At 57.4% G+C, this 69,052-nt stretch overlaps 1 protein-coding gene across 1 annotated transcript; it reads right to left on the reverse strand.

The window, feature by feature from the left end:
* Positions 1 to 1,314: 1,314 nt before the first annotated feature.
* On the reverse strand, positions 1,315 to 50,915 carry LOC308261789 (mucin-2-like; the record flags this gene model as incomplete). The annotated part of the gene is made up of 73 exons (XM_080693919.1): positions 1,315 to 1,430; positions 1,479 to 1,573; positions 1,727 to 1,818; positions 3,209 to 3,301; positions 3,457 to 3,474; positions 3,534 to 3,668; positions 4,466 to 4,542; positions 5,331 to 5,472; positions 5,692 to 5,793; positions 6,247 to 6,335; positions 8,197 to 8,282; positions 9,599 to 9,736; positions 21,120 to 21,335; positions 21,414 to 21,540; positions 21,731 to 21,770; positions 21,921 to 22,049; positions 22,820 to 22,918; positions 23,380 to 23,502; positions 23,600 to 23,640; positions 23,799 to 23,903; positions 24,148 to 24,325; positions 25,355 to 25,386; positions 25,496 to 25,596; positions 25,686 to 25,755; positions 26,096 to 26,274; positions 26,901 to 27,111; positions 27,349 to 27,532; positions 28,063 to 28,310; positions 28,707 to 28,881; positions 29,165 to 29,445; positions 29,971 to 30,210; positions 30,437 to 30,488; positions 30,557 to 30,596; positions 30,638 to 31,048; positions 32,297 to 32,487; positions 34,806 to 35,344; positions 35,397 to 35,614; positions 35,732 to 36,200; positions 36,255 to 36,333; positions 36,447 to 36,550; positions 36,717 to 37,232; positions 37,373 to 37,446; positions 37,622 to 37,948; positions 38,011 to 38,302; positions 38,888 to 38,905; positions 39,233 to 39,439; positions 39,875 to 39,918; positions 40,383 to 40,530; positions 41,106 to 41,237; positions 41,441 to 41,597; positions 42,328 to 42,567; positions 42,663 to 42,842; positions 42,919 to 43,029; positions 43,490 to 43,628; positions 43,859 to 44,013; positions 44,366 to 44,466; positions 44,578 to 44,630; positions 44,814 to 45,069; positions 45,366 to 45,492; positions 45,698 to 45,792; positions 46,238 to 46,402; positions 46,505 to 46,642; positions 46,836 to 46,905; positions 46,988 to 47,098; positions 47,267 to 47,405; positions 47,483 to 47,600; positions 47,737 to 47,862; positions 48,077 to 48,287; positions 48,395 to 48,504; positions 48,586 to 48,676; positions 48,982 to 49,096; positions 49,896 to 50,166; positions 50,840 to 50,915. 73 exons carry the CDS (start codon positions 50,913 to 50,915, stop codon positions 1,315 to 1,317), a joined length of 11,178 nt encoding a protein of 3,725 aa, XP_080550045.1.
* Between the last annotated feature and the right edge of the window lie 18,137 nt (positions 50,916 to 69,052).

The raw sequence follows: 69,052 nt of genomic DNA on the forward strand, positions 1-69,052 counted from the left end.
CAGTGAGTTCTCCCGGGGCAAGGGGCTGGTGGGCGAGTATGTGGGTGACTGGGCGCTGAACACCAGGCGCGTGGCCTTGGTCGTGGAGCGAGTCCAGCCGGGCAGCATTCACCCAATACACCTCGTCACAGTCCCACAGCATGGCCAGGACTCGGCTCAGAGCGAGCCGTGGGCAGACAGGTGATCATCCAGCAGCCAGGCAGGGTGGGCGGGAATCCCACCCCGGGCCAGGTGGTTGTGCCCCTGGGCGAGTGGAGGCCCTGAGCCGTGCACCTGACAGCGGTGAGGAGGGGAAATATGGCACATTTTGTGGTGTGGCCACGTGTATGTGTGGGACGCTCTGTCGTGACCCTGGCTCCCGGCACGGGTCTGCGGCACTGAGCACTGCCCCGCCGCTGTGAGACCGCCACGTTTGCGCAGAGGTCCGTTCTCTGTGTGCAGGGCAGAGACCAGGCTGGTGGCGCTGACCATTCAGCACACGGCACCCAAACATGAATTTTATGCAGGGATTAGTGGGCGGACTGTCCAGATTCAGAGCCTCCAGCCTTCTGTTGACCTACAGCACAGCAATGAGGGGCCGGCAGGTGATGGATGGATGGGGAGAGGACGCAGAGGGAGGGGGGACGGAAGCCGATCCCCATCCCCCTGTAGCACGGAGCTCGTGCCAGCCCAGCCTCCAGCCACCGCAGACGGGCTTGGCTCGGGCACCAGAGCACGGGGCCAGGGCTTTCTGCGGGGCCACGGTGAGTGCCTGCCAGTTGACCGCAGCTTGGCCCGTTCATTCCTTCTCTTATTTGGCAAATATTTATCGAGGCCTGGCATGCGCCACATGCCACCCTGCCCTGGGAGACGAGGCTCGAAGTATGGGCAGGGACTGCGGGGGGCCGCCCAGGGGGGGGCTCAGCGGGAGCCACAGAGCCACTGTTGCGGGCCATGCTTCCCAGAGGGGCGCTGGGGCCCACGGTGACGGCCGTGCCTGGGACCGCCCTCTAAGCTGGGTCTCTTCCGCGGATCCAGGCGCATTGGGTTCGCTGGGGAAGCCTGAGCCAGGGGCTGCAGGCTGGCAGGGCTCTGGGGCCTGTGAGCCATCTACCTTGGCACCAGTGCCAGCGAAGGACACATTTATCCACAGAAAAGGGAAATGCCTTCTCCTGTCCCCCCCTCCCTGGGAAAACAAACTCCCAGTTTATCTCTCCTTGGGGCATGGGAACGTGCCCCAGTGGGGGCGGCCGGGCCTCGGGCGAAGGAGGGAAAGTACTTAGAAGAAAGACAAACACCAGGCTGACCACAGTGGACCATGCCCTGCAGCCACGCTCACGCAGGGAAGTGGGGGCAGCAGGGGACCCACTCCGAGGGACACTCTTTAAGACAGCGGCCCAGCCGGCTCTGAGGCCGCAGCTCCCCATTCCCCTTGGGCAGCAGCCACCGGCCTGGGGGGCAGCATTCCAGGGTGGCAGGGCTTGCCCCTTATGCGCCACCCAGGTGGGCTGCCGGAGACACCAGGTACACTGGAGTCTTAGGCCAGTGGGGAGGAGGGCCACGGCCACAGGGCAATGCCAACCAAGATGCCAGCCTGCAGGCCAGAAGGAGGGCTGACCTTAGCCGGCTCCAGGCCACCCTGGGGGCCTCAGGGGCTCTGCCTCACTGCCCCAGGGGCATGTGTTTATAACTCCCTCTCCCTTATGCCAAAGACATGGTGCTGTGCCATCCCACCCTGCTGCCTTACCCCAGGCCCAAGCAAGGCTGGGAGCAGGCCCCGCAGAGCACTGTCCCCTCTACGTCCAGAGGGTTCTCAGAGCTGGGCAGTGCCGCATGTGGCTTGGAGAGAAGCAGCAGGAGGCTGCGACGGGCAGGTCAGGGAGGGCGTCCGCACTCCCTGGGACAGTGGGGCGGGCCGCCTGGCGCATCCTGTTTGCACACCGGGCTGGCCGGCCACCTTGTTTAGCTTTGAGATTTGTGGGGTTTTAATTAAGCCCTGTTTAGTGACGCAGTGGTGGTGTTGAGTGGGGAGTGGTCCCCCGTCTTGTAGATGCTCAGGGCGGGTATCTTCCTTGAGCGCACAGTAGGGCCTCCCCCTCAGGATCCAGACCCAATGGGGCTGGTCCTCTGAATGCTCCAAGTCCTTTGGGGAGGCCCCGGTGTCTCTGGCGACCCCCCTCCTCCTCCCCGTGGCCCCCAGGTGCTACCACGCTCCAAACCACCACTCCTGCCTTCTTTCTACCTCTGCCAGTTTCTTCCAGAAACACAGCCTTCCCTGCCCCATTCTCTGGGTGGCCCCACCCTCCCCACTGTTCAGCGGGACAGCCAGTGACCCTCCCCTGGCCACCCATACTTCCTCGAATGTGCCTGGGAGGCCCGCCCAGAGCTGGCGCAGGACCACCTGCATCCTGACCCCACCTGTCCAGGTGTGCAGGAAGGCTGCAGCCGGGACCCTGCCCTCACAACAGCCCCCACTGGGCCTCTCCCTTCTTGGCCACCAAGTGACCTCCCTGCCAGCCCGGGCAGTGTAGGCTGGTCCATGGGGCCGACCAGGGCTTGGCCTTCTGACCCCAACCTGCACAGCACAGCCCAGGGAAGGATGACCCTTTGGGAGCACTTGCAAGGGGCAAGCCAAGAGCCCCCTCTGCGCCCCCAACAACCCCAAGCATGGACCCCACTTCTCAGCTACTTACCAGAGCACAGGGGCAGGGGAGTGGGCCCTGGACCTGGGAGTGGGAGCACAGCTCTGAGACCCCTAGCCTCCTCTGCCGAGATGTTCAAGCTTTCTCCCCCTCCCATAGGGGTTCACCCCAGGCTCTCGGGATGGAAGGCAGAGTACCCCCTAAACTCAGCCCCTTCCCTGCAAGGAGCTATTATAGCCCTGATTCGAGGGACAGCAGGCCGGGAGTTGAACCCAGGGCTCACATACCTTCTCTGTGTGCTATGAGGTCCCACCTGGGGAGCCCAGCCCCCATGCCTGCTCTTCCAGACCAGGCCCATGCCCACAGCTGGCCTTTACCCAACACCCCAAAGTCTTATTCCAGGGATCGGGCAGGCTTCCTACAGGCCTGGCCTGGAGGAGAGCATGGTGCCAGGACAACCCTGGGTGGGGGGCCCCTGCTCCAAGACAACCCCCAGCCACAGGGAGGAGGGGGGGCGCTAGAGACCCCTAGGGCCTCCGCCAAGGACTCGAGCATCCAGAGGGCCGCCGGGTCCTGCACGCCCATACCAGCTCCAACTGCTCCCGGGAGTGACTCAGGACCGGCTTCTCCACCTCCAGCGTAGATAAACGAGGTGTGTGGCAGCCAGGAGCCACTTCCACCTGGGGCACCCCGCATCTGAGCAGCTAGGGCGGCTGACGGGCCAGAATGCAGATGCTGTGTGGCTAACAGCCCCATCCCGTCATGCTCCAGGAACCTGAGTCCCAGAGTCAGAGGAGGGCCCATGTAAGGCGGGATGGTCTCCTTCCCCAGGCACCTGCAGGGCCCGCAGCCTCTGGGTGAAGGTCCAGGGTCAGGGGTCAGGCCGGATCCACCCAGGGACAAGACTCCTACAGCCAAACAGCTGGCCCCCCGGGCCTCCAGAAGTCCACTGAAGCCCAGGGCACACAGGCCTGAGCCCGAGCAGTGGGGCCTGCAGCCCTGGACAGGTGGGGCCTGGGGCACCCAGGGGAAGGTTGGGTGATGTTTCTGGAGGACAGGAAGGCCAAGGATCTCAGCCAGCAGAGGAGCTGGCAGAGCTCCTCGTGGCCTCAGAAGGCAACCCATCTCCCTGCTTTTAGACTTGGGTGGCATCTCCCCGATTGCTACTCTAGGGAACAGGCAGATGTCTATGTCCAAATTTCCCCGTTTCATAAGGACACCAGCCATATCAGAGCTTCCCTAGTGACCTTTTTTATACTCGGTGACCTTTGTGAAGACCCTTTTTCCAAATAAGGTCACATTCTGAAGTCCCAAGGCTCAGTATCCAACATATGAACGGGGGACACAATTCAGCCATCACACCAAATCATGAGAATACCCGTCAGTAGCAGAAAGAACAGATGACTGGTAGACGCAGATAATGTAATACTACTCAGGAATAAACATAGTGAATTTCCCATAGGACACGTATAAATCTCAATCAAAGCCAGGCAGATACGAAAGAGTCTGTACTTAAGATTCTGTGGATAAGGAAGTGTAAAATGGGGAAGGGAGTCAGGGGTGGCTTCAGAGGAGCCTCCAGGTGCCAGAAGTGTCCCGGGTTCTGCCAGAGCTGGCTGAGCGTGTGAAACCCAGCAGGCTGTGCACCTGCAATGCACGTGAGTTTCCAAAGTTGATTCCACCCTAGTGAGGAAGACGGGAAGGTCATCCCACAGACTATTGGGTGTCTCCATGGCCCCCTGGTTATAAGACAAGGGGTGATGCTTTTAAAAGTGCTGAAAGAGCTTTGAGCCTAACATTTTATACCCAGCCCAAGGTGCTCTCCATGGGCACACACAACTGACCTCTGGTTCTGAAGGATTTGCCACAGAGACCTGGGTCAGAGAGTCGAACAGAGAGGGACTTAGTGCAGGAACGTGACCTGACAGGGTGGGAAGCATAGCTCAGGCAAGGGTGAAGAGATGCCCCAGTCAAGGGTGCCGCTGCCTTCCGGCCCTACGGGAAGCCAGAACAAGAATTCTCCAGGTGCCATCTCTGGGGAGGGAGCGAGGGGGGGACAAAGGGCTCAGGACCATCACAAGGGAAGGAACTAGGACACCTCTGTCTTCAGATGCCCTGGGGCTACTGTTCCCGGGGTCAGCATCCAGCCTTCAGGTCCCCCCATTACCGAGTCTGGGTGCACAGGTGTGGACCTCCCCGTGTCCCAAGGGTACAGTGTCCCAAGGGTACTGCCTTCCCGGCACAACCAGGGGGGAAATGGCAGGAGGCCCAGTGGCTCAGAGGGGCAAAACTGGCCAGGGAGGGCTTCCGGGCCCCAAGGGTGAGGCCGGCACCCTCAGCCATCCTGGCAAGCTTTTATCCTTCTAATCGTAAACTATAAAGGCCCAGCCTGGGAAGGGAGACAGGAGGTTCTCTCCATCCTGGGTAAACATACACGGCCTAGAGCGTGGCCATTCCCTATGCCTGGCCGGGAAGGGCTCTGAGAGGCCCGTGGTTGGCAGAATTCAGCTGCTTGGGTCTGAGGTTGGCTGGGCTCTGTTCTTGTGGACTGAGGCTTCTGGGGTGGGGGAAGTGTACGGTGTGGCCCGATCCTGAGCGCCTTCTCAGGGAGGGTCTCAGAGGCCTGGCCGGAAGCAGGCTGGGGTGGAGTGCAGAGCACCCCTGCGTCCTTGGGCCTGAGTCCAGCTTTCCTGGAACCCTTGGGCCTACTCGGGGCCCAGAGCAGTTTGAGCAGCATTGGGGCGGGGACAGGTGGCAGAGGGTGGGGTGCTGGCGGGGCCTCCATCCAGGACTTACTAGGGCTCTTGGAGGAAAAGGAAGCCCCTCTGCGGCTCAGGGGCCTGAGAATCCACTGCAGGAGAAAAGAGAGGGGTGAGTCCAGGGGCCCCAGCAGCTGTCAGTGCTGGGCAAGCATGTCATCATGGCCAGCCAGGCAGGGCGGCCTCAGCACAGGCCACACCAGCTTGTGCTGAGACTGGACGGTTCTAACTGTGCATCCCCTGGTCAGAGGCTGCTCTGGCCAGTGCCAGCCAATTGTGCCCCGTCCCCAACCCTGAAGCTGAGGTCAGACCTCGAGCCCCAGGAGACTGGTGACCACTGCCGGACACGGACTGAGCCACAAGCCCAGAAGCAAGCAGTCAGCAGCCTTGGGCCCGCCTCTCCCTGGAGGCCCCTGAGTCCAGGGGTCAGGAGTCACAGGTGAAGGAGCCCTGAGGCTCAGTCTCCCGGGCCCTGCCCTGCCCACCAGCTGGAGCAGCAGCCAAGTTCTGTCCCCGGCCCAGGGACCGCCTCCTCCACAGGATGTAGGGGGACAATTAGTGACTGACCTGCCCTGGACACTCAGAGTCCTCCAAGCAGCATGTGGGGCCCACGGGACAGCCCAGTGACAGCCCCAAGGATGACCAAGCGCCGCCAGCCCGACCACAGGGAGGAGCCCCTTCAACACAGGAGGGGCGGGTGTAAGGTGGCCAGGACCCCATCGATAAGCCTGCAGAGGAAGGAGACGATGCCCAAGGGACCCTGGCAGTGAGGCCACAGTGAGTGTGGCTTCAGGCTTAGAGTGGCCCGGTGGCCCCAGGCTGTGTGGCAGAAGAGAGGAGGTGCAGCTCTGGGGGCGGTGTCCTACGCCCCAAGACTGAGCAGTCCTGGAGCTCAGGGCCACAGTGGAGGGCAGGCAGCTCTGCAGGGCGCTCAGGGCAGGTAGGACCACCAGGCCTGTGAGGTCATGGCGAATGGCGGGGGGCAGTGCCCGCACTCACCCTGTCCAGGGCACTGAGGAGCCATCCGCCTGTTAGAGACACGGTCAACTCCCTGGAGACCTGCGCTTGGACGCGGTGACGCACCGTGGCACGACATCCCCAAGCGGATGTCTCTGCTGGTCCTCCCAGCTATTCCAGAGAGGGGCTGGTGGGGCCTAGAAAACTCCGCAGCCTGAGCTTCACGTCAGGTCCTCCCGCACCAGGCAGCCGACACTCTGGACACACCAACCGCAGGGTCTTGGGAGCAGACACTGTCCCACGTCCTGCAGGCTGGGAGGCCGGGACGGAGGGGTCCCAGGCCGGCTCCTCCTGAGGCCTCTGTCCTGACTCCAGGCCAGCATCCCCTCCCTGTGTCCCTGTACCCCACTCTGCGTGTCTGCATCACAGGCTCCTCCTCCTCCTCCTCCTCCTCGTCCTCCTCCTCCTCCTCCTCCTCCTCCTCTTCTTCTTCTTCTTTGCTTTTGTGATTCTGGGGATGGAACCCAGGGCACTCCACCTCCAAGCTACACCCCCAGCCCTATTTTTTATTCTTTATTTGGAAACAGTCTCACTGAGTTGCAAAGGGCCTCGCTAAGTATCAGAGGCTGTCCAGGAACGGCGATCCTCCTGTCTCAGCCTCCCGAATGCTGGGATGACAAGCTGCGCCACCACGGCCGGCCCAGGCTCTTCTGTTAAGGACATAGTCAGGTGGGATGAGGCACCCTAGGGCTTGGCTTGCTTGGCCGCCTCTCCACACAGGCAGCCGTTCTGAGGAGCGGGGGTCGGGGCTCAGACTGTAACGGTGTGAGACGGAGCTGTGGGTTCTTGTTCTTAGCTACTTTTAGAAAAGAACAGGCAGGACTATGCTGCAAGTTTAAGTAATATTATTATTACAGAGGTAGAAAGAAAGGACAGAAGTTGACGCATTACACTGGGGGGTGACTTAGTGGAGTGCCTTGAAAGGAAGACACTGAGGTTTGAACACAGAACAGTTTTTATAAAGAGTTATTATCCTCCATCTTGCCTAACCAATAAATAGTCTTTCTGACCTGACTAGGTGTGAGCCCGCCCATTACCTCCGTGCAAGCCTTTTTTATGATTCTGAGAATTTCTTGCTTAACCAGAAGCCTTCTTCCTGCCTTGATGCAGGTGTGGCCGCCCCCAACCTTGTCTCCAGGGCAAGCCCAAGTCTTTAAGACCAAAGTGTGTTACTTGATTACCAAAGTCAGGGCTCACGTAGTATCTGTCCCCTTTGACAAAGGCCTGTATCACCCTTGGGGAATTTTAGCCTATCTGCTGGAAGTTATTTATTATGCAAACCTGTCTTTAAAATATGAAGGCACTGGGCCCCAACTCTTCCCTGTACTCCCTAATCACTTTGGTGAGGGAACTCTGCATTAGAACAAGCAGCCTGAGTGCCTGGCAGCAACCAGGCCCTGACTACTATTTTACATTTTGGAATTAGTTCCAGAGCAATTTTCCATATTTTGAAATTAGTACCAAAGCAATTTTCCAATACATTTTTAAATTAGTACCAAAACCATTTGTTTTTTCAGGAAATACAGCCTGGAACTACTCACCAGAGTCAAAGCAGAAAAAGCGAGGCTAAGGTCACAAGGGTAAAACCCGGCTCCTTCCAGGGGCTCGGCCGCGAGTGGGCGCCAGGTGGCTGGTAGAGCCCTGTGGGACAGGGCTTACAATCTGCAAACCCCCTGGGCTTCTGTCTGCGGCTCACGGTCCAGTCACAACACACCGGGCGCAGCTCAACGCCGGCCTCTGGTCCCTGGTGTGAGGGCTCGGCCCCCGACTCGGTCCCAGGAGTTGTCCAAAAGGGGTACAAGGGCCAGACAGCAACGGGCCTGTGCCGAGGCGGATGGCAGCCCTGGCCTGGACCCCCGCTGGACGGCCCAGCACAGGCTCTCCTCTATAAGGAGTGCAGACACAGTTAAGAACAGAGCACGGCCGAATGGGTTTCCGCAGACTCCCCACGCAGGGCTCACGAGCATCAGCCACGATCTCTGCAGTTTGCGGATATTTTTTTCCACAGGGAATAAAACATTGCAGCTGGAACTGGCCCCCGTCTGAGCCCTTTCCCTTTCACCATGCTGAATCCTGGGCTTCTCAGAATTCTCCGCAAGTGTACCATGCTTGTAAATATTCAAGTACCAGGGTTACTGCTGTGCAGTCATAGCAAGTGGAGAAACTGTGGGGTCATAAGATGATCCCTCTCCTGCTCTGTTGAGGACCCTCCACGCTGACCTACCTGCAGTGGTTTAGACGCCCCAGCGGTGTGTACGAGTTCCTGTCTCCCACACATCACCAGCGTGGGTTGCCGTTTGTATTCCTGATGGCCTCTGTTCTAACTGAAGTCCAATGGAATCTCATGGTATTTTGATCTGCGATATTGAACATTTTTTCATATTATATTTATTGGCGGAGTGTTCAAGTGCGTGCGTGCGTGTGTGTGTGTGTGTGTGTGTGTGTGTGTGTGTGTTACTGGGGATTGAGCTCCCGGGGGCATTCTACCTCCAAACTGATTTTATTTTTAATGTTAAAACAGGGTCTCACTAAGTTAATGCAGCTGGCCTCAGACTTGCAATCCTCCTGTCTCGGCCTCCCAAGTACTGCAGTTACAAGCGTGCACCGCCACGCCCAGCTCCATTGCCCATGCTTTCGGTTGGGCTACTTGGTGTTTACTATTAAGCTTCTGGAGTGCGTTATAGGTATTCTAGATATTAGTCCTCTATCGGAGGAGAAGCCGGGGAAGCTTTCCCCCTTCCTGTAGTCACTCTCCTCAGACTCTTGACTGCTTCCTTTGCTGCACAGAAGCCTTTTAATTTGATGCCATTTCATTTGTTGATTCTCGATCTTATTTCCTGAGCTTTGGAGGGCTTACTGAGGAAGTCTCTGCCAATGCCTGCATGTTGGGGAGTGGGTGCTACGATTTCTTCTAGTGACTGCAATTTCTGGTATAATCTCTAGGTGTTTGGGGCATCTCAAGGCGCTGGGCAGGCAGGCAGGCGAGGGTAGCAGTGCTGGGCACGGAGGGGGCGCACCAAGAGATGTGCGTCACCCTGAACCTCCCTGCGGTGCTTAGCTGCAAGGCACTAATAAGAGCATTAGTAATCAAAGGAACAGATACTGATTCCTGTGTGCAGAATTTGCTTCTTTGTAACTCAGCCATTGGAACATGCAGATTCCAGCTGAGCCGTCACACTGCGCCGGGGAATGAATGCACACAGATGGAGCGCGGCGATCCTGGTTGGGCTGCTTCCACTCCCATCATCAGCGTCTGTCCACGGTGTGGCCCCCGACACGGGACGTGAGCCTTCACCCCGGATGTCCAGGGGGCTGCAGCCACCTGGCTCCCCGTGCTCCCTGGACGTCCCGTGGGGCGCAGGATCCCTCGCTCCCCGCACTCACCTGTTCAGGGAACGCTTGCGGATGGGGAGCCCAGTCAGTGGGTCTCCTGGATCAGCGTGCATCTCCTGGATCCCAGGGGCATCGAGCCCTCTGACTTTCCTTATCACCTGAGTTTCCTTCCAAGACACCTGTCCCACTTGACCTCAGGCTGTTTCTCCTGGGGTGACATCCTTCAGACACTGCTATGGCTGGGACAGTGTCCCCAAGTTCCCCGGGTCCCGCTATAGGAAGGCAGGCCCCTGGGGTGAGTCCTGAGGGGACACTGAGACCCGGCCCTTCCCTCCCCACCCACCTGCACCATGAGGCCTTGTGCCACCTCGGGCCCAGAGCAACTGAAACCTCTGTCCATGCGTCAGTGAGAACAAACCTTTCCCTTACTAGGGTGATTATCTCGAGAATTCTGTCACAGTGCTGGAAAGCTGACTCACACAGATGCCCTGGACCCTGGTCCTTATCAGTCACGGAATTCCTTGCTTTGTCTACTCTCTGGTGTGTATTTTCACTTTGTTACACTAATGTTTTTTTTCCAGGAGGAACAGAGCCACTTGGAAACATCAGTATCAGTCTTACCTTGTGGCTTGCAGTTTTAGAGACTTGGTGGCTCAACAAGATATTGAGCTGTTGCTACAACAGAATATCCCAGGCTGCACTTGATAAAGAAAGGGGTTTGTCTAGCTCACACTTTGGGAGACTGCAGCCCAAGCTCGGGCACCAACATCTGTGTACCCCCTGATGAGCCAGGGAGCCGGTGAGTAAAATGGCCACATGCAGAAGGAAAATTATATGAGGCCAACAACCAAAAAAAACATTTATTTACACTGGTAAAAAACAAACTAAAAATATGATAGAAAAAAAAATCACTAAAAGTAGCCCAAAAGCCTATGTAGATCCTTGAGAATAAGTCAAATGGAGCACATCCGAGATCACGGAGAAAATTCCTATTTATTATTAGAGAGCACAGCCGCAGGTCTGATCTAAGGGGAGACGGCCGTGCTCAGAGACTGAAGGACTCATAACACCAGTGTCCGGCAAACAGCTCCAGAAAGCTAATGGAAACGTGTTTCACAAGCTCATGGGCTCTCCCAGGATGGGGCAAATGCCAAGACATCCTGCTGCCTCGGCATCTATGTGTTGAGACCCCACTCCACATAATAAAAATCGGCAAAAAGCCCCGAGAAGGAGGTATCGTCTCTGGCTAAAGTACCCCCCATTTTAGATACCTTTCAATATTACTCCTTTTAACTCTCTACACGAATTGCTCTGATGATGTGAGATCAGGACTATGAAAAAGAAATTGAGTCCGTGGATATAAATTTTCTAATAATTTGTCTAAACGTCCTTGGCCTTGCTCAATAATAATGAAAAAACTGGCCAGAACTCAGATGCTGTAATAAGCATTCCAGCTCAGACCCTCACTTTATCACTAACTCAGGATTAAGCCATTAACTAGCTCAGTTCAAGGTAACCCTGTTTACCCTTGAGACCCTGCCTAGAAACTTTGGGTGTGACTTCAAAGCAATTTGACTGAAGGACAGCTTAATTGCCAAAATACAATAGAGCCAAGGAGAAAGATTGTTGACCGTTATGCCCAGTAGGAGTGTCCCCGAGACAGGGAGAATGCCGCATGGCTAGAAATGAAAGTGACAAAATAAAGGACAGACGTTTTAATTATATATGTAAGAAGGAAAGGAAATACCGTAAGAGTAAGAAAAGCATTTTTGCATGAAGAAGAGCTTATCATAAGAATGTCCCAACTGGGAAAGAAAGGAATTAGAAAGTTAGAAGCAGGTTGCAGAGGGCTTGTGATAAGGAAATGGATTATTAGAGACCAATAGGCCTTTAATAGGCTTTTTGTCTAAAAAAGAGTGTTCAGCAGTTAAGGAAATACATCTGACAACTAAATCCAAGAACTTCATGGTGTTGTTTGTGGTGTCTTATTTGCCAAGCTGTGTTGTGAGTTTTTGTAAGCTTTCAGACTTCAGAAGGCAAGGCGGATGAGATCTTAGAGACTCCCATCGCATCTCCCTGGACGCCACATCTCCCCATGCTTGTCATATGGATATAGATGGAAACCTCAAAAAAGAAAGCAAAAGAAGATTCCATGAGAAGGCGTATTCTCCAAGCCCTGGGCCTTGGGCGTGCCTGTATTGCCTTTGGAATTTGCCCTTGGACCTGCCCTGCTGCAATATCAGAAGAAAGATCCGGAGCTTATCTCCTAAATGCTGGACTAGTCATTTACTTTGTTTATATGTAATTTACTATTGTTTTGCTGTGATTGCCCCCCTTCCCTTTCTTTTTTCTCCTATTATTAATCTCACTGGTGAAGGGTATAAATTTTTCGGGGTTTTTGTAATAAAGTGTCATTGGCTCAAGAAGCCTTTGTCCATCTCAGGTCTTTCCAAAGCATCGTACCTAAAAACTTAAGGAATTCATAGAGGGGAAAGAATCGCTGCAGATAAGTTTCTGCAGAACTCCACCTGCCTTTTGCCCCATCTTTCTGAGGATTTGACCTGGAGCTGACAATAACGACCCAACTGAGATTAGTCGGCAACAGGGCAGCCTGGGGTTTGGCCTGGCTTTGAAATAACCCCCTCTACTGGGAACCAGCCAAGGTCCCCAAGGAAGCACATTAGCGCCCACAGCAGCTCCTGCCTCCCAGGAAACCTCACTTCCCACAGGTCCCGCCACCGCCCAGCACGCACGGCCGGGTGGAGACCAGACCCTGAGCACGGGAGCCTCTGCAGGACTCTCTCCAGCCATCTCCATTCATTAGAAAGCGCCTCCTGCCCTTGTTTGTTTTTTGTTTGTTTTTGTTTTAAAGTGTTTTCTTTTCACAACTATTTAATCCACTTGGTATTTTACTTTTGTTCTGAGTGAGTATCCGCCTAATTTCCATGTCTCCACTGCCCCTGCCCCGGCACGGAATGGTCCCTCCTCCTTTCGGATGGGGAATCCTTGCTCAAGCCGTCACCACGCGTGTGGGCCGTTCCACCCGCCCATCTTCCTATCGCTGTGGCGGAGCCCGCTGCCTCGGGAGGCACGAGGCCCTGTGAGGTGCTCCGCCTTGCCCTTTGGGGCTCTCTCAGCTCTTGGCAGAGTTTTGGAGCAGCCCGTCCCGCCCCGGGATGGACTATGGGAGCGTGCAGCATGTTCCATTGGGTTTCTAGGGCTGTGTGCAGAGCCCCGACCTTGCTTCTTAAAGCAGAGCCCTTTCATCCCTCTCTCTGATCAAGTGTCTGCCGTGCTCCTTAGTAATGCACAGGGACTCCTCACAACGGCCTTGGACGCGTTCTATTTAATTTATTCTGAGGAATCTACATAGGTCTTTTGGCCATTTTTGTGTGTGTGGTACTGGGGATGGAACCCAGGGGCATTCTACCTCTGAGCTACACCCCCCAGCCCAATTTTTTATTCTTTATTTTGAAACAGGCTCTCACTGAGTTGCAGAGGGCCTCACTAAGTAGCTGAGGCTGGCCGAGAACCGTGATCCTCCTGTCTCAGCCTCCCCAATGCTGGGATCACAAGCGTGCGCCACCACGCCCGGCTCTTTTGGCCATTTTCAATGTGATTTTTTTTCTATTGTGGTTTCAACTTGGTTCTTACTAGGGTAAATAAATGTAGTATTTTCTTCACTCACCTTGTATCTATTAACATCCAATATCTAACTCTCTTCTTAGCTCAAAAATAGAACCATCTCTTCTCCGGGATTTTCCATCCAGATGATCGCGTGATCTTCGCATCAGGACAATTTTCTCCCCTTCTAGTCCTGCCGTGATCACGTCTTTTTCTCGTTTTCTCGTCTTCGTGGGTGACTCAGCGTCCCGGGGAGTCTGATGCTTGCTGCTGTTAACTGACAGATGCTCTTTAGTGTGCTGAGGACGCGTCCTTACAGTCTCAGCCTCCTTTTAAAAATCAAGACAAGTCGGTTACTACTACCGGGTCCTATTCTGTGTCCGTTAAGATCACTCATTGCAGATGTGCGGGGAACACACACTAGAGACACACACGCCGTGAAAACTAAACGTAACGCCGTATTGTCTTAGCGAGCTCTGTCAGATCAGTGCGGTTTAACTAGACGTGGTGGCTCACCCTATAATCCCAGCTACTTGGGAGGCTGAGGCAGAAGGCTCACAAGTTCAAGGCCAGCCGTCTCAGAATAAAAACCAAAATTAAAATTAGTTGTTTCTAAAGTACATTTTAAGCCGGGCGTGGTGGCGCACGCTTGTCATCCCAGCATTCGGGAGGCTGAGACCGGAGGATCGCGGTTCTCAAACAGCCTCAGCTACTTAGTGAGACCTCCGCAACTTAGTGAGACCCTGTTTCAAAGTAAAGATTAAAAAATAGGGCAGGGGGTGTAGCTCAGAGATAGAATGCCCCTGGGTTTTATCCCCAGACCCGCAAAAAAATAAATTAAAATAAAGTACATTTTAGCTGCCCTTGTCACACACCAAGTGTGAAATAGCAGGCATGTTCTCCTATCTTACTATAACAATTATTTTCTCTTTTACATGCATTCCAAATAATCAGGCTCTAAACCTCAAATAACTCAATAAAATTGATTTCCTAAAAATCGCCATGTGAAAGCCGGGCGTGGTGGCGCACGCTCGTCATCCCCGCACTTGGGAGGCGGAGACAGGAGGATCGCGCTGGTTCGGAGCCAGCCTCGCTGGCTTAAGAGACCCTGTTTCCAAATAAAAAGTATAAAATAGGTCTGGGAGTGTAGCCCGGAGGTAGAAGGGCTTCCAGGAACCCCAGTACCACCAAAAAGAAAAAAATCGCCATGTGAAGTTTCTCCTTAAAGCCTTTGCTGTCTCTGGCCCCCTGCTGCACAGTTGTGATTCCAGCACCCAGTGGACCAGGCAAGGGTCTTGATGGACACTGGCAAGACTGAGCTGGCGTTCCCCACCAGGACAGATGGTCACCTGCAGACGAGAGCGCGCCTTCATCAGCTAGGTCCTGGACAGGGAAGAGGCGCGGCAGGAAGCGTGAGGAGGACTGGACCTTTGCTATTATAAGCTGCCAAGACTCGGCAGACTTGCCCTGAGGCACAGCAGAGCCCACCCTGACTAATGCATACCATAGCAAATTTCCTGTGGTTGAACCATCCTTGGATTCCAAGATAAGCCATATTTTCTAGTAAGGATTGAGATCTTAGGGAGGGAAGGGGATTCATACAAGCACCCTTGAGCCAACTAAAAGGGAGATGGCAACTTTATGCAGAACCAACCAAGCATAATTTTAATTATGACCAATTCTAGGCTGAGGACGTGGATCGTGTTTCCTGTTCTGAACCCCAGAATTAGCCAGTCTAAGCTTCCAGCCACAGGCAGCACCAGACCTAGACAAGCCCCAACCTAAGAAGGCACAGGGGACCTTCATACTGTGAGACCAGCACAGCCCTGGAGACAGTGAGAAAGGAGAGCCAGGTCACGCACGCCGCACCCACGTCCACACGGACCCGGCTTGGCCGTGGCCATGAGCCGGACAGAGGCCCCAAAGACATGTGTCTATGTCCTGTTCACTGTAAATGTTACCCTATTTGGAAAAGGTTTCTTTGCAGATGCGTTAAGGATAAAATCTGCAAGATATAGCCATCCCACATTATCAGGTGGGCCCTAAATCCAGTGACAGGTGTCTTTATAAGAGACACACAGCAGAGAAGCCCATGCGAAGCCTCTTTTTGGTTTGGAACCACATAGTCCCAAACCAAGGAATAAATGTCCAGAGCCACCATAGCTGGAAGAGGGGAGAAGGGCCCTCCTGAGAAGAGTCACCCTACAGACGCCTTGACTTCAGACCCTGGCTTCCAGAGCTGCCCGGTAATGGATTTCTGTTGTGTTAAGCCACAAGTCTGTGCTTATATGTTACAGTAGCCCCCAGAAGCTCATACAGTCACATGCATGGCTCACTTTGACCAGTGACGCAGGTGGACGTGCAGGGCTCCTCTAGTTGCTCTCAGAGATAATCTGGCCACACTCCGTGAGCAGCTGGCCTCTGGAGAAGGAGGGGACGCGGTCTCGAGCCCCCAGCCAGGCAGCTCCGCAGACCCCGGCTGACAGACAGCACCCGCATGGCCCACTGAGCCCAGCCCAGAACTGTGAGCCCAGTAAGCATGGTCATTTTAAGCAACTACTTTTTAAATTTTTTTTTATTTTTAACAATTATTATTATGCCCAACAAAATATATCACTTTTGATGTGTCATTTTTAAAATTTTTAGTAATTGTGTACAATCACATGCTCAGCACCATAACCATGAAATGAAAGCCAAAAGGCTTCTCAGTGCTACTCTGCCTTCCGATTATGTAAATGTGGGCTCCCATAGTCTCTCCTGTTTGACTGCTTTCCATAAACATCAGGCTCACCGGGCGTGGTGGCGCACGCTTGTAATCCCCGTGCCTGGGAGGCGGAGACAGGAGGATCGCGCGGGTCCGAAGCCAACCGTGCTGGCTTAAGAGACCGTGTTTCCAAAAATAAAAAAAGTATAAAATAGGCCCAGGAGTGTAGCCCGGAGGTAGAAGGGCTTCCAGAAACCCCAGTACCGCCTAAATAAATAAATAATAAACAGGTTCTTGAGACTCGCCTGTTTCTGCTCATATTAATCTATGCTCACTCTCGATGTGAAGCCTGTTTCATTGCCCGGATAGATTTCGACTTGCCTATCCATTCCCCAGTCGACGGACATTCTGATTCTCAGACATTTTGAATGGCGCTGCTTTGAGGGTCCGCACCCCTTTGTGTGGCCACACGCTCCCCTGTCCTCTGGTGAATGCCGAGGAGGGGAGCTGCGAGTCGTGGCAGGAAAGGTTTAACCCACAGCATTTTGGCTTCCAGCGTGGCCGGGCCATTTGGCATGTCTTCCAGGGAAGTCTGAGTTGCTCCAAGTTCTTGCCGCCCCTCGGCATGCTCCATGCCGTGTGACTTCATGGCTTCAATTGGCATTTTTGGGGTGATTTTTCATGCCGAGCATCTGTTCATGGACTTTCTGGCCAACTGCTTATCATCTTTTGTGAAGGGCCCATAAAAGTTGTCTGCCCCTTGTTTGGCCATCCGGTTCTTACGGAGACCTCCGAATGTCTTCTGGATACAGGTTGTTCACCAAATACATGACTCGCAAAATGTCTCCCAGGCTGTGGCTTACCCTTTTGTTTTTTAGCAATGTCTTTCAAAAACCAAGAAGTTAAGCCGGGCATGGTGGCACACGCTTGTAATCCCAGCATTCAGGAGGTTGAGACCGGAGGATCACGGTTCACGGGCAGCCTCAGCTATTTGGTGAGGCCCCTTGCAACTCAGTGAGACCCTATTTCAAAATAAAGAATAAAAAATAGGGCAGGAGTATACTTGGAGGTCGATTGCCCCTGGGTTCCATCCCTAGTACTGCAAAAAAAAAAAAAAAAAAAAAAACTGGCCTCAAGCCCTGCCTCTAACCCACAGCGACCTCTGCCGCTGAGCGCACTGTGAGCTGTGGGGTTTCTGTACCATTCTCCTTCGGGCTGAAGTGGTCCTGTCTTATCCCTAGCAGCCTAAGAGTTTTGGGCACTAAAAGGTGGTGTTTTTAGCCAGGTGTGGTGGTGCACACCTGTGCCACCTACTCAGGAGGCTGCGGCAGGAAGATCTCTGAGTTACTCAAGGCCCGCTTGAGTAACTCAGATAGACCCCCATCCCCAAAACAAGAGGTAGTGGGCATGGTGGCGCATGGTTGTAATCCCAGTCCTTGGGAGGCTGAGACCTAAGGATCGCAGGTTCGCAACCAGCCTCAGCTACTTAGTGAGGCCCTCTGCAACTTAGTAAGACTGTTTCAAGATAAAGAATAAAATATAGGGCTGGAGGGGTAGCTCAGAAGTGGACTCCCCCAGGATTCAATTTACACACAAAAAACCCCACAAAATTTAGTGGGGGGCACTGTACCAGTATTGGAATGGCCTAGGAAGATTTGAGAAAGCTCTGATTATTAATATATTTCAAAAGAAAATAATTGATATATTTCAAAATAGTTGTGTCAAAATGGCGGCAGACATGGGTAAAGAAAGGACTTGATTTTTGCCTAAAACAGGCAGCTATTCCAATGTAAATTAACCTAGCTCAAAGTAATTAACCAGTCAATAGGAGAGGAGAACTAGGCCTTTCTCTATCTAAAGACAGATCTACAGGATAAGCCAGCTAAGATGGTAGGAGGGGTCTACCTTCATGAAAGTAGACACCTCGCCACACCTTATTGGGGGAGGTACCTTACAGGGACGTTCACTACGTCAGAGTCACGCAAACAAGATGGAGGTCAGTTCACTACGTCAGAGTCACGCAAACACGATGGAGGTCATGGGTATAAAAGGCCAAGTCCACGTGTAATTCCTTTGGTGTATTCATTTCGAGTCACCCCCCATGCCATTTTGGCATGGGGTTGTATTTCTATTTTCTGTATTTCTATTTTTATAATAAACTTCTTTAAATCTTCAGCAACTGTCCAAGCCTTGCATATTTATTCTTAGCTTAGGACAAGAATCCACAGCTTTTTTCTTCTGTTTGGGGTCGTTTGGGGTTTTATTATGGGTTGGGGGTAAGTGTGTCTGGGACCCTAGCAGGGGTTCCTGGGGAATGGCTTCCCCAAACCATAGTCTCCCAATCTGTAACAGACACTCCATTTTTTCTGCATATGGTTGTTTTTCTTCTCTACTACCGTGGAGAATGACGTTAACTGACGCATGCTTTGCCAGGCTTGCTTCCTTAGGCCCAGCGCTCCTTGGGTGACGTTGTCCCCTTTGTGTATCTCGCTGGATTAACTTGCTGCTAATTCATTATGGTGTTTTCTATCCCGTGCATGGGAGTCAGTGAGCTCTGGTTCTCTTTTTATATCCTATGCATGAGGTGAGCTGTGAGCTGGGGATTCTACCTCTGAGCTACACCCCCAGCCCTATTTTTTATTCTTTAATTTGAAACAGGGTCTCACTGAGTTGCAGAGGGCCTCACTAAGTAGCTGAGGCTGTCCGCGAACCGCGATCCTCCGGTCTCAGCCTCCCGAATGCTGGGGTTACAAGCGTGCGCCACCACACCCAGCTGTGATTCTCTTTTACATCCTGTGCATGAGGCGACCTGGGGTTCACGCCTCCTGTGACATCATGGGTTTGGGACTCAGCCTAGACACAAACCCATAGAAGAAGTTGAGAAATGTTCCCTTCTCATTTACTTCCTGAAAGAGCTTATGTTGGGTTGCTGTTATTTCTTCTCTAAGCGGTTTATAGTCTCACAAAGGAAGCCGTCTGAGCTGGGGCCTTCTTTGTGGCAGGTATTCACATCACTAATTCCATTTCCAATAGGGCTGTTCAGGCTTTCTCTGTCCTCGTGGCGAGTTTTGTTCATTTCTTTCAAGAGATTGACCACTTTCTCTCAATATCTCGGTTACCGACTCCATTAGCGTAAAGGTGTCTGCGCCATCCCTGGCACCCTCGTAATAGCCTCACTCTGCGCGATCTGCCTCGAGAGACACTTGTCGATTTTATTTTTACCTCTTTGAAGAACCAGGTCTCCATTTCACTGATTAGCCCTGTTGGGTTGTGTTGCTGGTTTTGTCTCGGTTTTGTTTATTTATCTTTACTATTTGTTCCAGGTTTCACCTGCTTTTCTGCCCCTGGACTATTAAGGTAGGCGTTTAGACCATTCATTTGAGCACTTCCTTTTTCTCAGACAAGAACAAACGCTCTACATGTCTAAGAAATGCATTCCCCAGATTTTAATGTGCTTCCGTTTCATTTTAGTTTAGTTAAAATGTATCCTAACTTTTCTTTGATCCATGAGTTATCTAGAAGCGGGTGTCCCAGGGCCTAGGTGTGTGGTCACTGGTTAGCGCTTGCCTCACACAGGTGTAAAACCCTGGGTTCCATCCCCAGCACCGCAAAAAAAAGGGCTCAATTTGCATATATTTGGGGATTTTCCAGATACTTCTGTTGTTTCCAGCTTATTCCACCGTGGCTAGCCAACATCCTTTGAATGGTGTTGGTTGAGTCTTATATTTGGGAGGTTTTATGAGGAGAATTTGGCCCCTGTCTGGGGAGGAGCAGGGCCTACATGGAGAAGAGATGGGGCCTGTTCTAAGGCAGACCCAGGCCAACTGACTGCCCAGGAGTGCCAGGCCCTGGGCGTCTGGGGTCCCCAGGAGCGCTGGGAGGGCATCTGGGGCAGTGGAAAGACCCCTGGGGCCGACCAGGCTCCAGGACCCCCGCTAGAGCTCCAACCTGCTGACCCGTCACTCAGGCACACAGCAGCTGCTGCCCTCACTGGGTCAAGGGTCAGGTGGGGAAGGGAATTATTAAAGGGATTATTAAGGAATGATTATTAATTAATAATTAATGGTTATTAGTTATTAATCCCACTAGGGAGGCTCGTGGCTTCAGAGGCAGGGAGTGGAGACAGGAAGTGGGAGCTGGCCCCTGCCCTCCCCCCCTCCCCCCCCCCTCCCCCGGCTCGGGGCCTGGCGCAGATGGCCCCTCCCTGAGGGAGGGTACAGAGTGCAGGGTGAGACCCTGGGGCTGGGCAAACACTGCGCCCCTTCGGCTCGGAGGATGAGCGCAGGTTGGGTTGCCGTACTCAGGGGTCCATGGCCCTGGGGCTGGGGCTCCCAACACCACCGGCTGCTTTGAGAGAGGAGATCCCTGGCTTATCTCTGAACCCTCCAGGAGCCCCACCGAAGACCAGGGGCTCCACTTCCAAACAAGCATGGTTGCCTGCGCCAGAAAGGCACATGCATGTGTACGCACACACACACACACACACACACACACACACAGACTCACACGGTGCACACACACCCCTGTGCACACGCGCGCAGATGCACACACGCATACCCTTCCATGCACACAGGCACACACACTGTCTCTGCAGTGTATGGACCCCTGGTGCTGGGGGAAGGCCTCCCCAGTGGCAGAAAGCCCTGGAAATTGCTATGAAGGGACCTGGGCCTTTCTCAGACTCAGGGTGAAGGGCTTTGCCCCGAGAGTGCTTTGAGCAGGTAGAGCCGGAGCCCAGGGAAGGCGCGTGCTGTGCACAGTACTTGCCGAAGCCCGGCTCCCGTGTCCTGTGCACAGAGCCTAGTGACTGCACCCCGGGGCGCTGAAGAGTACTTTCCAAACCCCCCCACTCCCAGGAACCTGCCGCACAGCGGCCAACTCAGAGCCTGCGGCACCAACTCAGACCACGGTAGCACAATGTCTCTGCCTGAGTTTATTGTCAGAAAGCAAAAGATTGGACCAAGAATCAGAAAATAAATATCCCCAGCGAGGAAGGCGAGCTTAGGTGAGGCCAGCAGGCCGATGCAGGTGGGCCGGAGGCTCTGTGGCGGTTCTGCTCACCACCCTCCCAGGAGCCGGGGGCTGGAGCGCCGGACCCGGCTCTGCGCCTCTGGGAGCCCGCACACCGTGTCCTGGCACTGGCAGCTCTCGATGTGCGTGTAGGTGTGGACCAGCGTCTCACCGTTACCGCAGTCCAGGACCGCCTCCTGCTGGCTGGTTTTCTCCTCTTTGCAGCAGGAACACCTGTGGTCCAGGGCCTGGGCCTCCGCAGAGTACCTGGGGAGGGAAGGGGAGGGTGAGGGCTGCCTGGCTCCTCCCAGGGACCCACCCTGGCCTCCTGCCCGTGGGACTCACATAGCAGAGGTCCCGCAGAACCCGGAACAATAGTTCGTGGTGATGTTCTTGGAGCAGCCAGCGTATGAAATCTCCTTGGTAACCGGGATGGTGGAGCAGGGCAGCCTGGTCTCGTTGCGAGGAATGCCTGGCAAGGGAGGTGGAGGGGAAGGGCTGGGGGCTCGCGCGAACTCTGCCCTGCTCTCCGGGGAAGAGATCCCACAGCCTCCAGCTGGGCTCTTCCTGCCTCTTCCTGGGCAGCCACGAGAGGGGCGGCACAGTGGGGACAGGGCGCCCTCCCTCTCACCCTGCTCCCTCCAGGCCCCAGCAGCACTCACATGTCTTGCAGCACCCGTTGGACATGAGTGTGATGGAGTCCTGGGAGAGGAAGGAGAATGAGCCCGAGACCCCCACGGCCTCATGGGGTGGGGGAGGACCGGCTCCTACAGGCCAGGGGCCACTGCCAGGACACTGGGATCCCCCACCCAGGCAGAGCACGCCTGACCCGCACCCCAGCAGGCCACTCACCGGGATACAGGCACTGGGGTCAAAGTCGGGACAAGTGATGTTGGACACGGAGGAGATGAGCTGGTTGTGGATTTTCACACAGCTGTAGAACATGCATTTGTCGTTGGGATTCTTCTCTATGTCCCCGGGCTGTGGGCAGAGCGGAGTGAGGGTGAGGACAAGCAGGCAGCCCCCACCGGGCCAGCCCAGGAGGGTGCCCTGGAGGATGGAGCAGAACACCAGGCCAGCAGAGCCACCAGCAGGGGCGAGGAGAGGCCTCAGGGACAGACGCCTGCCTGTGGTCCACACAACCCAAAGGTTCTAGCCCCAGAGCCCAAAGCAGTGTGCCCACCTCTAACCCCAAGACCCAAACGGGCATGCTCAGTATAACCCAAAAAACGTATGCCCACCCTCTAGCCCCAGAGCCCAAATGCACACCCATGTCTAGCCCATGTCTAGGAAGGGATCTTATTTGAAAAAGGGACCTTGGAGAGGAGATTAAGTGACGGCTCTTGAGATGCGAGCAATCCTAGCTTAGGGCACCCTTGGTCGAGACAGAAGAGAAGACACAGGCACTTGGGAGACACCGTGTGAGGGTGGAGGCAGAGGCTGGGAGGATGCGGCCACAGCCAAGGGGGCCTGGAGCCCCCGAGCTGGATGAGGAGGCAGGACGCTGCCCAGGCCTCCCTCCGCCTCCAGGGAAGCAGGCCCTGCCCGCCCTGGCCTGGGAGTCGGGAACTGCGAATTGGGAGATCCAGCCCTGTTGTTTGCAACCACCCAGTCGCTGTCCCTTGCTGCTATAGCCCCAACACACGCATGCCCAGCTGTGCCAGGACTGGGAGGACTCGGCCGGGGGGCCAGGGACCCCTCTCTCCCAGTGGCCCTCTGCTCCCAGCAGCCCCGTGCGCTCCCGTGCGCACCTTCAGGATGATGTACTGGTCATTGGGCCTGTTGATGATGCAGTGGGTCTGCTCACACTTCTGGCAGCACTCGCCGGGGGCGTCCACGAGTTCAAAGCCCTGGAGACACAGACAAGGCCAAGGCCGGGCTCACAGGCTCATCCCACACCCCACTAGGACCCGGGGCAGCGGGAACCCCCAGCTGGGGGAGGCTGCGGGCTGGGCAGTAGCCAAGGTGGAGAGATGGGGTGAGCACAGGAGGAGGAAGGAAATTGGGGGGTCAAAACGCCCGGAAAGCCGGGCATGGTGGCCCACGCTTGTAATCCCCGCGCTTGGGAGGCGGAGACAGGAGGATTGCACTGGTTCACAGCCAGCCTTGCTGGCTTAAGAGACCCTGTTTCCAAATAAAAAAATATAAAATAGGTCTGGGAGTGTAGCCCGGAGGTAGAAGGGCTTCCAGGAACCCCAGTACCACAAAAAAAAAAAAAAACGGAAACACTCGTGGGTCAGCATGCTGCTTAGGGAGCCGAATAGAGGGCAGACTGAGCAGGAAGCGAGGGAAGGGCGTGCTGGCGGCTCACCGGGTTGCAGGAGATGTTGCAGGGCACGTGGGTGCAGGTGATGATGTTGAGCTGGGTGCTGTTGTCCACGATGTGGGTGCACTCACAATCCTCACACTTGGAGGAGTACACTGGGGAGCCAGGCTGTGGGCACGGGCACGGGCAGGTCAGGGCCACCTGGGGCCACGCACCCCTTCCCCACCAGGCCACCCTCCTCCCTCCTCCCCTCCCATCCACGCACCTGGTACTCAGCATTCTGGTGCACGCACACGCCCTTGGGCACTGGGAGGAAGAGGGCAGAGGGACCGTCAGAGGCCGACTGGGCTCAGAACGCACCATGGACGCGGTGTGGGGGCCGCCCTTCCCCTCCACCCAGCCCTCGGGCCACAGCCAAGCCCACCCTGCCTCCTTCCCACCCGCAGGCGCCAGGCCTCACTCACCACAGGAGTAGACCGGGCAGCACCTCCCGGGCACGACTGTGCTCTTCACCTGGAACCCCAGCAGGCACGTGGGGGGCTCCTCTTTGCACAGGCTGGTGTCGCACTCTGAAGGTGGTGGGGCAGATGCGTGGTCACCGGGACAGCTCCCCCCAGGCAGAACCCCCCCAACTGCACAGCGCCCACAGGCCTCTGAGGTCCCCTCCCGCTCCCAGACCGGCACCTGCAGGAGGCCTGGCTGGAGCCCTCCCCCTCCACCCATGGCCTCTGTGGCAGGCGCAGCCTGAGCCCCCAAGGAGGGGAGGGAAGCCCATCTCAGGGACCCCCCAGGGACAGGGCCGGGCAGCCTTACTGCAGGAGGAGATGTTGCAGCAGGTGTCGGCTGGGTTGACTTCCATGACCAGGTAGGTGCCGTCTTCCTCGCACTCAGTGGAGACCACCTGGGTGCACTCCTTGGGCTGACAGATGATTCCACTGCCGCCCTCCAGGCAGACACAGTCCTTGCAGTCAAATGAAAAGTGCTCCCCAAACTACAGGAAGAAGATGGGGTGTCAGGCCAGCTGGCCGAGGGGTATTGTGGGGAAGCCCGTTCCTCCCACCTCTGAGCTCAGGGGCAGGTTCTGGACAGGACGCCACTGCCCTTTCAGCAGGCCAGGCACTATTGCTCCCGCCAGGCCTGGCACATGGCAGGTGCACCTCACATAGCAATTAAGTCTGTGCAGAATGGGCTAAGGAGTCAGCCGTGGGGCTGTGGTCACATGTGGGAGACAGACAGCACTGAAGGGGCCGAGGCGTCATCCAGGTCTAGACACGGATCATGACTGGTGGGGGGTGCAGAGAGAGAGAGTGGGGTGGGTGTGTGGAGGGACAGATAAATGAGGGGTGGACAGATGAATGACTCATGGACAGAGGGATGGGCAAACTAATGGACATGTGGATGAATGATGGACAAATTGGCAAATCTATGGACAGGGAGGAAGTGAATGGTGGGTGAAAAAATGTCTGGATGGATAGACCAGTGGATAGACAGATGAGTGGATGGATGAATGGATAGATGTATGTATGTATGTATGTATGCAGAGCAGGTGTGGGGTGGATGGATGGATGTGTGGGTAGATGGATGGATGGACAAACCACTGCACAGGTAGATGAGTGGATGGGTGGATGCTGATAGTTGAATGGTAGATGGATGGGAGAACCAATGAATAGGTGGATGGATGTGTGGATGGGTGGATGGATGAGAGAACCAATGGGCAGATGGCTAAGTGAATGGATGGATGATGATAGAAGGATGGAAGAACCAATGGACAAATGGGTGAGTGGGTAAGTAGATGAGTGGATGGATGGATGGATGGATGGACGGACAGAGAGACGGATGGAAGAACCCAGGGACAGGTGGGTGCACAGATGATGTCCCTCTGGCTCAGCATTGCAGGACCCAAATGGCTCACGACTCAGTCTTTGAGTTTCACAGGTTCTCATGTACACTGTACTCCACACCAACTCCCAAACTTCAGGATTTGTGGGAGAATCCCCCCAGCAAAAAGGGGAGGGCCTACCTCTCTGGCCACATTGTCGGGTCCCACGCAGCCTAGGGAAAGGAAGGAAACAAATCCTGTTAGCACAGTCCCGCTACCACGGAGCTGGGCCAGCCTCCTGAGGAGGAGGCAGGAGGAAGGCCGCACGAGTGGGCGGCATACCACATGATTCCACGCAGACGTCGAAGCCAGGAGCGTAGCTCATGGTGCCTTCAGGACAGAAGCAGCCTTCCACCAGGCTCGTGGAGTCCTGCTCGGGGGAGCTGGAAGGAGAGGTGTCCACAGATGGGGTCGGGTGGGACTAGGGAGCTGCAGCCCAGACTATCCTCCAGGAGCCCCCCCAGCAACACACCTGGACTGGCAAGTAGACTCTTCTGCAGGGCCACAAGCCCGGTACTCCCTGTGCGAAGGGCACGTCAGAGCTGCAGAAAGAAGGCAAGAATCAGGAGGGAGCGCCACAGCACATCAGGAGGGAGGGAGGAGCCACACTTCCTTCCCACCGCGGCAGAGGTAGCCAGGGGCCCCGCACCACAGGCCTCTGCACCCTGTGGCTGTCCCCAGCCAGGTGGCTTACCAGTAATGATACCAAGACCGGTAGAACTCAGTATCCCTGGCCCCCTTCCCACCTCAAGGGCCCAGCCTAGCCTCACACCGGCCCCACCTGCATGCCTGACCCCAGGTCAACCAGGTCACACTTCACACTGGGCATGGCACCCCACAGAGCGGGCGGCCCTCACCAGGACAAGGACAGGCAGCACTTACAGCAGGCCCCATGGGTGTGGTTCCGCCAGTCAACACAGACGCCCTGCTGGGCACAGAGGGTTGCGTAGGCCTGCACACTGGCACACTCCAGGCCAGAGTCGGGCACGAAGCAGCTGTCAAACACGCAGGCCTCGTAGTAGTACTGGGGGGGCACGGAGGCGTGGCACTTGGCAAACAGGCTGTGTGGGAGGGGCGAGGGACACAGGCTGGTCAATACCCATGGACCCAGGTAGGCCGCACCTGCCTCTCCCACACCCCACACCACCCACACCTCCGCCCGGGCTGCCTCCTGGAGCTGTTCAGCCTGCACAGATTAGGTGGCTGACAAGACGGCAGAGCGAGGGGCCAGCCTGGACAGGAGGTCGGCACTGTGCCCCAAGGCAACCAGCATCCAGAGATGGAAGCTGGGAATCAGAACAGTCATCAAGTGCCAGCAACCCTGGCAGACAGCCACCCGGCTGTACTCAACTCTCACACCTCTGGGGACAGGACGCTCCCGTCCACGCAGCCAGCTCTGGGAACACCCCCATCTCAGCCCCACCTGACTTCACAGTATCAGCCCCGACTGTGAGCTCTGCCCTGGGCCAACTGGTCTACCCGGGGCAGCAGCCCAGCAAGCTGTACCCTCCCACCGAGGGAGAGGTGTGGACAAGTAGAATCCAGAGCCAGCATCCTGAGTGCCAGGACCCACGCTTGGGATGCACCTCATCTCTGTCCTCCTTGGGGGAGCACTGGGAAGCGAAACTGCTTCCCGAGGCCCTGCGGGTGCCCGGGAGCACAGACAGGCACAGGACAGGTCGCCCACCTGTCCTTAATAAGCTGGCAGATTGGAGAGCCAGTGCAGTGGCTGCCCCCTGGCGTCGTGACGGATGGGCGCTTGGTCGTGAAGCCAGTGTGGAAGCACTGTGGCTTGGAGGGGTCTTTCACCACCCAGTAGTCAGCCGCAGCCTCGCAGTCAGAGACCACCTCCCCACTGGGCAGCACACAGTCATCTGCAGTGTTGTTGGTGCAGGTGCCTGCGTTGGCAGGGAAGCACACGTTAGCCCAGCACCAGTCCGTGCCAGCCCCGGAAGACCCCTCCTCCAGCCCAGGGCCAGACCCGAGGGCACAGACCCGGCCAAGCCAACTCCTGCTGGCTCCCCACCGGGACCATGGCCACAGCAGCCCACAGAGAACCAGGAAATCCACGCCAGGCCGGTGGGTGTGCACGCCTGGCCTCCCCCAGGACAGGGCCCAGGGGCTGCGGGGCTCACCACACTGGCCCTTGGTGTTGTTGCCAAACAGGCGGTAGGGTAGCTTGACGGAGAAGGACAGCCCGTTGTAGGAGACAAGGACATCCAGCTCGGGAATGGCTACCATGACGTTGATGCCAGACTCGTACACTTGCAGCCCGTACTTGGTGTAGGGCAGCGCCACCACCTGCCCGTTGACCTGCACCTGCAGCCAGAACGCCTGGGTCAGGAGGGACACTGGGCAGGGGCAGGCACAGCACCACTACAGGCCTGGCCACCCGGCCCGCCTGGTTCCCTGGAAGCCACACCTGTCTCACTGGGAGGCTCACGGGTACTTTGAGGCAACACCTGGGGCCACCCCTTCCCTGGTCCCTTCTGCTTCCTCAGCATGGCCCTGGGACACCCCTTGTCCTCACTCGTTGTAGGGTTAAGCCACAGAAGGCCTTTTCCTGGGGGCCCAACCAGGAAGTAGGGCCCCAGGCCACTTGACCATCATGCCCAGTGGCTCCAGGGTGTAGTGAGTCTGTGCTACATACAACCCGCCCCTCGCCTTGACCCAGAGTGGGAGCCTCTGCCCAGAGACCCGGGCCCAGGGTGAGCTTGAGTGAACGGTGTCCCTTACACACCTGCAGGCCGGGAGAAGAGGGGCCCCTGCCCTCCCCCACGGGCCAGCCGGGACCGCACAGCACAGTCCTCTGCTGCCTGCGAGGACGTCCAGCCTGCGCCCGCACGCACCTGCATTACCAGGGGCATCATCTGCACGGTCTGGACCCGCGCCTCCTGGGTCTCGTGGCGCACGATGAGCGTGCGGGGGCAGGAGACCTTGTCGTTGACGTCGCAGTGGTAGTTGTCGATGTAGACCCCGAAGTTGTCCACCGTGGGGGTGATCTCCTCCACCAGCACGTAGGTACAGTTGCCCTGGTAGCTGTAGTAGAGGCCGTCGAAGGTGACGTAGTGCGGGTCACCCCAGCCCGTGCAGTAGCCTGCGGAGGGAGGGAGGGGCTCACTGAGTCCTGAGAGGTCAGGACCCAGGCAGGCACGCAGCCAGGACTCAGGACTCGGGGGCAGGCAGGAAGAGCCGGCAGGAGTCACAAAAGCTGATAGGTTGGGGCACTGGGAGAATCTGAGCAGAGGGGTCTCTCCACAGCCCACAGAAGCTGCTCCAGCAAGACGGGGTCCTTCCAACCTCGGAAGCATCTAGTTCAAGGGGCGTTGCCCCCATGCCACCAGGCAAGCAGCCCAGGCCCTGCGGTTCAGGGGGAGGGGGTGAGAAGTCCTGTGCTTAGCAACTGGGGTCCAAGTTCAAGGGTCCTGCGGCCCCCCAACCCTAGAGCAGGGAGAAGGCAGGCGGTGGCTCCCGCAGGTGCCACGGGGCTTACAGTCACACTCCCAGTGCCAGCAGCAGCCATCAGGGTCAGGCACGCGCACGGGCTTGAGGTTGTTGGAGCAGGTGGGCATGGGCGGGGGCTTGCACTCCACCTCCACAATCTCCACGGTGTTGTCATGCTTGCAGATGGCCATGGTGCAGTTACATAGCAACCACGTCTCATTCTCCTGCAGGACGGCAGGCACGGGATGTTCAACCAGGGCCTCCACGCAGGGCTGCAGTCTGAGCCCTCAGTCCACATCCTTGGGGTTGGGGGCCAAAGGCCACATCTGGGTCTTGGTCGCAGCAAGGCAGACATGGCGAGACGGTGGACCAACAGACCCAGCCTCCAAGAGGCTGCGGGAGGCTTCGGCCCCACCAGAGATGGCGCGGGCTGGGCAAGGGCGCACCCTGCACCTTGGGCCTCAGAAGCCTGGACACAGACACACTCGGGGCCAAGTGGACACTGACCTGTCTCGGAGGAATAAAATCTGGGCACCCGGGGGGCTTGGTGGTGGCCGGCGTGCTGGACGTGGGCGTGGAGGGCGTGGCTGTCGGTGACGAGGGCCTGGTTGTCGGGGCTGTCCCTGGCGTTGATGGCGTGGGCACTGGTGAGGTTGTTGGCTTCGAGGGTGTGGAGCTCGGGGAGGGCGTGGATGGGCAGGACCAGTTGAAGATCTGAATCTCGCAGTCCAGGGAGCAGTTCACGTAATAGCAGGTGTCCCCGAGGGTGCTGTTGTACACCAGTTCACCTGCGAGGGAAGGGAAGGATCCAGCCCTTATACCCTCCATCCAGCAGGGCCCATGGAAACCGCAGGAAGGGGCCTGCTGCTGCCATCCCAACAGTTCCCAGAGCGCCTGTGTCCCTGCCTCTGTTCACCTGCTGGTGGTGTGAGGCGGTGGAGCCTTTCAGAGGTGATCAGGGTTAAATGAGGTCAGCAGGGCGCTGGAGCTCTTGCTCAGTGAAACCTCCACCATGGCAAGCTGCCACAGGCCTCAGCTGCTGCTGTGGTTTATCAGACTTTCCTGCCTCTCGAAGGTTGAGCTAAGTGGGCCCGTGTGGTTTATAAGGTATCGAGCCTCCGGGATTGTGTTACAGTGACAAAGAATGCACTGAGACGCCCCCACTGGCCCCACGACCTTGGGAGAGCGGGGTCCTGACAGGCCCAGCCACAGCCAGCCCCGGCCTCCTGGCAAGCTCCTGGTTTGGGTACCGCCCAGCCCTGCCCCCAACCAGCCTCTGCTGCCCAGGTTTTAGGTGTGAACCATGTGGGTACCTGGGCCATAGAACGTCTCATGCAAGACGCAGCAGGTGACTTGAGTGGAGGTGCTGGGAGAGGGGATCGGGATGGATGTGGACGTGGTCTCCTGTGTGGTCGGCGTGGTCAAGGGGAGCCCCGTCTGGGTGGACGTTCCTGAGGTGGTGGTCGGCATAGTGGGGGAGGCAGTGGTGGGTGTGGAAGGGGGTGCCGTGGTGGTTCCGCTGGTGGGAGTGGTCTTCATGGAGGTGGGCGAGCCTGTAAGTTCGCAACAAGTCAGGCATGATGGCACTAGCCATCCCAGAGGCCCTGGGGCCAGCCCCACAGGCCCGCAGCAGAGGGACCCAGGCAGCTGGCCAGGGACACTACACACACCGGGTGGCGTGGGAGGCTGAGGCACCAGGTAGCACCAGAGCCTGCTGGCCAAGCACACCTGAAAGAGTGTGCCCCAGGCACTTGTCCTTCTGAGAGTGCCACGCCTGACCAAGCCTATCGGCTGGGCAGACACAGGCTTCGCTGGCTGCCACTGTGGCTCCCTGAACAGTGACCAGCATGCAAGGGAGGCCCCTGAACTGGACTCTAACCTCCCTGGGAGTCCACCCACCCTTGCTGGCAGCGTGGGGTCCCAGAGCTGCCAAGCTCTCCTGGACAAGGAGGAACAGGGCGCCTCCACCTGCCTGTTTACCTGGAAGGGGTGTTGTGGCTCCCGAAGTGGGTACCCCAGTTCCCGAAGGTGGAGATCGCGTGCCAGTGGTGGGTGTCGTGGAGGGCAGCAGTGGCGTGCTCGATGTCTCCGTGGTGATAGAGGGAGTGCTCAGAAGGGTGGTAGACTCCGTGGGTAGGGAGGGCAGAGGGGTGGAGGTTCCTGCAGTGGGAGTGGATGAGGCTGACTCCGTAGTGGGTATTGTGCCTGTAGGGGTGGGGGTTTCCGTGGTACTGGGAGTTGGGGTTGAGATTCCTGTGGTTGTACTTGTGAAAGCAGGAGCTGTAGTAGCTGAGCTGGTGGTTGAGAAGATGGTCGAGGTTGGGGTTGAGGCTGGTGTGGTGCTGGGTGTTGGGGTTGAGCCTGGTGTGGTGCTGAATGTTGGGGTTGAGCCTGGTGTGGTGCTGGGTGTTGGGGTTGAGCCTGGTGTGGTGCTGAATGTTGGGGTTGAGCCTGGTGTGGTGCTGGGTGTTGGAGTTGAGCCTGGTGTGGTGCTGGGTGTTGTAGTTGAGCTTGGTGTGGTGCTGGGTGTTGGGGTTGAGCTTGGTGTGGTGCTGGGTGTTGGAGTTGAGCCTGGTGTGGTGCTGGGTGTTAGGGTTGAGCCTGGTATGCTAGGTGTTTGGGTTGAGCCTGGTGTTGTGCTGGGTGTTGGAGTTGAGCTTGGTGTTGTACTGGGTGTTGGGGTAGAGCCTGGTGTGGTGCTGGGTGTTGGGGTTGAGCTTGTTGTGGTGCTGGGTGTTGGAGTTAAGCCTGGTGTGGTGCTGGGTGTTGGGGTTGAGCCTGGTGTGGTACTGGGTGTTGGGGTTGAGCCTGGTGTGGTGCTGGGTGTTGGGGTTGAGCCTGGTATGCTAGGTGTTGGGGTTGAGCCTGGTGTGGTGCTCTGTGTTGAGGTTGAGCCTGGTATGCTAGGTGTTGGGGTTGAGCCTGGTGTGGTGCTGGGTGTTGGGGTTGAGCCTGGTATGCTAGGTGTTGGGGTTGAGCCTGGTGTGGTGCTGGGTGTTGGAGTTGAGCTTGGTGTTGTACTGGGTGTTGGGGTAGAGCCTGGTGTGGTGCTGAGTGTTGGGGTTGAGCTTGGTGTGGTGCTGGGTGTTGGAGTTGAGCCTGGTGTGGTGCTGGGTGTTGGGGTTGAGCCTGGTGTGGTGCTGTGTGTTGGTGTTGAGCCTGGTGTGGTGCTGGGTGTGTGGGTTGAGCCTGGTGTGGTGCTGGGTGTTGGGGTTGAGCTTTGTGTGGTGCTGGGTGTTGGGGTTGAGCCTGGTGTGGTGCTGGGTGTTGGGGTTGAGCCTGGTGTGGTGCTGGGTGTTGGGGTTGAGCCTGGTGTGGTGCTTGGTGTTGGGGTTGAGCCTGGTGTGGTGCTGGGTGTTGGGGTTGGGCCTGGTGTGGTGCTGGTTGTTGGGGTTGAGCCTGGTGTGGTGCTGGGTGTTGGGGTTGAGCTTTGTGTGGTGCTGGGTGTTGGAGTTGAGCCTGGTGTCGTACTAAGTGTCAAGGTTGAGCCTGGTGTGCTGCTGGGTGTTGGGGTTGAGCTTGGTGTGGTACTGGGTGTTGGGGTTGAGCTTGGTGTGGTGCTGAGTATTGGGGTTGAGCCTGGTGTGGTGCTGGGTGTTGGGGTTGAGCTTGGTGTGGTGCTGGGTGTTGGAATTGAGCCTGGTGTGGTGCTGCGTGTTGGAGTTGAGCTTGGTGTGGTGCTGGGTGTTGTAGTTGAGCTTGGTGTGGTGCTGTGTGTTGGGGTAGAGCTTGGTGTGGTGCTGGGTGTTGGGGTTGAGCCTGGTTTTGTACTGAGTGACAAGGTTGAGCCTGGTGTTGTGCTGGGTGTTGGGGTTGAGCCTGGTGTGGTGCTGGGTGTTGGGTTTGAGCCTGGTGTGGTGCTGGGTGTTGGGGTAGAGCCTGGTGTGGTGCTGGGTGTTGTAGTTGAGCTTGGTGTGGTGCTGTGTGTTGGGGTTGAGCTTGGTGTGGTGCTGGGTGTTGGGGTTGAGCCTGGTGTGGTGCTGGGTGTTGGGGTTGAGCCTGGTATGCTAGGTGTTTGGGTTGAGCCTGGTGTGGTGCTGGGTGTTGGAGTTGAGCTTGGTGTGGTGCTGGGTGTTGGGGTTGAGCTTGGTGTGGTGCTGGGTGTTGGGGTTGAGCCTGGTGTGGTGCTGGGTGTTGGGGTTGAGCCTGGTATGCTAGGTGTTTGGGTTGAGCCTGGTGTGGTGCTGGGTGTTGGGGTTGAGCCTGGTGTGGTGTTGGGTGTTGGGGTTGAGCCTGGTGCGGTGCTGGGTGTTGGTGTTGAGCCTGGTGTGGTGCTGGGTGTTGGGGTTGAGCTGTGTGTGGTGCTGGGTGTTGGAATTGAGCCTGGTGTGGTGCTGGGTGTTGTAGTTGAGCTTGGTGTGGTGCTGGGTGTTGGGGTTGAGCCTGGTGTAGTACTGAGTATCAAGGTTGAGCCTGGTGTTGTGCTGGGTGTTGGGGTTGAGCCTGGTGTGCTAGGTGCTGGGGTTGAGCCTGGTGTGGTACTGGGTGTTGGGGTTGAGCCTGGTGTTGTGCTGCGTGTTGGGGTTGAGCCTGGTGTGGTACTGGGTGTTGGAGTTGAGCCTGGTGTGGTGCTGGGTGTTGGGGTTGGGCCTGGTGTGGTGCTGGGTGTTGGGGTTGAGCCTGGTGTGGTGCTGATTGTTGGGGTTGAGCTTGGTGTGGTGCTGGGTGTGTGGGTTGAGCCTGGTGTAGTACTGAGTGTCAAGGTTGAGCCTGGTGTGGTGCTGTGTGTTGGGGTTGAGCTTGGTGTGGTGCTGGGTGTTGGGATTGAGCTTGGTGTGGTGCTGTGTGTTGGTGTTGAGCCTTGTGTGGTGCTTTGTGTTTGGGTTGAGCTTGGTGTGGTGCTGTGTGTTGGTGTTGAGCCTGGTGTGGTGCTGTGTGTTGGGGTTGAGCTTGGTGTGGTGCTGGGTGTTGGGGTTGAGCCTGGTGTGGTGTTGGGTGTTGGGGTTGAGCTTGGTGTGGTGCTGGGTGTGTGGGTTGAGCCTGGTGTGGTGCTGGGTGTTGGGGTTGAGCTTTGTGTGGTGCTGGGTGTTGGGGTTGAGCTTGGTGTGGTGCTGGGTGTGTGGGTTGAGCCTGGTGTGGTGCTGGGTGTTGGGGTTGAGCTTTGTGTGGTGCTGTGTGTTGGGGTTGAGCCTGGTGTGGTGCTGGGTGTGTGGGTTGAGCCTGGTGTGGTGCTGGGTGTTGGAGTTGAGCCTGGTGTGGTGCTGCGTGTTGGGGTTGAGCTTGGTGTGGTGCTGTGTGTTGGGGTTGAGCCTGGTTTGGTGCTGTGTGTTGGGGTTGAGCCTGGTGTGGTGCTGGGTGTGTGGATTGAGCCTGGTGTGGTGCTGGGTGTTGGGGTTGAGCTTTGTGTGGTGCTGGGTGTTGGGGTTGAGCTTGGTGTGGTGCTGGGTGTGTGGGTTGAGCCTGGTGTTGTGCTGGGTGTTGGGGTTGAGCTTTGTGTGGTGCTGGGTGTTGGGGTTGAGCCTGGTGTCGTACTGAGTGTCAAGGTTGAGCCTGATGTGGTGCTGGGTGTTGGGGTTGAGCCTGGTGTGGTACTGGGTGTTGGGGTTGAGCCTGTTGTGGTGCTAGGTATTCGTGTTGAGCCTGGTATTGTGCTGGGTGTTGGGGTTGAGCCTGGTGTGGTGCTGGGTGTTGGGGTTGAGCTAGGTGTTGTGCTGGTTGTTGGGGTTGAGCTTGGTGTGGTGCTGGGTGTTGGGGTTGAGCCTGGTGTGGTGCTGGGTGTTGTGGTTGAGCCTGGTGTGGTGCTGGGTATTGGGGTTGAGCTTGGTGTGGTGCTGGTGGTTGGTGTTGTGGTCCCTGTGGTGATGGTGGTAGAGATGGGAGAGGTCTGTGTTGGGATTCTGGTTGAGGTTTGTGTGGTGCTAGATGTTGGGGCTGTGGTCTCTGGGGTGGTAGGTGTTGGGGTTGGGGTCACTGTGGTGGTGGGAGTTGGGGTTGGAGTCTGAGTGGTGGTAGAGATTGAGCTCGTGGTCTCTGGGGTGGTAGCTGTTGAGGGTGGGGTCTCTGTGGTGGTGGGAGTTGGGGCTGGGGTTGATGTGCTGGGTGGTGGGGCTGTGGTCCCTGTGGTGGTGGGAGTTGGGGTTGGGGTCTGAGTCGTGGTGGAGATTGAGCTCGTGGTCTCCTGGGTGGTAGGCGTTGGTGTTGGGGTCACTGTGGTGGGAGTTGGGGTTGGGGTCTCAGTGGTGGTGGTGGTGGGAGTTGGGCTCGGGGTCTGAGTGGTGGTCGTGGTTGGAGCTGTGGAGGTCTCTGGGCGGGTGGGCACGGTGTGGGTGGTCGGGGGCATGGTGGGGGGCTGTGGCGTGGAGCACACCTGACAGCACTGCACATTGATCTCGTAGTTGAGGCAGACGGCCATGGGGATGGGTCCGCCTAGCACTTGGTCTTCATTCCTGCACACCAGCCCAACAGAGACGTTACATACCACTTTCTGTCCAAGCTCTTCGAGGGCGACGTTGGGATACATGACAGCTCGGCAGGAGATGTTCGCTGCCCAGCCCGGAGCACAGACATCTCCAATCAGTTCAAAATCTCCTCCCGCTCCCGGCTTTTCGTAGTTGGGTTTACCAGAATCCAGCCAGCCGGTCCACTCGCAGTCGGACACGCACGGAGTGGTGGTCGTCAGGACGGTGGACGGGGTTGACGCTGGCGTGGGCGTGGTGGTGGGCACGGGCGTGGTGGTTCCTGGCGTGGCTGTGGGTGTCGTAGTAGTGCCTGTCGATTCTGAAGTCGTGGGTGTTGCTACAGTCGAGGATGTGGAAGGGCTGGGAGAATTTGATGTAGAAACAGACGTGGTTGTTGCTGGAGGAGTGGGCGTGGCTGTGGGTGACGTGGTCTGGGTGGGCGTTGATGGCAGGCTGGTGGAAGTCGTAGGTGATGGTGGAGGAGTTGGCGTGGCTGTGGGTGACGTGGTCTGGGTAGGAGTGGGAGTTGGGGTCTCTGTGGTTGTGGTGGTGGGTGTCCCTGTGACAGTGGGTGTTGAGGTTGGTGCCACTGTGGTGGTGGGAGTTGGGGTTGGGGTCTCAGTGGTGGTGGTGGTGGGTGTTGTGGTTGGGGTCTGTGTCATGGTAGAGATTGAACTTGCGCTCTCTGGGGTGGTAGGAGTGGTGATTGGGGTCTCCGTGGTGGTGGGAGTTGGGGTTGGGGTTGATGTGCTGGGTGGTGGGGCTGTGGTCCCTGTGGTGGTGGGTGTTGGGGTCTGAGTCATGGTGGAGATTGAGCTCGTGATCTCTGGAGTGGTAGGTGTTGGGGTTGGGGTCACTGTGGTGGGAGTTGGGGTTGGGGTCTCGGTGGTGGTGGTGGTGGGTGTTGGGGTGTGCGTCATGGTAGAGATTGAGCTCGTGGTCTCTGGGGTGGTAGGTGTTGGGGTTGGGGTCTCTGTGGTGGTGGAAGTTGGGGTTGGAGTTGATGTGCTGGGTGGTAGGACTGTGGTCCCTGTGGTGGTGGCAGTTGAGGTTGGGGTCTGAGTCGTGGTAGAGATTGAGCTCGTGGTCTCTAGGGTGGTAGGTGTTGGGGTTGGGGTCACTGTGGTGGGAGTTGGGGTTGGGATCTCAGTGGTGGTGGTGGTGGGTGTTGGGGTTGGGGTCTGCGTCATGGTAGAGACTGAGCTTGTGGTCTCTGTGATTGTAGCTGTTGAGGGTGGGGTCTCTGTGGTAGTGGGAGTTGGGGTTGGAGTTGATGTGCTGGGTGGTGAGGCTGTGGTCCCTGTGGTGGTGGGAGTTGGGGTTGGGGTCTGAGTCGTGGTGGAGATTGAGCTCGTGATCTCTGGAGTGGTAGGTGTTGGGGTTGGGGTCACTGTGGTGGGAGTTGGGGTTGGGATCTCGGTGGTGGTGGTGGTGGGTGTTGGGGTTGGGGTCTGCGTCATGGTAGAGACTGAGCTTGTGGTCTCTGTGATTGTAGCTGTTGAGGGTGGGGTCTCTGTGGTGGTGGGAGTTGGGGCTGGGGTTGATGTGCTGGGTGGTGGGGCTGTGGTCCCTGTGGTGGTGGGAGTTGGGGTTGGGGTCTGAGTCGTGGTGGAGATTGAGCTCGTGATCTCTGGAGTGGTAGGTGTTGGGGTTGGGGTCACTGTGGTGGGAGTTGGGGTTGGGATCTCGGTGGTGGTGGTGGTGGTGGTGGGTGTTGGGGTTGGGGTCTGCGTCATGGTAGAGACTGAGCTTGTGGTCTCTGTGATTGTAGCTGTTGAGGGTGGGGTCTCTGTGGTGGTGGGAGTTGAGGTTGGGGTCTGAGTGGTGGTAGAGATTGAGCTCGTGGTCTCTGGGATGGTAGGTGTTGGGGTTGGGGTCACTGTGGTGGTGGGAGTTGGGGTTGGAGTCTCTGTGGTTGTGGTGGTGGGAGTTGGGGTTGGGGTCTGAGTGGTGGTAGAGATTGAGCTCGTGGTCTCTGGGGTGGTAGCTGTTGAGGGTGGGGTCTCTGTGGTGGTGGGAGTTGGGGCTGGGGTTGATGTGCTGGGTGGTGGGGCTGTGGTCCCTGTGGTGGTGGGAGTTGGGGTTGGGGTCTGAGTCGTGGTGGAGATTGAGCTCGTGGTCTCCTGGGTGGTAGGCGTTGGTGTTGGGGTCACTGTGGTGGGAGTTGGGGTTGGGGTCTCAGTGGTGGTGGTGGTGGGAGTTGGGCTCGGGGTCTGAGTGGTGGTCGTGGTTGGAGCTGTGGAGGTCTCTGGGCGGGTGGGCACGGTGTGGGTGGTCGGGGGCGTGGTGGGGGGCTGTGGCGTGGAGCACACCTGACAGCACTGCACATTGATCTCGTAGTTGAGGCAGACGGCCATGGGGATGGGTCCGCCTAGCACTTGGTCTTCATTCCTGCACACCAGCCCGACAGAGACGTTACATACCACTTTCTGTCCAAGCTCTTCGAGGGCGACGTTGGGATACATGACAGCTCGGCAGGAGATGTTCGCTGCCCAGCCCGGAGCACAGACATCTCCAATCAGTTCAAAATCTCCTCCCGCTCCCGGCTTTTCGTAGTTGGGTTTACCAGAATCCAGCCAGCCGGTCCACTCGCAGTCGGACACGCACGGAGTGGTGGTCGTCAGGACGGTGGACGGGGTTGACGCTGGCGTGGGCGTGGTGGTGGGCACGGGCGTGGTGGTTCCTGGCGTGGCTGTGGGTGTCGTAGTAGTGCCTGTCGATTCTGAAGTCGTGGGTGTTGCTACAGTCGAGGATGTGGAAGGGCTGGGAGAATTTGATGTAGAAACAGACGTGGTTGTTGCTGGAGGAGTGGGCGTGGCTGTGGGTGACGTGGTCTGGGTGGGCGTTGATGGCAGGCTGGTGGAAGTCGTAGGTGACGTTGGGGTGGAGGTGGCTGGTGGAGCGGTGGGCGTGGTCGCTGGTGCCGAGGTGGGTGTGGCTGTAGGTTTTGTGGACTCGGGACACTCATCCATTGGCAGGCAACAATTGACACGGATCTCATAGTCATAGCAGAGCGCAAATGGTCCAACTCCAAACTGATCTTCATTCTTGCAAATGAACCCGTGTGAGAGGTTGCACTGGACCTTCTGGCCCAGCTCCTCCCAGCTGAGGTGGGGCTCAGTGGCTCCCCTGCACTCAATGTCCTCGGGAGCCCTGCAGACGCCTTCAAAGGTCTCTCGGTCACCGCCATCACTGCCGCTGGTGGGGTGGTCCTCATTGATCCAGTCCGTCCAGAAGCAGCACATCTCTAAAGAAGCAAAGCCAGCTCTGGTCACTTGCTCTGGGGAGAGGGTCCTTCAGGGAGACCGCCATGACCCGAAGGGCTTGGGGACCCCGAGCATCCTCCAGGTATGGCTGCTCCTCCCCTCTTCCAGCACCTCAGGACCAGGTTTGGGGCCAGTGTTTAGGATTACACACACCTGCACTTTATAAATAGTAGATTGGGTGCCAGAGAGAAGGGCCCACCCAAGGTCATGTCTGCCTGTGACAGGCCCAGCTTAGCCTTCCCTCTTCTGATGCTTTCAAATTTTTGCAGCAAAAAGTAAAATTAACAAAGGGCCATTCCGGCAAGGAGAAGCATGGAAGGCTTTGTCTCCCCTCGGCCGATGCTGTGGCCGCTCACAGCCCGGCAAGGCCCACCTCAGTCCCTATACTCAGCAAACACCAAGGAATCCCCAAAATACACCCATTCCTGGTCCCGAAGCAGAGGGTCCCAGCCTGGCCCGGCCCTACAGCTGGTCCTGGGGCCAAGCCCTCCCTCTGGAGGAGGGTTATGTTTGGACTGTGCTCATCCCGGCCCTATTTATCAGCAGGCAGTATCAAGGTCACTTACTCGGAGTTGTGGATGGAACTGCAGGAGAGAGTGAGAAAAAGAAAAAAGACATGGTTACACAGTTGGAGAGAGTTCATTTGCTTTTCATGTTAAAGCCTTTTCTTCCCACAGCTCCTTCAGTGATGGCGAGGGTTTCAACCACAGCAAACGTAGAGGAGACACTTGAGCCCTCTGATGTCCCTGGCCCTTAGGGACATCTCCCCAGCTCTCAGGAACTTCGACATCACCTTGTCTCACAGTTGATTAGCAGAGTGAGGCTGGCTGCAGGGCCCGGCCCTGCCCTGACGAGATGGGGATGCAGGGCGGGCGTGGCCCTGGTGAGGAGGGGACTCGGCCTGGGCTCACCTGTGTGCGGCGTGGTGGTGACCGTGGTGGTGGTGGTGGTGGTGAAGGGGGCTGTGGTGGTGATGGAGAGGGTCGTGAAGGTGGTCTGGGTGGACGGGGGTGGCTGTGTAGAGACACAGATATTGAAGTGCTTCTCCACTGTCCCGTTGGGGCCACAGATCTCCCAGTAGCAGAAGACGCCATCCTGGGTCTGGTTGAGAACCTTCCCTGGAGGTGGGAGGGGGTCGGCCATCAGCATGGTGGGAGAGAGACCAGATCTCCCGGCCTGTCGCATGTGGGGGAGGCTTCCTGAGCTCCACTTTCAACAAGTGGCAGACAGATGTCCCAGCAGGACCCCATCCCCAGCACCCTGCCCTTTGAAGGAGGGAGCCTCATCAGACCACAGAAGCTGGACCTCAGGGGAGGGGCCGCGGAATCCACCATCGGGCACCGGCTCCCATAAGAAGCAAACTGTGTTACGTAAGCCCCATGGAGCGGCTGCGCATCAGAGAGGGTCTGAGCCAGACAGGACCTGGGGCGCCCAATGGGTAGAGGCCAGGAGAACAACCCAACCAGCCAGGCCCATGGGTCCGAGAACCAGGCAGCTGCGGACTTCCTGGGGCGGCCCGCCCACCACGGAGGGGCAGAAGCAGAGGGACTTACCTTCCTCTGGCTGGCAGACGACCTGCGAGGACTCGTCACACACACTGCAAAGCAAAGAGAGTGCTGCGGGCCCCTCCCAGGCACCCCCCAGAGTCCCAGGGCCCCTGGCACCGCCCCAGAGGCCAGCTCCGAAGGACCCCATCTCACTGGGTTCTAGATGTGGACAGAGGCAGGGGACGAGGGGATTAGGTAAAGCTGGACTGAGGGGGTGTGAGATCAGAAGGCCTCCTGCCCCGTGAAGAGTGGCTGGCACCTCCGTGCCCTGGCTCCTGTGGGCATCCATGTGAGTGACTGAGAGTGCACCTGCGTGTGACTGCCCATGTACACGGGCCTGAGGCACTGCACGTGCACACTTGCGTGGAGTGGCCGTGTATCTGCGTTGCAGGCTTGAGTGTACAGGTTGTACGTGTGTGGCCTGTGGTTGTGTGTACTTTGCACATGTGTGCTGCGTACGTGCCTCTGTGTGCGCCATCCTTCCCTGGGCCCCTTGCAATGTGTACTTCAGTACCAAGATGTGCAGTTCTCCTCGATGGGGATCGATGCTCCGGGCGGGTAGTGGGAATCCCCAATGTAGCAGCCGCACTTGTCCCCGGCGACACATTTCTTCGAGTCCTCGTCATAAATGGGCCTGTCCTCGGGGCACCGGGGGTAGCAGCCTGGTGGGCATAAGGCACGGGACTTGGACCGGCCTGGAGGACCCCAGTCCACTGGGCCCTCCCCATTGTCCCTGCCTCGTCAGGCCCTTCCCAGGTGGGCCTGGATCTTTTGGCCCTCTGCATTTTTTTTTTAATGGTACTAGGGATGGAACCCAGGGGCTTTCTACCTCCAGGCTACACTCCCAGACCTACTTTATACTTTATTTGGAAACAGGGTCTCACTAAGTTGCTGAGAGCCTCACTAAGTAGCTGAGGCTGGCTTCGAACCTGTGTGGTCCTTCTGTCTCAGCCTCCCAAATACTGGAATTACAAGCGTGCGCCCCCAACGCCCAGCGCAGCCCTCTGTGTTAACCTGCTTCTTTTCTGCCTCTCCTATGAAGGCAGGGCCTTAGCTCAGGCTCCATGCCCACTGTTCAGTGACCAAATGCTGCCTCCAGGTGAGCCTGCCCTGCCTGGGCCTCGGGTCTCGCCCTGGGCCTCTCTCTGGGTGTCCCCTGGCCTCTCTGAGCAGCCTGGAGCCCCGCAGGGCCCACCGGTGGGGCTGCCGCCTCCACTGGGAGGCCTGCCCCGCTCACCCTCCAGGTAGGACACAGAGATGTTGGAGTGGATGCCGTTGATGGTCCTGCAGGTCTCGAAGCTGCGGTTCCCGCAGGGCTCGTAATGCCACTCACACTCGTCCCGGGGGTTGTAGTAGTCACAGAATATGGCTGAGAGAGGATGGGGGAACGGGGAAGGTTCGGATTCAGGAAGGCAAAGTGAGGCTGGCGGGGGCGTGACAGGGACACACAGCCGGCCACCCCAGGCCTCACAGTGGCCCCTGGAAGGCCACCTGAGGAGCTATGGGGGCTGGTGGCACGACACGCCCCTTCCACCCCGGCTGCAGCCCCGGGCCGCGGCAGTGGGCACTCACGGCACAGGTCCGGCGTCCTCCAGAACACGCAGGCCTCGGCCTTGGTGCACTCCTGTGCATAGGAGGCCACGGCGGAGCAGAAGCACTCGCAGTCCCCACCCGTGTCGCAGGAGCAGGAGTCCTGCACGCAGGCCTCATAGAAGACTGTGGGGTCCACCTGGAAGAATACCAGGAGTGCTCGGGGCCAGGCCACCCTCACGGGCCAGTACCTCTGCCCGCGAGGCTCAGGGCCCGTCTCCCAGCCTCTGGGGCCTCCAGGGTCTCATGGGAAGAGGGCAGTCCCAAACCTGGTGAGCCAGCAAAGGTGGAGGAAGGATGGGGCCCTCCTGCACCCCCAGCCACGAGCCTCAGAAGGAAGCCCCGCCCTCTAGTCACTTGTCCAATGGACAGAGAGCCAAGGTGGAGGACAAGTTCCCCCGTGTGAGGGGACTCCAGCGGGCCCTAGTGCACCTGGAGAGCAGGGGAGGCCCCTGGCTTTATGTAAAAAATTTATTCTACATACGACCTACGACTGTGCCCTTCACATGGCCTCTCGCAAGGCCCAGCGGCCCATCGCTATCTGTGTGGCCCCGCCCATGATACCCCACCCCCACCTAGGCCCTGCTCACGGCCCATAGCTCCGCAGGGTCCTGCTCCCACCCCAGTGGCCCGGCTCAGGCCCTGCTCAGTCTGCAGAGACCACGCCCGCAGCCCCCCTCAGGCTCTGTCTCCAGTGGCCCCGCCCATAGCCCCGCCCAGGCCCTCTCTGTCTGCAGTAGACCCGCCCACACCGCGGTGGCCCCGCCCACAGCCCCGCCCAGACCCTCTGTCTGCAGTAGCCCCGCCCAGGCCCGCTCTGCCCGCGGCGGCCCCGCCCACAGCCCCGCCCAGGCCGCAGGCCCGCGCACCTTGCTGTGGCAGGCGCTGAAGACTTGGCTCTTGATGATGCTGCACTGCTTCTCCGACCAGGAGCGGCGGTGCGGGTTCAGGCTGCAGGGGTCTGGGGTGGCGCTTACATCTGGGCAGGTGGAGGCCTCCTTCCAGCTGTTCCCAAAGTCCAGCTCGCTGCTCACCACCAGGTGGTCCCGCGTGGTGAAGTCGTTGCTAGTGCGGTCGTCGAAGTTCCCGCACAGCCCGCACAGGGTGCCCTGCGGAGGCAAGCACCGGGCCTCAGGAGCTCCAGGGAGGCGGGAGGGGCAGCGGCGCACCCCCACGCTGCTGAAGGCGCCCGGGGTCAGCCCACCTTGTAGGAGGGGTCCAGCCTGATGAAGATGGAGGTCTTCTTGTCCCAGATGACGATGATGCCGGTGCTGGTCTCGACCACCAGGTACTGGCCCACTTCCCGCGTGGTGTAGGGCACGTGGTGGCCCTCCTCCAGCTGGATCACCGTAAGACGCTTGTCCTCCAACTTCAGCTCCGTCCCCTGCCGGAGGAGAGGCCAGTCACCAGCAGTCCCGCAGGCCCCATGGCTGCCGTTCCCGGACACGGGCACCACTCACCCCTATGAAGATCTTGATGGCCTTGGAGCACGTCACCCCGGTGGTGCCGCAGGGGATGTTCTCGGTGACGATGCTGAAGGAGCCCGAGGAGGAGTTCTGGCCGCAGTAGTCCTGGGGGTCCACAGGGCCACGTCAGCCTGGACGGCCAGCACAGGGGTGCCCCAGGGTGTGCCCGCCCCAGCCAGCGGGGCACAGCAGCCTGCTGAGCAGGCAGACCCTGGCTCTGCAGGAGTAGGCCCCAACCCAACGTGGCAGGGCCACATGGTAACAGTGCCATGGGTCCAGGCTCGGAGACCCCCGGGGCCTGTCGTGTACACACACACACACACTCACTCACTCACTCACTCACAGGTCCCTAGCTCCTGTGACGGCCCTGTCAACCCCTTGCCTCCCCTCTGGGTTGCAGGAGGGTCACAGACAAGGCTTTACTGTGCCCACCCCACTCGCTGCTAGACACCCAGTGCCTCTTGACCCTGTAGGGTCTGGGCTAAAGATGGCTGGCCCTCCCGCTCCCAGGTCACCTAGAATCTCAGGGCAGGCAGAGCAGGTCACGGCCTCTGTCGAGCCTCACCTGAACAGCCACATAGGAGCAGTGGCCGTCGAAGTCATAATGCTTCCCGTCAAAGGTGATGTAGTGGCCGCTCCCGTAGATGGAACAGGTACCGTGGCACGCGAACTGGGTGCACTCCCAGCGTCCCTTCTGGCAGGTGCTGAAGAGAGCCGGAGGGGAACCTGAAGCCTGAAGGGGCCTGGGGCCCAAGGTCCTCACCCCGCTTAGAAGGCCGCCTGGCCAGGATGCTGGCCACTGTGGGGACAGCCACCGGGCAGCCCACACAGGACATCTGCACGCACCCACTCTGGCCCAAGCACATGGCACCCCAGCTCCAGAGCCATGCGTGTCGGCCCAGAGGGGCCCGGCAGACCCCGGCAGGCAGCTCACCAGGTATTGTTACAGTCCTGCTTGATCTGGTCCCCGGTGGAGTACAGGGCATTATTGTGGACACACGGACACTCGTCCTCCTCCACGCAGCCGCCGCGGCCGTCGTCCAGCAGCCCCTCGGGGCACACGCAGCCGCTGACACACTCTGTGTGGTACTGGGCAGCCGGAAGGTGGGTTCAGGTGAGACCAGAGCCCTCTCTGGGAGTCCGAAGCAGATGCCCAGCAGGACAGACAGTGTCCTGGCCCCAGAACCCCTCCCCACAGGCCAACCACTAGGCAGGAAGATGAGGGAGGGCTGCTGGCCTCCCTCTGGCACTTAAACGGGTCTCTGTGCCCTGAAGATTGCCAGTTCCCTCCAGGGTCAGGGTGTCGCTAAGGCCTGGGGTCCACAGGTTTTAGCGTCCAGACCCACATGGGTGGGGCGGTACCGGAGCCTGCTCCAGAAGGGGCTCAGGCAGAGAGATCCCCCAGCCCAGCCCACCCACAGCAGCCCTCCCTAGCACGCACATAGCCAGCCACCAGTGTCTGGCAGCTAGTGGGGCGGGACGTCCGGGGGGCCAGGGCGGTCAGGTTGCTGCAGTCCACAAGGATCTTCGGGGCTGCACAGCCTGCGGGACGGAGGGGGCTGCGTTAGCTCCAGTTAGCGGGGCTCCGACGGGCAGGAGAGGGTTGGGGGTGGCCTCCGGCAGATGGCCATGCACAGGGCAGCATCCACTTACTCTGGCCGATCAGTTTGACCTGCTTGCACTGCAGCCTCCCGTTCCGGCATATACTGCGAGGGAGAGTGTGGTTGAATGGGCCTGGCCGTCCCCTTGCAGGACATCACAGGAGGGCGCAGACGCCAGCCGGGCCACTCCAAATTCCCTGCCCCAGGCACCCTGCACACTTGGGGGGCGTGGCTCCCCCACATAGAGCCTTCCCTCAGAGCCCCCCCCTCCCCAGGCCAGACACCCACCAGCGCTCCTCCTGCCTCAGGACCACTTCCCCTGCCTCCAGGTAGAGGCCGCGGTGGTAACAGGAACACTTGGCCAGGGGCACGCAGCGGCCCTTCTCATCTAGAAAGGTGTCATCGGGGCAGCCGCAGCCATCCACAGGTGCAAAGCCCTGGGGACAGTGGGCGTCCCCCTCGGAGAGGGAGCGGCAGGTCTGCTGGCAGGCGGTCAGGTTATACAGAAAGATCTGCGAGTTGGGGCAGGAACTCACTTCCTTGTCTGCAGAGGGGACCAGGGGGGTCAGAGTGAGAGGCAGGAGGGACCAGTCCCTCCATCAGGACAGCAGGTGCCCACCCGGCCAAGGGTCCAGAGAGGACAGCCATCCTGGGGCTCCCTCATCCCCCAGAACTCAGCTGCCACAGCTCCCACCCAACCCACGGCCCCGGTCCCTAGAGCAGAGCACACAAGGGGCTGGTGCCTGCAGGAGACAGCTGCAGGGGCTGACCCTCCCTGGACCACCACTCCCGCCACCCCCACCCCATCCCGGACACCACAGGCCGGCAAGGGACACTCACTGCAGACGAGCTCCCGCCAGCCCCACAGCATGACGCCCTTGGCCGCGCAGGCGCGGGCGTAGGAGGACAGGGCCGCGCACATGCAGTCTTCGTTGTTTTGACAGTTACACGTGTCGTATTTGCACCTCTGGGTGGTGAACCAAGGCAGTGAGGCGGGAGAGTGAGGGGCAGTGTGGCCCCTACGCCCCATGGGCACACAGGTACCCGCACACACATACACACACAGACACACAGACGTGCATGTGCGCCTGGCAACACGTGCACTCCAAGCACACCTTACTGGCTCAGCATGCACCGGGCGGGCAGCCAGCATGGGTGCAGGTGAGACCCACCTTGTAATAGTCAGTGGGGTCCACGGCCTGGTGGCATCTGCCAAAGGGCAGCTCCGCCTTCTTCAGGAGGGAGCACCAGTGCTCGGCATAGTTGGCTGGGGAGCGGGTCAGAGCCTCAGCAGGGGCCGGACCCTTGCACACGCCCCACGGCCAGTCGCCCGCTCACCCAGGCTGACATGGACATGGTGTCCTCTGCACTCAAGCCCAGACCCTTCCTCCCTCCAGGAACATCTCCCAACAGCCCCACAGGGCTGGCCCCCTACACGGTGCCCACCACCTCCCGTGTCTCAACCCCAAGGGGCTGGGGATCCCCAGATGTGGTGGGTGGGAGGGCATGCCGTCCTAGGCCCAGGCCACCCAGGAATAAGGGCTGCCACCCAGCAGTGAGCCAGCCCAGCCCTCCACTGAGTCACTGGGCAAACTGCCACCACCGGCCACCATAAACCATCCGGGCGGCGGGAAGCCGCGGGCAGCCAGATGGGCACCTCGTGCAGCGGGTGCCACGCCAGCCCGAGGCCGGGTGGGCCAGCAGAGCCTCACCGCTCTCGATGTTGAGGGAGCAGGGGTCATCCAACCAGTCCAGCTGGTCCTGGCAGCTCGCCTGGGCCTTCCAGCTGTTGGCGAAGCCAGCGCCCGTGGCCTCCACCAGCCCACTGGGCGTCCTGAAGTCGTCAGCCTCCAGGCCGTTGAAGTTTCCGCAGAGGCCTGAGGGCAGCACAGGGTTGGAGCGCCCGGGCAGGCAGGGGCAGCCCCCTCGTGGGGCCTTGGCAGGGCAGCCCGCGGGCGGAGGAGGCAGGGGCTACTCACCCTGCACCTGCCCCTGGGTGGCCTGGTCCAGCGTCACAAACAGCTGCATGATGGGCAGCAGCTGGACCTGCAGCCGCAGCCCGAGGGCCGTGGTCACCACGATGTGGTAGGAGGAGGGTTGGAAGATTGAGAAGCTGGCTGGAAAGTAGAAGGCAGGCGCAGTGAATGGCCACAGGCCCCTGGACACCACCCACAGGAAGGTGCACCCAGGGCGGCATGCCCAGCCCCACGCAGAGGCCGGGGCACAGCCTGCCCTCACCGCCCGGCCTCCCGGGCCGTGGCCTCCCAGCAGGGCCCACCGGCCACACACAGCTCAGGCCACCGGACGCACCAGCTACATGGGGCAGGGTCACCTCCAGTTCATTGAGCTGCACACTGCCGTCCGACTTGAAGGCCACCACCTGCAAGAAAGGCCAAGGGTATGCACGGCCTGGCGGGCCCGAGAACCCCGGGGTGGGGGGCGCACAGGGGCGGGGCACCCACGTTCTTCTTCTGGTCAGTCAGCAGCACCACGGTCTTCAGGCAAGTCTGCTTGTCCGTGGAGCCGCAGGGGGCCAGCTCTCCCAGGAGGGCGTAGGAGTCGTTGCCGTCACCCTGGGTGGGGAAGGGCAGGGGTGCTGAGCCAGGGCCCATCGTCCTCACACCCGGGACCCTGCAGCAGCTCAGAAGGGCTGAAGCCCACTTCTCCTGCTGCTGCTTGGGAGTGACCGCACACACACCACCCCGGGATGTCCACCCACCCAGGGAGCTCCGGCCGCCTACCTTCGCCAGGACGTAGTAGCAGTCCCCGTGGAAGGTGAACTTCTTCCCGTCGAAGGTGGTGATGTGGGAGCCGCCTTCCAGGGCGCAGGTCCCGGGGCACGGCAGGTCTTCACACACCCAGCGGCCGGCATTGCAGACGCTGTGGGCAGCGGGGCACAGGTCAGGGCCCACGATGGCACGCCTGCCTGGGTGCGAGCCCCGGGCGCTGAGACTCACCACTGCTCACAGTCGTTGGTGATCTCCTGGCCCGGCGTGTACAGGTGCCCGTGCAGCTTACAGTGGCATTGGCTCACGGGGACACAGCCGCTGCCCGTGATGTCGTCGTACACAGTACCTGAGGCCGCCAGAGACCGACGTCACCCTGGACAGCCTCAGAGAGTGCTGTCAGCCGGGCCCCACCTCCCACCCCTGCAGCCACCTCTGGCACTTTGGGCCAAGCTCCGAGGCCCTAACTGTCCCAGAACACACACCTTCCGGGCAGAAGCAGCCATCCACGGGGTGCTCCTCGCACAGGCTGCTGACCTCCAGGTGTGAGCAGGTGTCCACGCAGGGCGAGGCACTCTCCAGGTACACCATGTTCTCGGGGCAAGTCTTAGCTAGAGGCGGAGGCAACTCGTGAGCCAGGGAGGGGGCAGAGCTGAGCACCCGCTGGGGCGGCCCACAGGGTCGAGGTCCCGGGACTCTGGGGTCGCCCAGTCCCCGGCCCCTGTAGCATGGCACAGACACCAGTCCCGTCCGGGGGGGGGGGGGGCTCCAGGCGCCCAGCTGTGTGTGAGGAGCCCCAGCGCCCGCAGGTCCCAGGCTGCTTACGGCACAGCGAGGCAGTCCTCCAGCTTCCGGGCCGGCCCCCGGCATGGGAGCACTGGCGTGAGAACTCAGCCAGCGAGCTGCAGACGCAGGCGTCGGCCTGTGCGCACTGGCAGCGATCCTGCATGCAGGCGCGCACGTACAGCTCCAGCGGCACCCGGGTCTGGCAGTCCTGGAAGGCCTCGCCGCCCAGCAGCTCCTCGCACTCCGCGCGCTGCGGGAAGGATGGGTGGGCGGCTGCTCACGCGTCCTCCCTCCCCTCAGCCCACAGCCTGCAGGCCCTGCCCCAAGGAAGGCTGGGTTCCGGGGCCTGGGACTCACGTGCTCAGAGCAGGACGTGGGCTCGGGCGCCTCCTCGGGGTCCTCGCACACCGTGTCGGGCTTGTTGACCTTCTGCATGTTCCCGAACTCAATGGCACTAAAGAGTATGCCTGGGGGCACAGCCGGTCAGCGGTCAGCGGCCGGCAGCTGCGCCCCGCTGCCCATCCGCCAAGCCCCAGCCCAGCACTCACCGTCAGAGAGGAACTCCGAGTAGGTCTGCAAGCCGTTGAAGTCCCCGCAGAGCCCGCACGTGTAGTTCCTGAACCTGTCATCCAGCTCCAGCTGTGGGCAGGACAAAAGTGAGCCAGCTGTGGGTCCCCGGCCAGGCTGGCCCGGGACAGGCAGGCGGGAGGAGGGAGGGTCCTGCAGCATGCTCTGGGGGAAGCTAGGTGCCAGCCAACTGGCCCCAGGGCCTGAGCGTCCACCCACGGCCAGCCAGCCTGGGCTCTGTGGCTGGGACGCTCTCCAGCACCCTTCTCCCGCCACTAGGGGCCTGGGGTCCTCCCCCCACCCTGCCCTCCGTGGGGTCACCCAGCCCTGGTTGATGGAGGAGCCCCTGCCCAGAGACCCAGGATGCTGGTGCCCACCATAAGTGCATCCTCCCGGTTCCACGAGAGGGAGAGACCAGCGCGGGAGTGGACCTTGGTGTAGGCCTCGTTCTTCTCGATGAGCAGCCCGGAGCTGTAGTGTGGGGTACTGACCCTGTGGGGCACCTGCCGTCAGCGCCTGCCCTGCCAGAGCCCGTCTCCCGGGTCTTCCCACAGGGACTGAGGCCCTGGGTGGGGCTGGGAAGGCTCCCGGCCCAGGCTCATGCTCCCTCTGTGACTGTCCTGGCAGGGGCCTCTCCCAGGAGCCCCGGGGACATAGGGTCTGAGGAAGGAGGGGCCGGGCCAGCGGCTCAGAGGGACACCCCCCAGAGTCTGCCAGAGGCGAGGTCCTCCAGCCCTGCCCAGCCACCCATCACCTGGGGGCTGTTTCCTACACTGTCAGGGACACCCCATGCACCGCCTCACCCCACCACGGCACACATGGCAGACCAGGTGTGGGGTGAGAGGGACGCGGCCAGAGTCCCGTGTGGGAAACAGAATCCCCTGGGACAGGAAGAGGGCAAATCCGCAGGCGGGAACCCGCTGGACAGGAATTCATTTAAGAGGTCCTCATTGTTCCCCAGACAATGCAGGGACAATGGCCAGGCTGGGGGGCTGCCGCTCCCCACTCTGCTTCTGTAACTCTAGCTGGGGAGCGGCTTGAGCAGCCTCCACGCACCCCCATCCTGGACCCCTGGCCCACCGGCAGGCTCCAGGGATGCACAGGGTAAATAAGACCCCTGGTCTACGAGGGAGGAATCCTGGTGAGGACGCACCCATGTTTGTTGAATGAACCCATGACCTGAACTCAACCTCAAGGCCTGCCAAGTGCAGGCAGGCTGGGGGCGGCTTGCTCTGAGGAGCCGGCAGGGAATACCCTCCCCCCTTACTGGACGCCGGCCGAGCTCACTCACAGGGCCCCGTTCACCACGACCAGCTGGCGGGTGAGGTAGATGGTGTCATCCTTGATGGTCAGCAGGATGGACTCCACCTGGGGGAGGCCCCCGTCCTCGGCCTGGCTCCGCTTCAGGTGCACGGCGAATTCCTTGTAGGAGTCCCGGCAGTCGGAGGCAAAGTTGTAGTCGCAGAGGCCGGGGAAGCGGTAGATGTCGCCGTCGAAGGTCTTGTAGTGGAAGTCGCCCCAGGTGCTGCAGACATTGTGGCCGTGGTCTCGGGATCTGCTTTCTAAGGGGGCCACCGCGGGGAACGCGTGAGCTTCTCAGGCCAAGCCTCGCCTGCCCCCAGCCCGTGCCTCCAGGCTGGCCCGGAGGCCCGGCAGAGGTGCCCTGGGGACCCCAGCAGAAGGCTCCTTTCTGTAGGAGGGTGCCTGTTGGACCTTCAGCCACCCCAGAGGGTCTCAGCCCAGAAAGCCCACTGGAAGAGGGGCCTCAGGCCCCCGTCACCCATCCCACAGGTAGCCGCCACATCCCCCCTTTCCATGTCCACCAGCCTCGTCTACAGCACCCCCCAACAGCAGAGGGGCCGTGCTGGACCCCCAAGAGGCTGCCGCCGCCCCCACACGCACATCCCCACCATGCTTTGCACCAGCCTGGTGGGATGGTTGCTGTGTCTTTTCTGGCGGAAGTGGCCGTTCACCAGAACCCACTCTGCAGAGGGCTGTGTCGGCCTGGCCCTCTCAGGACTCCTGCAGGGCCTCCCCAGCTCGTTTTTTCTGGGCACCACACACTCCCCCGAGCCATGCACAAGGGCCCTGGCAGAGGCCGCCCCATGCAGCCTGGATCCTGCCCTCTGGATGTGATGGCAAGGGACCCAGGAAGCCCTTCCAGCAAGAGTGCCGGGTGCCCCAGAGCTAGACACTGCTCCCCGTGCCAGGCTCTCCGGCCACCCAGCCTCTCACCTCGCTGGAGCTCTGAGCCCCCAGCCAGGGCCAGGGCCAGGCAGGCGGCCACTAGGTGGGCTAAGGGCAGCCCCATGGCTGCTCCGGAGGGCAGTGCAGGAGAGCGACCAGGGCAGGGGTCTGGGCCTTATATCCCCAGTGGGCCTCGGAGGGCGGGGGGAAGGGGCGGGGCAAGGGTGGGTGGGGCATCCACCAGATTATCCAGAAAACAGCTGTGAGGGCTGAGGCTAGAGTGGGAAAATATTGATTTAGGTTATCTGAGTTAATCTTTTTATGACTCCTGGGTAAACCTGGGCTTCCTCAGAACTTAGCAGCCCAGTTACCCCCATGCCAGCACACGCCCAGGGCCAGCCTTCCATCCCTCCCAGCTACTAGAGGGCCCAGGCTTGGGGGTAGGGGTCCCTGGCAGGGCCACATCTAGCAGGCTCTGTGGCCCCCAGCATTGCCCAAGAGCGCACAGGCTGGACGAGCAGCTTCTGAGCCGGGGCGCACGCCTGGCCTTCGCCACTGCTCCATCCCGGCACCCCTGCCCCTGAGATGGGAACAGGTCCCATGGGGCTCAAGCCCACATGGCCCCAGGGAGACAGGCCCACCCCACCCAATCCTGGGGCTCTGAGATGCATGTGGACGGCCTCCTGCACCTGGCTCTGCAAGCGGACAGCCTCCAGGAGGCAGGCAGCCTCTGGCTCCTGTGGGGTCCTGGGGGCTCCCTCTGGGTGGCGCTCACTGAGCTGCCAGGCCCTGTTCCATCCCCTGTCTAATCCCTGTGTTTTCCCAGGCTGAGCCAGTCCCTGGAATTACCTGCAACTAGAACTCAGGGAGCCCTGGCCCAACCAGGGACACTTGCTGGAACCAGGTCCCCTGGGCACGAAGACACTAGCTCGAGGCCTGGAGTGGCCATCCCAGAAGGAGTGGGGAAGGCGGCCCCCACCCAGCAGGCATTGCCCCGGCAGATGCCCTGCGGCTGCTGCCTCCCGGGGATGCATGTGGACAGGGGTCTGGGGAAGGTGGCCTGACCAGCCTTCCCTGACCGCACTGTTACTCAGGAAGGAGGTCCTACCCCAGAGCAACAGCGCAGAGTAGGCTCTGATGAATCTCAGACCCCCTGAGCCCCGCCTGGAGCTGGCCGCTGCTTCCTCTGTGTCTAAACTTCTTCCAGGAATTGTGTGCAGCCTGTGAGCTTGTGCCAACCCCCAAACCTGAGCCCGCTAGGCACACCAGTTCCCGAGGCCACCCAGGTGTGGAGGGCGCTGACAGGCAGCCATCCCATAGCTGGGGGCTACACTGAGGCAAATTCTGATTTGGATATCCCAGCCCCTCAGAGAGAGAGCATCCAGTGATCTCAGGTCACTGTGGCAGCCTCAGATTCCACTGAGCTCCAGGAGGCGGGGGTGGGGGGTCATCTAATGGTCACAGAGGGTCTGGACCCAGCGATACCCCAACCCCTCCCCTGTCCGCCCCGTTGCACTAGCCAGACTCCTTACACAAGTGGTGACTTGGGGTAGAGAAATTCCTACCTGGGCCCAGGCCTAAGCTGAACCCCCACACACACTCAGGCCTCTGGCTGCAGCAGACGGCCCCCCATGCCACAACAGAAGGTCCAGAAAGGAGCCCTGTACTGCAAGAAAGTCAGGACTAAGGGTGAGCACCATCCAGGGCCCTGGACAAGCCTCTCATCTTTCCCACTGTACCTATGTGCTCCAGCCTGGGGTCTGTCCTCCCTGCCAGGCCTTTGGCACATGGACCCTGAGTGTGTGGCCCGAGCCAGAGGCACCGGGATTAGAGAAATGGAGCTGGCTGAGCCAAGGGCACCATTGTATCATTTCCCCACACTGGCCTCACACGCTGGCAGTGAGCCCTGAAACCCAAGGATGGGCCTGGATCCTGGGGCCCAAGAGGCAGTGATTTTCCATGCCAGGCTCCTGCTTCCCTGGTGGGATCAGAGGAATCCTAGCCAGTTACAGGATACCCAGCATAGTCCTCTGGCTCTGAGCTCTGAGAAGGTGGGTCCTCCCTGGCTAGACAAAGAGGGTTCTCCCTGGATAAAGTGGGTCCTCCCTGGATAGAGAAGGTGAGTCCTTCCTTGAAGAAGAAGGTAGATTCCCCCATGGATGAAGTGAGGTCCTCCAGGTGAGAACCCTCAAGTTTCTCTTGTATGGAGAAGATGGAACCTCCCTGATACAGAAGGTGGGTCCGACCTGGATGGGGAAGGTAAAGTCTTCCCTGGATGGAGAAGGTGGGTCCTCCCTGGGTAGAGAAGTGGGTCCTCCCTGGATGAAGAAGGTGGGTCCTCCCTGGATAGAGAAGGTGGGTCCTCCATGGACAAAGGTGAGGTCTTCCAGCTGAGGTTCTCTTGAATGGAGAAGATGGAGCCCCCCAGATGCAGAAGGTGGGTCCTCCCTGGGTGGAGAAGGTGGGTCCTCCATGGAATGCAGTGAAGTCTTCCCTGGATGGAGAGGGTGGGTCCTCCCTGTGTAGAAAGGTGTATCCTCCCTGGATGGAAAAGGTGGGTCCTTCCTGGATGGAGAAGGTGAATCATCCCTGGATTAAGAAGGTGGCTTCTTCTGGGCATGGTGGCGCACACTTGTATTCCCTGCGCTTGGGAGGCGGAGACAGGAGGATCATGTAGGTTCGAAGCCAGCCTTGCTGGCTTAAGAGACCCTGTTTCCAAATAAAAAATATAAAATAGGTCTGGGAGTGTAGCCCAAAGGTAGAAGGCCCCTGGGTTCCATCCACAGTACCACCAAAAAAAAAAAAAAAAGAAGGTGGCTTCTCCTTGGATGGAGAAGATGGGTCCTCCCTGGTTGGAGAAGGTGGATCCTACCTAGGTAGAGAGATGAGTCCTCCCAGGATAGAGAGATGAGTCCCCTGGATGGAGAAGGTGGATACTCCTTGGATAGAGAAGTGAGTCCTCCCTAGATGAAAAAGGTGGCCTGCCTCAGTAGAGAGGTGAATACTCTCTGGATGGAGAGGATGGATCCTTCCTGAGTAAAGAAGTGGATCCTCCCTGAATGGAGAAGATGGGTCCTTTCTTTATAGAGAGGTGGGTTTTCCCTGGATGAAGAGGATGGATCTACCCTGGGTAGAGAGGTGGGTCCTCCCTAAATGGAGAGGATGGGTCCTCCCTGGGTAGAGAGATGGGTCCTCCCTGGATGGAGAGGGTGGGTCCTCCCTGGGTAGAGAGGTGGGTCCTCCCTAGATGGAAAGGATGGGTCCTCCCTGGGTAGAGAAATAGGTCCTCCCTGGATGGAGAAGGTGAGTCCTCCCTGGATGGAGAGGGTGGGTCCTCCCTGGGTGGAGAGGTTGGGTCCTCCCTGAGTAGAGAGCTGGGTCCTCCCTGGTGAAGGTGGTCAGTGCTGTGTACCCTCTAGGCAGGATAGTGGTGGTGGCCCAGGCTCAGGGACCCCACAGGCTCTCAGGGCAAGCTGTGGCGTCAGGCACCCATGGGGGTCTGGCTCTGGAGGAGCTGGTGTCAAGGCTGACGGCATCACCGCCGGCTTCTCAGCCTCCAGCTGTGATCCTCAGCATCCCTGGCACATGGTGGGGACCAGGACAGCCACGGGGTCTAAGGAAGGGGCCAGCACCCACACCTTTCCACAGGACACGCGGGCCCTGCTGAGGGGAGGGTGTGCGCCACTTTGAGGAAATCTCAGGTTGTACCCATTCCAGGAACAGAACGTGGTGGCCGAGGTGAGACCGAGCACCCGTCCAGCTGCAGACAGACGCCTCTGGGCGAGGGTTCCAGCACCCTGCGCCTTCCGTGCCAGCCCACGCCCTGCCATGTTTGCCTGGACAAGATACTGTTCCCAGGACTACACGGACTTTACAGCCTTGACGGAGGGAGAGGACGGCAAGCACGTCACCGGCTCCCGCAGTGACTGTTTCGCTCTGAGTGTCCACACACTGACTCATCAGGAAGCTGGTGGCTAACCAGCCTCTGGAGGAAGGGGCTGGCGAGGGCAGGTGCCTCAGGCACCTGAAGATGGTTAATATTATGTGTCAACTTGGCGGGACCGTGGGACCCAACCTTGGTACCACAATCAGATGCTAGCCTCCGTGTTCCTGCAATGGTACTTTTCACATGTGAGCAGATGGCCCTTCCTGGTGTGGGTGGGTCTTGCCCAATCAGGTGAAGGCCTTACAAGCCCAAGATCCTGAGAAAGAAGAGACACTGGCTCCCGGTATCTCTGGATTCAAGCTGTAGCCTCACCTCTCCCCTGGGTCTTCCGCCTACAGATTTCAGACTTGCACCCCTGTCATTTCACGAACCAGTCTCTTAAAATCACACACACACACACACACACACACACACACACACATCCTATTGCCTCAGCCGCATCCCCCCACGCAGTGTGGCAGGCAGGCACAAAGCCCTGCTTCCTGGGAGCGCCCTCCTGCACACGGTAGCTACCGATCCCCTCCAGGCGACGCCCCTCCTCTCTGGCCTTGTGGCCACATGTGACCACGGTGCCCTCTACTTAGGCGACTGCTTGTGCCAGCCATGTGTGTGTCATCTCAGACTCCCCGTGATCAGTCTGATCATTAACCCATGTTACAGAAAGGGAAACTGAGTCCCCGAGGAGCTCATGTCTCAGCTGCTGGGTCAGAGTCTCGCCCACAGTACTGGCCCCCCGCCACCCCAGTCAAGCCCCAGAGCCGGGCTGCCCGGCCCTCAGTGGCTGCGCCTATGTGGCTGTGGGGAGCTGGCCACAACCAGCCCGGCAGCACAGCCAGGGCTTTGCCACGCAAGCAGTGGAGGAGGGTTCCCAGCCCATGCGCAGCCCAGCCCAGGACCACCGGCAGGCAGCAAGGCACCGAGGCCTGGCAGACAAGCACCTGCCATGCCGCCCTCTCCGCAGACCTCCCCTGGGCGCACACAGGCTCTGTTCTTGGGAGTGCGGCTGGGGACGGACCAGGCTGGGGTCCCTGAGCAAGCCCAGGCTCCGTGGCAGGCGGGCACTGGCCCGGCCCCGGGGCTGGCAGGCAGGTAGCTGCACATCAGGAGTTCAGCCATTCCGAGTAGCTACCCGGCTCCCAAGGGACGCGGCCCAGCTGCCACACCCTCATGCTGGCCACTGTCCTCACGGCGTAAGGCTTTCTGGTCCTCCTGCTGTGAGCGCCTCGAGGTAGCAACCCTCAAGGGCCAGCCTCAAAGTAGATGACCACTAACTCCCTCCAGGACAGGTGGGTGGGCGGAGGCTTGGACTGAGAGATGGCTGGGGGAATGGGTGGATGGGCATATGGGTGGATCGATGGATGGACGGACGGACGGATGGACGGACGGATGGATGGATGGGAGGATGGATGGATGGATAGGAGGATGAGTGTAGAAGTGGATGAGGAAATGGGGGAATGGGTGGAACCCAGAGGCTTTTCTACCTCCGGGCTATACCCCCAACCTATTTTATACTTTATTTGGAAACAGGGTCTCACTAAGTTGCTGAGAGCCTCACTAAGAAGCTGAGGCTGGCTTCGAACCTGTGCGATCCTCCTGTCTCAGCCTCCCAAGTGCTGGGATTAGAAGTGTGAGCCCCCACGCCCGGCTTTAACTTAGCCATTTTAAGTGTACAGTGCAGTGGTATCGATACGCTCACACTTGTACACCGTCCTCACAGCCATCTTCAGAACTGAAAATTCTGTCCCCTTGAACTCGAACACCCCTGGCAATCGCCACTCTACTTCTTGTCTCTACCTGGGTGGGCAGTAGTAGCGGTGGTGGTGGTGGTAGTAGTAGTGGTAGTAGTAGAAACTGAGCCCAGAGCCTGACACATACTAGGCAAGCAATCTACCACTGAGCTACATCTACTGCCCTTTAAAATAGAATTTCTGTAGCATATGATAATTCTGTTTAACTTTTTTTTTTTTTTTTTTTTTTTTTGCTCCTGGGAATTGAACCCAAGAACATTTTATCTCTGAGCTAGAACCCAGCCCTATTTATTCATTCATTCATTCATCTATTTGTTTTCATTTTGAAATAGGACATAAGTTGCCAAGGCCGACCTCGAACTTAAGATCCTCCTGTTTCAGCCTCCCAAGTACTGAGGTTACAGGTGAGTGGCCTCATGCCCAGGTCTATGTGTAACTTTTTGAGGAATTACCAAATCATTTTCCACAGTGAATGCTCCATTTTACATACCCACCAACAATGTGCAATAGTTCCAATTTCTCCGTATCCTGGCCAGCACTCACTATTTTCTGTTTCTTACCATAGCCAACCTAGCGGGTGTGAGGAGGAATCCCGCTGGGACTTTGATTTGCATTTTTCTAATGACTAGATCTTCAGCATCTTTTCACATACTTTTCGGCATTCTCGGCATTCACGTATCTTCTTTAGAGAACTGTCTATTCACGGCCTTTGGCCACTTTTGAACAATCACTTTTTTAAAAGTTGATCTTATGGGACCTACAACCTTAACAAATTCACCCATTAATTCCAGTGGCTTTATGTAGATTCTGGCTAGATAACTGTGTCATCTGGGATGTTTTACTTCCTTTACAATCTGGGTCTTTGCGCATACATTTTTTCCATTCTGAATGCCTGGCTATGATTTCTGGCACAGTGTTGATTAGAAGGGGTGAAAGCAGATATCCTGGTCTTGTTCCTGATTTCAGGGAAAGTGCAATATGACAGCTGTGGGTCCTTTTAATGCCTTTTATCTGAACGAGGAAGTCCTCTTCTACTTTTAGTTTGCTGAAAGCTTTTATCAGGAACGAGTGTTGAATTTCTTCTAGTGCTTTCTTCTGCCCTTACTGAGGGATCAATGGTGTATCTCCTCTAGACACCTAATGTGGTGAATTACGTTGACTTTGAATGTTAAAACCTTGACTGGTAAAAGCCTGCCTTCTTAGAATAGACGCCATTTGGTTGCCATTTTTGTACACTGTTAGATTCCATTTGTTAGAATATAATTTTAAAATTTCACATTTGTGTTAACAGAGGATATGGGTCCATAGTTTTCTTTTCCTGGAAATTCTTTGTGTGGCTTTTGTATCAGGGTAATACTGACCTCAGAAACAGCTTAAAGTAGTCTTTTCTATTTTTTGGAAGTGTTTGTGTAGAGCTGGTGTTATTTCTTCCTCAAATGTTTGGTAGGATCCACCAGAGAAGCCTCTGGGCCTGGAGCTTCCTTTGTGAGCAGGATTCATTTTTCTTGGCCTTGACTACAAAAATCAAGGTCTTTAATACAGAGCACTATTCTAATTATTTCTTTCTAAGTGAACTTTGATAAATTCTGTCTTCAGTGAACTCGTCTATTCCATATAAGTTGCTGAATTTATTGGAATGCAGTTGCTCACAATATTCTCTTATTATCCTTTTAGGCTCTGTAGGATCTGTAGTGATGTCTCCACACCAATTCCTAATATGGTGGCTTGTTCTCTTGTCTTTTCCTATCAGTCTGCCTAGAGGCTTTTATTGATCTGCTCAAGAACCATCTTTTGGTTTCATGGATTTTTCCTAGTGTCGGTTTTTGTTGTGCTGATTTATCAGGATTTTCCTTTTCTTCTTACTTCAAACTCAAGGTGTTTCCATTTTCTTTCTAATTTTCAAAGTGGAAGGCCATTAACTAGAGTCCTTTCTCCTTGGCTCATGTAGCAGTGAGTGGTGTAGATTTCCCCCTAAATAGTGTTTTAGAACCATTCCACAGCCCGTCATGATAGCACACATCTGTAATGCCAGCTACTTGGGAAGCTAAGACAGGAGGATCTTAAGTTAAAGGCCAGCCTAGGCAATTAGGCAAGAATTTGTCTCAAATTAAAAAAAAAAATCCAGGCGTGGTGGCACACGCTTGTAATCCCAGTACTTGGGAGGCTGAGACAGGAGAATCACAGGTTCACGGCTAGCCTCAGCTACTTAGTAATGCCCTCTGCAACTTAGTGAGAACCTGTTTCAAAATAAAGAATAAAAAATTGGGCTGGGGGTATAGCTTGGAGGTAGAATGCCCTCTTGGTTCAACCCCCAGTAACCCAATAAATAAATAAATAAGATTGGGGGCATAGCTCAGAAGTAGAGAACCCCAGGTTAGGCCAGTGCCGGGGCCAGCGAGGCCAGGATCGGAGCCTGCCGAGGGGTTAGGCCGGTGACTGGGCCAGTGAGGCCGGGATTGGAGCCTGCCATGAGACAAGGCCGGTGCTGGGGTCTCCAAGGCCAAGATCAGAGCCTGCCGATGGCTTAGGCCAGTGCCGGGGTCAGCAAGACCAGGATTGGAGCCAGCTGTGAGGCAGGACCGGTACTGGGGCCTCCGAAGCCGGGATCAGAGCCAGCTGATGCATTAGGCCAGTGCCAGGGCCAGCGAGGCCGGGATCAGAGCCTGCCATGAGGCAAGGCTGGTGCTGAGGCCTCCGAGGCCAGGATCCGAGCCTGCTGAGGGGTTAGGCCGGTGCTGGGGCCAGCAAGGCCAGGATCGGAGCTTGCTTGAGGTATGGCTGGTGCTGGGGCCTCCGAGGCCAGGATCGGAGCCAGCCGTGAGGCAAGGCCACTACTGAGGCCTCCGAGGAAGGGATCGGAGCCAGCCGAGGGGTTAGGCTGGTGCCAGGGTCAGTGAAGCCAGGACCGGAACCTGCCATGAGGCAAGGCCGATACTGGGGCCTCCGAGGCCGGGAATGGAGCCAGCCGAGGGGTTAGTTCAGTGCGGGGGCCAGCGAGGCCAGGATCAGGGCCTCCCATGAGGCAAGGCCAGTGCTGGAGCCAGCGAGGTTGGGATCAGAGTCCTCTGAGTGGCCAGGCCACTGCTGGGGCCATCAAGAGTAGGATCGGAACTTGGAATGAGGCATGCAGAGAGAAATAACACAGAAAATAAACACCAGATGCTTCCCTTAATTAGCAAAAACTAGGAGGAAAGGGGTAACAGGAGGAGGTGGAGTAGTAGAAAGGGCCCTACTGAGAAGCAATTAAGGTGACCAATCAGAGGGGAGGGGTGGGGGAGGGTGGAATCTTTTTAAAACTCATGAGGTGCGGAAACAAATACATCAAAGATAATCACCAATTAAGCATGGGCTCGAGGGAGGGGGAGGGAATGGGATGGGGATTGGATGAGGGCTAATCGGATGATGTGTGCTTGTATATCCTCTCAAGTCTTCTATTCCAATGTGATGTATGATTGCAATGCACCAATAAAAATAATAATAAAAACGTAGAGAACCCCAGGATTCAATCCCTGGTACTATAAAATCAAAAGAGACATCCCACAAATGTCATCTCTGAGGAGACAGGAAGATTGAAGGTTTGAGAAGCTTCAGTAACTTTGAGAACCTCTCAGCAACCTAGTAAGACCCTGTTTTCAAAACATTTTTTTTTTTTTTTTGGTGGTACTGGGGATGGAACCCAGGGGCCTTCTACCTCTGGGCTACACTCCCAGACCTATTTTGTATTTTTTTAATTTGGAAACAGGGTCTCTTAAGCCAGCTGAGGCTGGCTTCGAACCTGTGGGATCCTCCTGTCTTAGCCTCCCAAGTGCGGAGATTACAAGCGTGCGCCACCACGCCTGGCTCAAAACAAGATTTTTTTTAAAAAGGGGGAATGGGGGTATAGTTCAGAGGTAGAATGCCCCTGGGCTCAATCCCCAGTACCACACACACAAAAAAAAAAAAAATTAGTACAATTGCTATTACATATAGTACTAATTGCTACAGGTAATAGCTGCTGAAAAATTCTAAAACTGGTGGGGCTAAAGTTTAAAAAAAAAAAAAAAACAGTGCCGGCGTGGTGGCGCACACTTGTAATCCCCACGTTTGGGAGGCGGAGACAGGAGGATTGCGCTGGTTTGAAGCCAGCCTGGCTGGCTTAAGAGACCCTGTTTCCAAATAACAAATATAAAATGGGTCTAGGAATGTAGTCTGGAGGTAGAAGGGTTTCCAGGAACCCCAGTACCACCAAAAAAAAAAAAAAAGTTAAAAAAACAAGTTATTTACATAAACTCAAAATATCTTCCCCAATATATTTATAAATTAATTATAAAGTAGCAAAATAGTAACACTGCTGCGCAGAAAGCTAGCAGACCCCACCCACACCAAGTTGTCCATACTGTCACACAGGTCAGGATTGCCTTCCTTCTTATAGCTGAGTAGTCTTCCACTGCTGACATGCACGGTATTTTCTTTACCCACATGTCTACTGGTGGGTGCTGGGGCTCATCATACACCTTGGCTACTGTGAACATGGGGTGCAGACATCTTGTCAACCTACTAGTTTCGTTTCTTTTATGTATATTTTAGTTGGCTTTAGTTGTTGTGACCAAAGACCTAGCGAGCACAGTGGAAGGGAAGGAAGACGTATTGGCTCACCACGGTGTTAGAGGTTCAAAGTGGCCTCCGAGCGCCTAGACGGCCGAGCAGGGTGATGAGTCCTGGGGAAACAACTTCTTAGGCCTGTGAGCAGAATGCCCCCTGGCTTCCTCTCAAGCAAACTTTTTTTTTTTTTTTTTTTTTTTTTTTTTGCAGTATAGGGGCTGGAGCCCAGGGGCATTCTGCCTCCGAGCTACACCCCTAGCCCCATTTTTTATTCTTTATTTTGAAACAGGGTCTCACTGAGTTGCAGAGGGCCTCACTAAGTAGCTGAGGCTGGCCAGGAACCACTAGTCCTCTTGTCTTGGCCTCCTGAATGCTAGGATTACAAGCGCACACCACCACGCCCGGCTCTCAAGCTTTTTCAAACAAGTTTCCATGGTTTCATCCTTGAGCCTGTGATGGGCGGGTTCAAGCCAACTGCAGACATGACCTTACTGTGTCATTTGTCTCTGTGAAAAGTATTTCTATTCAGTAACTGCCTCTTTCGGGGCCCCAATTTCTGGTCAAACTACAAATTTTTTAAATTTTATTTTCTGCTTTCTGCTCTCAATTCTCACAGTAAATTCGACTAAAAGCAGACAATAATATCCATGCCACTATCTGAGTGTTCTGCTGCCTTAAAATTTTCTCCACCAGATTCAGTCCATCATATTTATTTATTTACTTATTTATTTGTGGTCCTGGGGGTGGAACCCAGGGGCTTTCTACCTCCGGGCTACACCCCCAGACCTATTCTATGTTTTATCTGGAAACAGGGTCTCACTAAGTTGCTGAGAGCCTCACTAAGTAGCTGAGGCTGGCTTCGAACCTGTGCGATCCTGTCTCAGCCTCCCAAGCGTGGGGATTACAAGTGTGCGCCACCATGCCAGGCTTAGTCCATCACCTTTAAATTCAATCTCACTTAAAGTCTTGGGACAAGGGGAAAATGTAGACAAATTCTCTGTCAGAATTCGTGTGTGTGTGTGTGTGTGTGTGTGTGTGTGTGTGTGTGTAAGAGAGAGACAGACAGATAGAACCCAGGGGTATTTTACCTTTAAGCTACACCCCCAGTCCTATTTTAATTTTTATTTGGAAACAGAATCTCAGAAAGTTGCCTTCTAAGTTGCCGAGGCTGGCTTTGAGCCCGTGACCCACATCGTCAGTACTGGAGTTACAGACAGGCACCACCACACACCGGCTTCTTTGCCAGAACGTACCGTGCGAGGTTCCTAGACCAGTTTCCCGTGGAGCGCTCATCTGAACAGTCTTTCCTACCTGCATCCCTGTAGCAGCCTGGTCTTCCAAGCCTCCGCCCAGAATCACCCATGCAGTTCTGCTTACGACATCCTCACGCTTCTCCAGCCGCATCCCCAGACCTTTCCAGGCTCCTCCCACAAACCAGTTCCAGAATCTTCTGAACAGTGTCATCAGGTGTGCCGCACCACGAACCTCAAACCCCACTTCTGGAACCAGTTTTCATTTTAGTTAACTTTTTCATCACTGTGACCAAAAGACATGGAAAGCGCAACTTAGAAGAAGAGTTTATTAGATCAAGGTTTTAGAGGTGTCAGTCCATGGTTGGCCGGCTCCAAGGTAGAAATAGCTCAACGGCAGAATTTTAGGGCAGAGGAGAAAATGGTGCTCTCGCCTCAGGGTGGCCAGGAGGCGGAAAGCGCAAGAGGGGGCAGATGCGGCCCTGGCCACGGCCCCAGTGACCAGCCTGCTCCAGCCGGGCTTCCTCTGTAAACCTGGCTGCAGAGCCTGACACACGAGCTTCTCTGAGGGACACCGTGTGTGTGTGTGTGTGTGTGTGTGTGTGTGTGTGCGCGCGCGTGCGTGTGTTTCTGGGAATCGAATCTGGGCATTTTACCACTGAGCCACATCCCAGCTCTTTTCCCTTTTTACTTATTTATTTTTTAATTTGGGGACGAGATTCTTGCTTAATTGTTGACACTGACCTCAAACCTATGACCATCCTGTCCTAAACTCTCAAGTTCTGAAATTAAAGCGTGTACCACCACGCATAGCTTTTGTATACCTAGTACTGGGATAGCTGGACCATGTAGTAGTTCTGGAATTTTTTGATGGTGGGCTTTTTTGATTCATTTTGTTTTTGTATTGGGTTAAAGCCAGGGGCATTCTATCTCCAAGCCTCAGCCCCAGCCCAGCCCTTTTTCTTTGTTTGTGTGTGTGTGTTTGTTTATTTATTTATTATTTATTGCAGTACTGGGAATGGAACCCAAGGGCACTCTACCTCTGAGCTCCACCCCCAACCCTATGTTTTATTCTTTATTTTGAAAAAGGATCTCACCGAGTTGCAACAGTTCTCACTAAGTAGCTGAGGCTGGCCAAGAACCGCAAGCCTCCTGTCTCAGCCTCCCAAATGCTGGGATTGCAAGCGTGCATCACCACGCCTGGCCCTTTTCTTTGTTTTTTTTGAATCATGGTCTCGCTAAATTGCTACGGCTGACCTCCAACCTAAATCCTCCCATCTCAGCCTCGCTGAGTAGTAGGATTCTAGGTGTGTTGATTTTCATTCTCGAGGAACCCCACGCTCCTTCTATGTCTGTGCTAACTTCTCACTGTGGAATAACTTTAGGCCCTTGGACTAGTTGCAAAGCTGCAGAGAACAGTGGTCTGCATGGGAGGCCGTGGCCTCACTCCCGGCCCCTGGCACCCTGCGCTGAAACCCCACAGAGCCCCAAGACGCTCCGTGGAACCTCCTTAAGTTAGAGGCACACAGCCGGGCCAGGCGGCACAAACGGCGAGGACTACCTCGGGCTCATTAGGAAGGCTGGGGGGTGAGGGACCAGAGAGCGTGTGAGGGCAACCCAGGCACCAGTACTGTTGACAACAGCCATGATCCCAGTTGGGGGAACAGGGAGGAGGTGAGGTTGCCGGAGCCCAGGCCAGAAGGGCACACACAGAGCTCAGGCTGAGGGAGGGAGGCGGCCCCTGGCTCCCCTCCACCTGCTTCCTCCTATGCAGAGTCTGGGAAACAGCCGGCCCAGGGGCCCCAGCGGGTCACCGAGGCTGGAGCGCTGGGTCCCCCCTTGGGTCAGACCAGAGATGCGATCCCAAAGAGACAAGCGGGTGAGTGGGGGAGGCATGAGCCGAGGCACAGGGTGTGCGCCCCGGGGCCACAGGGACCCTGGCGGTGTCTCCACATACAGGACAGGTGCGCCCATCGCTGACTCTGGCCCCAGCTGAGAGTCACCCCGCGACCTAAGCCGGCAGCTGTCCCGCGAAGAGGGGTCTAGACAGAGAAGCAGGAGATGACGGGTGGAGTCTGTGGTTCCCTGCAGCCCCAGGTGAGCTCAGAGGCGGGTGGAGGGGAGGTCAGGGTCCTCCAGGGAGGACCCCAAGGCGCTACAGAAGGTTTATACTCGTCTCTCCCCAGCCTTCCCAGGGGGACCTTTGGCCTTTACCAGGACAACCGTGTGCTGCCAAGCTGAGCACGACAGCCCAGCTCTGACCTGCCGTGGCTCCAGGAGACCCAGGCTGGCTGTGGCCCAGCGGACGCGGGACCCAGGGCTCCAGCTCAAGCCCTAACAGCGCAGCCCAGTTCTGGACTGCACGCGGGAAGAGCCGGCCGGCGCTCTCCTCCTCTGCTCCCAAAGGGCCTGAGCGGCCCTCGCCGCGGCCACGGGCCTTCCCAAACACGCATGAGCTGCGTCTCGAGAAAATTCAGAGTCAAGCAGGATATCCGCTGACCTCACTTCCCAACGGACTTAAAAGAGGACATTTCCAGAATGTTCTGCAGGGAGCAGGGCAGCGAGCCCTCCGCCGGCCCAGCAGGACCAGATCCTCGTGTCTCGGGGCGTCCCTCCAGGAAGCGGCCGGAGACGAGATGGCCTGACGCCACTGCCCAGCTGTCCCGCCAGCGGCCCGGATGGATGAGGAGCGGGCAGCTGTGCAGCAGAAAGGTCCACAGCCATTGAGCTTGTGTCCCAAGAGTATTTAATGTTTCATTTAATTCCCCTCACCTACCGTTGGGAGAGAGGCTGTAAAGCAATCCACCGTAATAACCAGGACAATCGTGAGCGCCACGGAAACGGGGTTCACAAACAGGATCTCGTCCTGGCCACCGTTAACCCCTCATGGGGAGCCTGTTGCTCCCGGGATGCAGCCACCAAGCTGCCCACAGCAGGCCGGACGCCAGCCCTGAGGCCGAAGGGCCAGACTGCTGACCTGGGACTTCAGTGGAGGATGGGGAGACCAAGAGTCCTTCCGCGTGTGTGTGTGTGTGTGTGTGTGTGTGTGTGTGTGTGTGCGTGCGTGTGTGTTTGTGTGTACTGAGGATCGAACCTGAACCCAGAGCTGTTCTACCTCCAAGATAGGCTCCTCAGCCCTTTTTTTTTTTTCTTTTGCGGGTCTGGGAATGGAACCCAGGGGCATTCGACCTCCAAGCGACACCCCCTGCCCTATTTTTTATTCTTCAATTTGAAACAGGGTCTCACTGAGTTGCAGAGGGCCTCACTAAGTAGCTGAGGCTGTCCACGAACCGCGATCCTCCGGTCTCAGCCTCCCGAGTGCTGGGATGACAAGCGTGTGCCATCACTCCCGGCTTCCTCGGCCCTTTTTTATTTTTTTTTTGTTTTAATACAGATCTCACTGGGTTGCTGCAGCTGGCCTTGAACCTGCAATTCTCCTGTCTCAGCCTCCCAAGAACTGGAATTATAGACATGCACCACCACGCCCGGCCAAATGCTACCTCATGAAAAGAACGGAAACACCAGGAAGGGCCTCAGCTGTGCGCACCACGCATGCCCGCACCGGGGCGGCGGGGACCAGGGACCTGGGGCAGCACAGGGAGGCATTTTTCTGTCACCCACTCTACTAAATTCCCAATTTCCACAGTGAACATCTTCAGCTTTATTTATTTATTTATTTATTTTTGTGGTACTGGGGGTGGGACTCAGAGGCTTTCTATCTCCAGGCTACACCCCCAGGACTTTTTTTTTTCTTGCAGTACTGGGGGTGGAACCCAGGGAAATTCTACCTCCTAGCTACACCCCCAGCCCTAATTTTTATTCTTTATTTTGAAACAGGGTCTCACTGACTTGCTAAGGGCCTAACTAGCTGAGGCTGTCCGTGAACTGCGATCCTCCTGTCTCAGCCTCCCAAGAACTGGGGTTACAGGCTGCGCCACCCCGCCCGGCTCATCGTTCATCGTCCGCTGTCTATGGACACACGCTCTGTTTGGTGACTCCCAGCCTGAGTCCAGGCTCCCTGGGTGTCATGGCCGTGGGCAGGACCTCCACCGGCGCCACTCACAGAGTAAAGATGGAAAGGTCCAGGCCATAAACGCCCGGCCCGAACCTCAGCCACTTAATAAAATTAAATGGTACAATAAAGGAAGAGAGCCATAAAGAGGGACGTCAACACGGGCCCGCAGAGCAGCCACGTTCACGGTCAGCCCAGGGGGCGACTGGGAGCCACGGAGCCCCTGAGATGCATTGCGGAGACAGTGAGGCGGCCTGCAATCCAGCCGCACCCATGACGGGCCTGTGTGTGCCGGGGCCCAAGGGAACCACGCCAGCTCGGGCTGCTCTTCAGGGGACAAAGACCTGGTGACCAAGACCTGGTGACCCTCAGATCCCTCCGCAGGTCCCCTTGGGCGGGCGCGGTTCACACCCCCTCAGCCTCTGACCAAATGAGGAGTGATTAGTGGGCACACCCAGGGGACCATGACCAGGGCCCGGGCCGTAGGCCTGCCTCAGGCCTGAAAGCAGCCAGGCCAAGCTCCAGGCATGACCCCCAAGGGTGAACTCCAACCAGAAGGCCACAGGCCACAAGCGCAAGGCTGGCTATTATTTAAAAAAAAAAAAAAAAAAAAACAGAAAACAGAAACAGCAGTGATGCTGAGGACACAGAAATGGCAACTCTGTATCCTACAAGTAGAAATATAAGGTGATATAGTTGCTAGAGAAACCACGTGGAGGCCAGGTGTGGTGGTGCAGGCCTGTAATCCCAGTACTTGGGAGGCTAAGACAGGAGGATCGCAGGTTCAAGGACAGCCTCAGCCACTTAAGGAGACTCTCAACAACTTTGAGACCCTGTTTTTCAAAATTAAAAATAAAAAGGTCTGGGGATATAGCTCAGAAGTAGAATGCCCCTGGGTTCCATCCCCAGTACCATGAAAAAAACAAAAAAAATGGTGGTTCCTCCAACAGCGAAGTCAAGATTTATCATATAATCCAGCAATTCCACTCCTGGGCATAGGCCCCAAAGAATTGGGGCTGTTTGTTTTTGCAGCAGTTGGGACTCAACCCATTTCGAGCCTGGCTTGCCCCAAAGAATTGAAAACAAGGGCTTAAACAGGTATTTGCACACCTGTGTTCAAGGCAGTAATATCCACAATTGCCCAAAGGTGTAAGTAATCCAAGTTTCCACTGGTCACTGAATAGACAGACAGCACGAGGTCAGACATACAGTGGAATATTATTTACCCTTAAAAAAGAAGGAAGCCGGGCATGGTGGTGCACACCTGGAATCCCAGTACTTGGGAGGCTGAGACAGGAGGATCGCAGGTGCAAAGCCAGCCTCAACAACTTAGCGAGACTCAGCAACCTAGTGAGACCCTGTTTCAAACTAAAAACAAAAAAGTAAAATAGGGCTGTAGGTACAGCTCTGAAGTACAACACCCCTGGACTCAACCCCCAGGACAATAAATAAATAAATAAATAAATAAATAAATAAATAAATAAATAAATAAAAACGTGGATGAACTGCAAAGACACTATGCCCGGTGATCTAGAGCAGAGACAAGAGGACAATGCGGTGTGGTTCCGCTTACGTGGCGTCCCTGGAGCCATCAGATGCTTAGAGACAGCGCGCAGGATGCTGCCAGCCTCGGCGTCGCGGTGTGGTCGGATGAGGACGCGCCCACGCCTCCGAGCCGTGCGCTTACGCAAGGTTGAGATGGAGTGGGCGCAGCTGCGCGCACCAGCACTCAGGAAGCCCGGGCGCAGGAGCGTGAGGTCCAGCCTGGGCGACTCGGCAAGACCCTGTCTCAACACGAAATAAAAGGGCCGCGGTGTAGCTCAGTGGTAGAGCACCCTGGGTCCCACCTCCAGTGAGAGAGAGAGAGAGAGAGAGAGAGAGAGAGGGAGGGAGGGAGAGAGAGAGAGAGAGAGAGAAAGAAAAGAGAGGAGAGAGAGGGAGGGAGGGAGAGAGAGAGAGAGGGAGGGAGGGAGGGAGGGAGGGAGAGAGAAAGAGAGGAGAGAGAGGGAGGGAGGGAGAGAGAGAGGAGAGAGAGGGAGGGAGGGAGAGAGGAGAGAGAGGGAGGGAGGGAGGGAGGGAGAGAGGGAGGGAGGGAGGGAGAGAGAGAGAGGAGAGAGAGGGAGGGAGGGAGAGAGAGAGAGAGGAGAGAGAGTGGGGGGGAGGGAAAGGAAGGGAGGGAGAGGGAGGGGGAGGGAGAGAGAGAGAGAGAGAGGGAGGAGAGAGGTGGAATAATTTAAATTTAAGCTGGGCATGGGGCATGCTTGTAATGCCAGTACTTGGGAGTGGAGGCTGATATAGGAGGATCATAGTAGCCAGCCTCAGCTACTACTTAGTGAGACCCTCTGCAACTTAGTGAGACCCTGTTTCTAAATGAATGATAAAAAAAAATTGGGGCTGGAAGCATAATTTAGAGGTAGACTATCCCTGGGTTCCATCCCTGGGTTTCATCCCCAGTACCACAAAAATAAATAAATAAATAATAAACAAATTAAATGGTAAGTTTTCTGAAAAAACATTTTGCGGTACTGGGGATGAAAGCCACGGTTGTTCTACCTCCAAGCTCTACCCCCAGCCCTATTTTTTATTCTTTATTTTGAAACAGGGTCTCACTGAGTTGTTGAGGGCCTCACTAAATAGCTGAGGCTGGCTGTGAACCGTGATCCTTCTGTCTCAGCCTCCCAAATGCTGCTGGGATTACAAGTGTGCGCCACCTCTGCAATCTTG

The sequence above is a fragment of the Muscardinus avellanarius genome (genome assembly GCF_963383645.1).
Source record: "Muscardinus avellanarius genome assembly, chromosome: 1".
NCBI lineage: Eukaryota > Metazoa > Chordata > Mammalia > Rodentia > Gliridae > Muscardinus > Muscardinus avellanarius.